The following is a 72,089-nucleotide window of genomic DNA, read 5'->3' as shown; positions in this document are numbered from 1 at the left end:
GTGTTCGCGGGGGCAGCCCAACATGTGACATTCTGCATTTGATTAGAACATAAACTGAAATTTATTGAGACAAAAATCAGGATTAAAGGTGTCCCTCCCCTTCATTCCAATGAAATTTTACTCTCCAACATGCATGTGAGAAAATTATATTGTTTCAAATTCTAATTAGGAAAAAAAATTAAAAACAATTCAATTACCTCACATGTATTCCTGTAAATTATTCATACAAAGCATGTGAATGCCGTATCTTCATTCCAAATACTACAAACATGCTTTTATACCTAATATGCTTACAATTGCATTAGATGATGTAATGCATAAAAGTAGAATGCTGAAGAGGACAGTCTTATTTGGTAGATTTACCTGGAAATAGGGAGAAATGCACAAACCCAAGATACTCCCATTAACTTCAGCAGGCTTTGGATCAGGCTCTACTTGCCTGTCTAATTAGGGTTCTTCAGGCTTCCTGGCAGTGATTTCCAAGAGGCCACCCTGCCAAGAGCTCTCCTACTTGCTGCTGCCTCTACTACTCCCCCTCCCCAAGGAGGTGGGGGATCTACAGCGCAGAAACCAAATACATCCTTTCCAAAACTGCCAAGACATGTATGAATCCAAATGTGCAATCCAAAATTCGGCTCAGCTTTAACAATATTTCCTTTGTCATATGGAAATTATTGCATGCTCTACTCCAAGGAAAATACAGATATCCCAAAGTCTTACTAAAAGCCCAGCTTTTAACGCTTTGAAGTAAGCTACAAGAGTCCAAAGCTTTAGCGAGCCTCACCAGCCGGGTTTATCCGACGGGTTTTAATTGCCATCTAGCGGGAATAACGTGCAACTTCGCTTCCCACCTTACAGCCTTTTACACAGAAATTCTAGCATCTCCACCGCTGCTCATTTGCTGCTCAGAAGGTTTTCATTCTGGTTCGGCTCACCGGGACACAGTGACCCATTTTGGCTGCGACAGGGGATGTCTATTGAAACCAAGTAGTAGTGATGTCTTTTCTTCCTCAAATACACAGCTATACCTAATCAGAATAAGCCCTGCACTTTCCCAAGGTCTGAGAAACAAACAATTTCCGTATGTCATTGCCAGTGTAAGGTTTTCAAAAAGCTGGAAAGACTTAAACTAAATGCCAACAGCCTGGGCTACATTTACAGCAATTCTTAGCACTAGAGAAATGAGAAGATATGGCAATACTCCGGCATCATCATTTAAGTCCCAAATATATATAGGGAAAGAAAAAACGTAATTCTTCACTTATGGGTTATTAAATCTTTAGAGCTAACTTGACAAGTAAGCTAGCCATAATTTACAAACACATAATCAAAGATCTTTTCTTATTTTCCAAGTGTAAAGCACTGAGCCTACCAGCAAGCTCATTTAACAAAAGCAATTTCCATTTATAAGAACTTAGATTCAGCTTTCCAAATACCTCATTTCTATCCTTCCAATTAGCATGCCACATATGGAAGATATTATACCAGATACCCTTCACCTTTTGTCCTCAAAGCTATGAGAGGGACCAAGTGTTCCTTATTTCCTGATGAATCCTTAATTACCTGCAACTTGACATATTCCTCCTTCTTTCTTTTTGATCCTAAAATGTAAAAGGCAAAGCCAGCAAGGCATGCTGTCTTTCTCTGACCCTTTCATTCTATATATTTCCCAGTCACAGGCTTTAAATAACAAACACTTGCAAATGTGTAGTACCCATCTGCTTTCCCTTTCGGTCTGTGTCTGTTCATAGACCTGGTAGTCTCTTTCTTAAACTGCTCAGCTAGATTCATAGTCATGATCAGTTATTTCTCAAAGGGCAACAGAGATGTGCCAGACAGCAAACTGCTGTCTGCCCAGTATGGTGCCAGAACAATCAGACCCCAGGCATCCAACTGGTCATCAGACATAACAGCACAATCAGCATTTAGTTCGTGACATGACTCCAGATCTCATATCCTATGTGTTAACATAGACAGCACAGGCTGACACAAATAGCAAGAGAGAAGAAACAAGGAACTGCTCTGGTCATGAAGTGTATCTGTGCCTGTTCCCTGCTCTGGAAACATTCCAGTACCACACCACTCCTGGTAATAGCAAATTACATCAAATAACATTTTTTAGCTAAAGAGCTTTCCAAAACATGTGCACCCTTTTATCTGGCATCCTACCCTACCCTACAAACACACAAGCTATCAGGTTAAGTCAAAGACAGGATGCCTACTTGCAATAGAACAGACTTTGCTGCCAGTCTGGAGCTCCCATGTTAACAGACCTTAATCAGGGGTGAATTATCATTTAAGAAACATTTTTTATGTAAGCTCAGAATCTGAAGCTAGTGTCTGGTCTATACTAGCAAAGAAGTCTATTGCATAAAGCTGCCAAAGCTCACATTGGCCAACCTTATGCTACATATGTCAGGATCATCAAATGGTAAATGGGACAGACACAACAGAGGCAACTATAGCAGTAAGACTGCCACTCTTACATACTTTGCTCAAGAGTGGTTTTAGTAAAGCAGGACAAAAATGCAGCTTTAGTGGCTGAGCTGAGTCTGCATTTTGCTTAGGTAGCATTGTGGTACACCTACAATCATCTGTATGCTGTACCTACAAAGTGTAAGAATGGCATAAATGTGTTCATCTTTTTCTTTTCATGCTCTAACCTACTTCAGAATAGGAGGGCATCAAAGCAGTTCAAGCAGTTTTCCAGACAGTATGTCTAACTGCAAGGGAAGTCAGCTGCACTACATTGTGGGCTTGACTGAAGAGACATGTTCATCTCGTTGCAGTTAACACAGAAGTCCTGTGTGTTAGAATGATTGTATGGTTGCCTTTTACAGCACATGGCAGGTGAGAACAAAAAGAGTGTGACCTGCCCATAAAACAATAACCTTATTGAAAGAAGTTCATTATCCCAAAATGATCTGATCTTATTTGTTAATGCTGCCTTTCTATTTAAGGCTCCTGAACACTCAGCTACAAGGAAAGCCCAATCACATGCTCAAATCCATGTTAAAGTACAAGCACAGTTTATAACTCAACACTTTGTGAATTATTATGTCCCTGGGACACAGGAGTTACTGCTACAATCAGTTATTTTCATTTCTCATGTAGCAGCAATTCCATCTGGAAACAAGACTGTTATCTCCATCCAACAAGACAGTGTGCTTCCATGTGCTACGTGTCATCCCCTTGTACCTCGGACTTCAGTGTTTCAGTTGAAAGAAAGGGAGAAACAGGCGGTGACCTGTTGCATAAGGTGCGCTCAGCTCCTGACAAGACTGGCAAGCAGTTAAGGAGGCACCAGGCACTGGCTTCTAGGACAATTTTCTGAACAATTGCTCCATAATGCTGTCTGGGTCAAGCATGACCAGCTACAAGGAAGCTATCAACAGAGACTGTGCAGGCTGTTAATTGCTTGGCTGCTTTACTACATTAAAAAGCAGCTTGACCCATCTTACACTTAAGCACATGATTCAAGGTACCTGAAGTATCAAAACAGCCAGACATTTTGTGACAATCAGCTAACAGCCATTAACATTCTCAATGAAAAAACCCACATCTTAATGCCAATATTAGTTTAATTACTTACTGCGCTCATAGGGACTAACTTTAAACCATACAAACAAAACTGAAAACCAGTAAGTACCATGGGGTTTTTTCAAAACATGGTTAATAAAAGAATAGCAATAATGTATCAGAAAAACACAGACGCAACATAATAATTATCCTTCACACTTGCACAGCACGTTTCATCTGAGAAACACAAAGTACTTGAAAGACTAAAATTAATTCTAATTAAACCTCTCAGCATCCTATGTAGTTACATGACATTTACAGAGTGGTAAACGAGACTCAGAGGTTTGGCAAGTTGCACAGGATGATACAGCTTCTCATTGGTGGAGTCAGACCAAAAATCAAGATCCTAGCTTCTAGTCCTGTTTTAACTGCTAGGCTACCCTGCCTATTTTGTTCAGCACCAGGTTTTCTGTTATAACAAAATGACAGATGAGGCAAAGGGAAAAGCAACCTATTTATATTCAAAAATTGTAAGATTTAATGGCAATTTAAATTGTTTTAATAACTTATTATTTTCTTCAGGCTCTACATATGCTTCTCCATTCCAACTCGTACATAGTCTAAGCATGTTGAATCAAGCACCGTCAGGCTAGAAATTACCTCTGGAAGGGAAAGGTTTTGTCTGTCCACACAAGATGCATTTTCCAAATCTAAAATGATTTCAAAATATATATAATAGTAGCAGCCATCACAAGAAGAATTTTCCATTAGAAATAATTGTTAAAACATACATATTTAACTAACTGTATTTTAATGAGACTTTTTCTTTTCTATTATTACTCAGTGCTCAGGAAAGGAGGAGGGGAACTGAAGAAGCCACAGGAGAAAAGATAGTGGGGGGTGAAAGAGAAAGAAGGTGCCAAACAGATAATTGCTTACACCAAAGATAAACATTTTCTAAAGCATTCGAATAACATTTCACATTACAAGAGATGTAACATCTGCAAAAGAACAGGGGGAGTTTCAGACCTTTTTGTAAGCTTATTAATAATTATAACGTAAGAAAAACCTGTGAAAGTTTTAAAATGTGCCTCAGATTTATTATTTGAAAATTATTATCAAACATAACAATCACTGCAATTATTTGCAGGTCACCAAGGAAAATACATCATCTATAAGAACCAACCATTCTGAATGCTGATACCTCAGTTTTGACAGTGTCATTCAAAGCGTAATTGATTTTCATAAAGAATTTGGTACACAGATGTGGACATACAGGAAATGGGGAGAAAGCTCTTTCTAATTCACAAAGAAAATGCAAGTTTCATAGTCCCTATACCATACAGAATTCCCTCTGGGCAAATGACTGAAACTAACAGGGCTTAAATGCAGTCTAATCTCTGCTGGTCCTTCCTATATGAAGGAAAACAGGACAGAAAATTATAAATCTGATTGCAAACACTCATAAAAGGAAAAGATCAAGGGAATGACAATAGAGAGGACAAATCATTATGCTTAAAATAATTGAAATACATAACACACACAAGAATGAGTCTATCTGAAGTTTGTATGCTGAATGTGCCCATTTTTCCCTAGAGAAATTACTTATCCTTGTGAGTAGAACATACATCCTGTACTTTCATGTTGCTGTATTGGAAAATCTGACCTATAATAAGTCATTTATGGAACTAAGATATACAGAATCATGTACAAATGACAGAATGGCTGAACTTGGAAGTGAGCTTTGGAGCCCCTAGTCCAATGCCTATTCTCAGCACAGGGCCAACAGAGCAGGTTGGTCAAGGCTCAGCTTTTGAACATCCCAAGAGTGGACACTCTGCAATCTCTCTGAGTAACCTGTCCCAGCGTTGGACCACCCTCCTGATGGAAATTCTTTTCCTCATTTCTAGTTGAAATATCTCTTGTTTCAACATGTGAGCACTAACTTTGTCCTTTTGTTGCATGACTCTGAGAAGAAAGAATGGAACAGTATTAAATAATTCGTTGCTGAGCCTCCTTTTCCACGGAGGAATGTCTTTTAGCATTTGCTATCTGAACTCCTGGATCTTGCCCATATAACTCACAAGCATAAAGATGTTTGGTTTTTACTTTCTTCCTAAGTTTTTTGGGGTTGGAGACCAGCTATTTCATGTGGCTTTTGAGCAAACTGTAATTAATTAAACCAAGTAGCTGAAATCATCACCAAAAAACCTTAGCATGCATTCTGGAATGAACAAGTAAACTAATGCAAAAAAAAAAAAAAAAAAAAAAGAAAAAAAGAAACACATGACAAACAACTGTAAGAATAAGTTGTTAAGCTTTATGATAAATACGTAAGTCCTGATTCAGAAAACACACTTAAAAAGCTCTAAGTCACTTTATGAAATTATAAAGAAGCAGAATGGGAAATTGTATGAATTTATACCATTGCTGTTCACCCCTAAAATGTTATGGAAAAACTTTTTCAATTAATACTATATATTCATAATTAATTATTATCTGTATAGAACACATTTTGACTGCAAAATGTAATACAGATTCCTGTATACTGTTCCTCGTCCCCCCAGAAGGAAAAGGGGTGACCAAAAAAACCCACGGAGCTAGAAAGAGCTGGTAATTCACTTATGCCAAATACATTGCTGCTACAGAATCCCCACTCACTACTCAGATCATCATGTAGAAACTCATCCTTTGCTATTATTGTTTAGGTACCAGGTATACGATGTCCACAGCTAAAACGTGACACTGGAAGAACTCTCTGTCAGTGACAGAGAGCTGAGAGATGCTATACTGCAATAGCAGATCACCTTGCCTCACCTTCCCCAATTTTTTCCTGAGGAAAACGTCTTTCATATGAATTTCCACTTCCTAATTTAGCAATAAAACCTTCCTCTTTTTTTCACCCTAGCAGCAGCTTTTCCTGTTTGAAATCTTTTGCAACTCTGTTCGGTCTTTACATGCGGCAGGGAGTGTGGGAGGCTAGGAGGGTGGCTTTTCATTATTTTTAAGCATAGAGCTTTTAACTGAAACTGTAATGTTATACTGGTACAGGACACCATAAGGAATAAGACTGGGTGCCATTCTCTAAAGGTGAGAAAATCGCTTGCTTTCTGTTTGTGCTAGCTACACCTGAACACTTGTATAACAGAGCTAATCCTATTTAATAAGCAGACACACATTTTATGAGAGTCCTGCTTTTACAATCCCAGTTTTCTCAGAGTCTGTAATCCAAATTTATTCACTTCCATGTATAAAGTAATTGAAACTTCTACACACTGATTTTTATTTATTTACTTATTTTAAATGAAGAGTCAAGTTAAAAGGAAAAGCAACAAAAAATTGGATTCCCTCCTCTGGAAAAATCCTGGGTTCACTGACCAACCTCACTGAGAGAAATCAAGATACAAAAAAGCTTTTTTTTAATTTTTTTCTTAACTTTTCCACAATGGTTGTCACAATTGAGGAGATCAGAAAGAAAATAATGTGATAGGGCTTCAACTTTGCCACAAGGGCCTGCTATATTACTTTCCATGTAACCATTAACCTCTGAAGTAATGGATTGACATGTCAAACATTTCATTAGAGCAACACAAGAAGAAGAATGACTCTGTGGTTAACACAGAGCACTGAAAGGCATTGAGAAAAGCTCCTGTTCCTGCCTGATACATCAACAGTTTGCAGGAATCAGGGCCAAGTTTGATCAGTGAGAGGCTAAAATCCACAGAAGTGCTAGTTTACAGTATCCTGACTGAGACATATAACCTCACAGTCTTTCAGAGATGCTGAGCACCAACAGCTCCTATGAAGAAAACTGTGTTTTGGTTGTCCACCATGACCATCAGCATCCAAACCTAGGCATCCAAGTTCTGAAGACGTACTTTGCAAGTGCAAAAGCCTCTGTCTCTAGGACTCGAGAGTTGTGTCTGAAGTGCTAGGTGCCACTCATAAAGATGTAATGTTTCTGTGATGGTAGGACGCAAAATTTGTGATGGGACCAGAGGCCATTGGCTAAGTAACCCACTAATACAAGTAAACATGCTTCCCTCAAAGAGCTCCTCAGCTCTCAGATGTTCTCAGATGGATACTATTTAATAAACCCCCAACATGTTAGTGTTATGAAATAAAAATAACCAAAGGCTCAATACAATAGGTACTTACAGATTTGGTTTATGAAATGATACAGTGTGAGGTAAAAGGAATACACGTAAGAAAGCAATGTATATATTTATATGTATCTCACACATGCATAAGTATTGTGCAATAAAAGGGTGTATGGGTTTTTGATCTTCTCTTTTTCCTCATAGCATTTTATGTACAGCTTACCCACTATGTTTGGTTTAATACAAACAACTACACTATCACAGGTAATCTGTAACTAATTATTTCTATATCAGTTTTCATTTTACTGTTGTGTAAAGTCCTGCTTAGTGTATTTCTCACAGAGATCCCAACCCAATTTCAAGAAAGTCTCAAATACTCTTGTGATGTCAAACACTGAGCTGCCCGGCCCTCCACAGCTAAACGTCATGCTGCATGGTCAAGTGTGCTCTATTTCTGCTAGAGGGCACAGCGGAGCAAGAGGGCAGAGTAAGAGAGTTACTGGAAGAGCCTAGTAGATTTCTTTTCCAAGCTGCCAGTGTTTAAAAATAACAGTGCTGCTTTGAGGGCAGAGCGTAAGAGGAGGCACAGAACCAGGCAAAGATAGGGCTCCACTAACCAAACAGTCACAATTAGAAAGAAGAGTCACCCTGCCCAGGCTTTCTGGATAGAAACCTTCCCTTTCCTCACAGGCCTAGACTCTCACTGTTGTTAGTTTTCTAAGCTGTGACAATGCCAATGGACTTTTTGTTGGGGTTGAGGAGTGGAGGGGATTTGTTTGGAGTTTTTTTCACACACATTTGTTGCCAATGTCCAACTGCTTCCATACCATTCTTTCAGTTTTTTCTTAAAACCAGAGTTTACGACATAATATGATATCTCAGGATAATGAAAAGGGCCCCTAGTGCAAGGCTGGAACACCCCGCCACTACAGCAACAAAGGAGCTCACTGTTGAAATACCTGCATTAGAGTCCAAGACTTAGGTCTGTAATAAACATTTTGTTTTAAAATGGTCTCACAGATCTGCTCCCCATACTCCCTATGACAGCAACAGTTTTCTCCCAAAAGTTCAAGTTTCTGACAATTCATTTCTTCCCTACAAGTCTGTCCATCTCTCCAGCATCCTCTGCAATTCAGCCCAGAAATCGCACCAGCCTGTTACACTAGAACTATTTTAACTCTCAAGTTCAGAACGAACTAGTATGATGGTCCACATGGATCTTTTTTTTGCTCACATCTCCTCCACTAGAACAGAAAAATGTGATAGGTGATTCCACACAAGATCTTAGATGGTTGCGTAACACCTCAGGTGACTGGCCCAAAATTTATTAGCATGTATGTGTCATTAGCATCTTGCTCCTCGCCATTGCTACTGTCAAGAATTATTATCAGGTGGAGAAAAAAGCTTCTTACTTGCAAGAACACTAGGCATTAGGCTGGGTGTCACATCTAAGATGTATCTGGGATTACAAATCAGCATCATCCTGTTGATTTCATTCAGAAAGCTCATTCTCAGATCCTAGAGCACACTTACCAGAAATGCCTTCTTCAAGGTTCAATCTGAAGACAGACAAGTATGTCACTGTTGGTAACCCTTTTATCCAACAGTCCAGTGCACTGAGAATTTATCTGCAATATACAAGATACAGCATACGTATCATATCCTGTGTGAAGGCCTGAACCAACTTTCCAAGCATAAGCTCTATTATGTTCCACTGGCCATTTACAATATGATGCTCATAGTGCATGAAACAAACAATGGTTGCAGCATTCAGGTGGGTGAAAGACAGCAAAACCAAACAACTTCAGTAAAAGAAACTGGCAGTGACAGCCTGCCCTTGAGAAGTGAGCTGGGAGAACAGCGCTGAGCACGTTGTGCTTGCCGAATCATCTACCTTTTCACCGGGTGTTCAATGCAGGGTTATGGGGTTTGCAGCCCAGCAAGCGTAGCACAAGACTGTGGCAGTGTGTGGTTATGCACAGGACCACATGGGTGCAGAAGACCTTTCATCTGCTGCACATACAGGTTGTGGTGCTGCACAGCACACATTGTGCCAGGCTCCCTGTACCATGCACTGTAGCAGCCCATCACAAATGCAGGAAACCAGAGCTGTTACACAGAATGTGTGGAGCATAGTGTATACTGTGCAACAGCCCCCAGTTACAGGTAAAAGGACAGAGTAGTTTTTATGGACTTCATTCTGAGATTCTGAATACAGTAAATTAGGTTCAGTCCACATGAGATAAACTGATTCCTTTATTCAGAAGCCTTCAAACTCTGCCTATTTCACATATGTAACACAAGTTCACTGGTCATACCATGCCACCCAAAGCATCTGATGGTTACATATCTAGGATGCAGATCACGAGACTGAGAGCTGTCCTTACAAAATATTGCCACTCGTCTTCTCTGTTGCTGTTCTGCCAGCTGCCTTTTGCCCCACAATAGAAGTGAACAGAAATTGAAAAAACAGACAATGCAAGACTTTTCAGGGAGAAACCAGTTCTGTGTGCAGCATACGTTTGTTTATGGGCACAAGAGTGACCTTCGTTATCCTTGGGGACACAGGAGAAACTGATTTTTATTCTCTTCAAGTGCTCACCTCCCTGATTCATGTTACCTTTTCACCCCAGTTCACATTCTTGCAAGGAGCATGAAAAAAGCAAAGAAACAGCAGTGCACAACTAGGGGCAGTGCCCTGTTTTACAACACAAAGTAAAAGGCTGTAGGCACTCTTCAGAAATTGAAAAGCTAGCAAAAAAAGGGTGTGTTGGGGTATATGAATTTTAGCTTCATAATTACCCTGTTATTTAAAGCTAATGAATAATTACTACAGCAACCTTGCTGTCATATAGTATACACCTATTTACCCATAGCTCAAGATGAAACCAGAGAATCATTTTCGGGGTCCACTCCTCCAAATATATCTTACTGAGTTTAATGCTTAGTTTGCCAGCATCTCATGGCATTAAGCACCATTTACTGAATCAGAGCCTTCAATGGCATTCAGTGGTCTCAAAAGAGTTTGAAGTTAATCACCTCTAGGTTTTTTTAATACTTTAAAATTCTCAGCAGTAACTCTTTCATTCATGTTAACATTCACCTACCAATTCTTTATTGGAATTTCTTCTAGCATTTAAAACTTCTTACATGATGAACTTTCCTTCAGAGGTGCTGCTGGCAAGGAAAAAGCAAAACCAAAAACCTTCATTAGTACAAGTGATCCACAACAAGAAATCCCCAAAGTGAAAGTAAATTCAAGCACACTGAAAGAGCTGGAAAGTTTTGCAACTGTTCCAGCACTAAAGCTTTGAAGCAATTAAGACACCGAAGGTCTATATTCTCCTCCACAAGTCTTGCAATAGGGCCAGAACTAGAAGAGTTGAAATGGCTCTCCTATAAGCAAACTTTATATTCATTTGCCTTTTAAGCAAAACAGATTTTCTGACTACTATGTGCTCTTGTAGGAGAATCAGATTAAAACCAATATTTGAATTTTTAAAAAAGTTAGAAAATACTAACCTGAAGCGTACTTTGACATATTATCCACTCTCCAAGGGAAATACAGGAGATTGATTCTGGTGAAGAGTGGTGCAAAAGCAGATGAAATCCCACCAGGATTCTGAGTTACCAGGAAGCAAGAGATACTTTATTACCCTAGTGGAAAGCAGGTATACTTTATTCAGCTGCATTATCAACAGTGAAAGCACAGTTTCATACACAAAGAAAACAGAAATAGGCCTACTTTCTGCAAACATGATTTGTTGTTCTGGGTTGTTGATTTGTGTTTGGCTTCTTTGGAGGTGGGGGGAGGTGCTGTTTGGGACTTGTTTGGTTGGTTGGTCTAGATACATCCTTGGAAGAGTGAAGGAGAAGAATGTAAGTTGTTTAACAGAGCAAAGCACTGACCTTAGCTCACTTCTGAGTAGAGAGCAAAGAACGCGTGCAATGTCTCTTTTGCCTCTCCTACTTATTTCCTCTCCAGCATGTGGTGCAGGCAGCTAGAAGAGAACAATAGGCCAGCCCTCCTCTCACCATCTCTAATAATCATAAGGATTGTAATTTGCCATCTTTAGAACTAAAACACTGAGCATGATTTGCTTTGGATATTTAATTTATTTGGTTCTCATACAAACTCAGTCATAAAAAACTGTACCTCAGAAGGAATTTCTTACCTGAAAGGTAAACTTACCATTATTTTAAGCACCAGAAATATGTTTGGCAATAAGCAGAGTACATGGAGACAGGAAATATACACATAAAAGTTAAGCCAATTGTCTGTTGGAACCTATATTTTCTTAGTCTCTATGTTAGGGAGTCTGAGTTCTCCATGATAACCTGAATGTTCATTGTTTTGTATGTCTGTGCCCCAGGACAGGATGAACACTGTCAGCTGGACAGATACAAGCCTAAACTAAAGAAAAACACATATGTGGTATTTATAGACTGCATAGCCAGAACTGTTCTGTAAACATTCCTTATAGCTGTCCTTCCTGTCCAGATAGAAACTGGACACTGTTCTAGTCAGGCTTTCTGGGTTACAGAATAGAACTTCATCCTTCTGACCACAGCAGAACACACATACCACCAAAAACCACACAGGAGCAGAAGTCAGGATGCATTCTCAGGGGAACACCATGGGGCAAGTTTATCACTCAAAACTGTTTTCCCTTTCAGACAGCAAAGGATAAGTCATTATTCAGGTTGTCAGTGTTCTGATCTTGGCCCCCTTTTTGGGCTGCTTCTCCCTCTAGACTAGGCATCTTGCAGTTGGGCAACAGGTCCAGGTAAGAGCACAGGGATCTCTGATGGGTTCTGAGCTAACTCTTCTCTAGGAACTGTTGCAAAACAACACGAGGATAGCAGAGTAATACAAGAAAGGCCCCAGTAGTTGTTCTACAGTGGCTATTAGGAGGGGAAAAGCTGTGCATCTTTTCACACTGAACCAAAGTTCATCATGGCTTCGAGTCCCCTTGACTTTTTTCTGCCTCCTCCTCCGTCCCTCATCAGGAAGAGAATGGAAAGCATGAAGAAGAGAATAATGAAAGTCACAAAGTCAACAAGAAAGTCACTTCCACTGAAAAGGAGGAGGAAGGAAAGACAGCCGAGGGATGGAAAGAAGAGTCCAAGAGCTTGTTTGCAGGAGAACAAAGGAGAGCTAAATGTATAGAGTCAGAGCACAGACATCACTGACAGTCAAACACACCTTGGGCTGCTGCCTCAGGAGTAAAGCAGCACTGGTGTTTGTCACCTTGCAACACAGACGTGGCCACCTTGCTGCCATTTGCTTTGGGGATTGACACACTTTTGCACGTGTGCTTCTCAGTGTTGACTTATACTAGCTCTCCTGAAAGACCCCATGGAGACATGGGGAAGGAGAGGCAAAGAAAGGCCAAGCAACTGAAGCTTGTGATTGTGCATCTCAAGCTCTGGTTCTCCTTTCACTTACAAATAGGACAAGCATTGCTGAATTTTTGCTATTAAATGAACCCAACTCTTTTTATTTCTGCACCTGCCTTGTAATTTCGACAAGCAGCATAAATGCAAATACACTCTAGCTAATTTTAGTTTTCTGATGCCACATAAAAAATTTGGATTTGGAATATTATCCATGTTGAAACAAATCTTTATAGCACCTTCTGAAACAGCCATAAAACTGTTGCTGCATATCAAAACAATGAAAAGATGGCCCAGTGTGTGTTAATGTGGCAGCTTTACAGTACATTACACCTCTTAGCTATTTTTATAGATTTATAAGAACCGAATTTCCCAGTTGTTCTACTTACCCGCAGGCACCACTGCCTTGAATGTAAGTTATTCACCCATTCACTGTACGCAAAATGTTAGATACTGAGTGCCCAGGACCAGACTGATTACTCACAAAAGACCACGGACACCTACCCTGTGGGGAAACACCCAGATCCAAAGCTATCATTTTCTTCCCTTAAAAACACACTCCTTTTCAGAAATGCAGAAGCTCTGACAAACCACAGAAACAGAAATAGTGAAGCAGCCAGTATTTCAGTTTGATGATATATCCTAGTACAATAACTCAATACCAAAAAGGGTGGACATTAAAGCCTGGATGAACAGCTTCAGACTGCCAGTTATTGAAAGGTGCCTCTAACAAGCTTCATATTTGTACAGTGAGCAAATCCATTATTCAATATCCTCAGTAGTATATGCTAGATCTCAAGGATTAGGGAGCTTTTGTGAAGCCTTTGTAATATGCTTCTCCTCAGCTCTATTTCTACCTATCATTAGTTCTCGTTTCCATGGGAGCTCTCCAGGCATTGCCCTTACAAAAGTCAGCTGAATTACTGAGGAACAGGGAATAAAACACCTGCAGGGATTTCACATCTGTGCCCAGAGGTTTAAACCATTATATACATTATTTTCAGACTATACCCAGTTCCCAGGCATTTTGTGCACACAAGGCTATCCTGTTGATCTATTGTGTCTTTCAAGAGCTGGTTTCTTGGTCTGTTGGGTTTTTGATTACCTGACAGGAACTGCTATTTATTTCCTAGCAGTGAAGCAGAAAATGTCTCATGATTTAATGAGTCTACAGGTAAAAATCGTTTTAAAAATTCATGCCATCCTCAGAGATCAGGTGGATTTGTCACAATTTTAGATCCTGTACGGTGTACAGAGAATAACCCATGTCACGACACGTATTCAGTAAACTGCCATTAAAATGATCTGTGGGTGGTCAGTCAAGGAACATTTAGCACATTTCTGATGATGGAGAATTATTTAATACATGTCCAGAAACAGACAGAGGTAGATATATAAAGACTACTGGGAAGCCATTCATCACTGCAAGTCCTCAACACCAGACATGTTGGGTGCCCTATGAACTTTAAGTTTGGTGGCAGCAGAATTCTGGATGTTCAGAACCCCACATCACACACACACACAAAAAAAAAAAAAAGTCTTTCTTTGTTGTTCCTCTATGAGAAAATTCAGAAAAAAGCATCAGCATCTGTAATGAAGATTTTAGCTCCCTCTCCCCATGGAATAAGTAGGAAGCCAACTTCTGACTCACCAGCTCCATCAGAGCTTCAGGTTGTAGTCTCAGAAGCACTGTTCTTCTACAAGCCAAAAGAAATTCAGATGATCTAGATACATACGTGACAGAGATGGCAGACAGTAACATGTCCTGCAATAGAGGAAGATCTTGAGTGTCAGACTGCTCCTTCAGTGCAGGCTAAAGCTTATACTACTACCAGAGAAAGCAGAGACACATGAAAATCAAAAAAAGGGCTTGTAGTCAAAGGTGCACAGAGGAATTGTTGTATTTTGGAATGATTCCAATGCGAAGTATTGGCGCAGAGACATTGGCCTCTTAGTTTTTGTGCGTTTGGCTACCTTTTAGGGTGAGGGAAAATGGTATGGATTATGTGCTTTTGTTTGAGCAAGGAGTCCTGGTACTGGTGTGGTCAACAAGTATGATCTAAACTTGAAGATGAAAAGGGATTTCTCAAGCTTCAGTCGAGATACAAACACTTCAGTTTACAAAGCCTTAGGAAGAAAAGGGCTTCATTCCCCAATCTGCAGAGCCTAAATACTTAACAAAAACACACCCTTGAAGATTATTCCTTCTTACATGGAATAATTGGGTTTTTAAATTGGCAAATATAAAAAAAGCTTCTGACTCCTACTTTATTTTCCTCCCTCCAACCTCATCATCTAGCTCTGAGGCTGACAAAGACTTCTCACTCTACTGGGTATAAAAGCAGACGTAACATGGGCAAAGCTGGAAACTGTTTTTGCTTGACAAAGGACAGTAGTTCATATCTGGAATACCTGGAACAGTCGAGGCCATGAGCTAGAGTGCTAGGTATGAGACATAGAGAACTCAGTCTGACCCCCTGTTCTGTGAGTTGTCTTCTGCAAACTTGCCTGATCAACCTCTCCTGTAACAGCACCTACCCCAGAGGGCTCTTGTAGAGTAGCTGTGGTGAAGACTGTGAGGCATGCTGAGGACAAGGGAGTGGATGCCAGCAAGGAACTTCTCCCTCTGTATTGTGCTCCTTTCTCTTCAAGTTAACAGGGATTGGAGCAAAACCTTTTGTAATGAACAGAACAAAAGATGATGAGTTGGCCTTAAAGCAGTAATAAAAAAAAAATTTAAGAACTCTTTTAATAAAAAACACATTCATATAACTGGGTTTTATTATTGCCCATAGTTTTATTTTAATATATGACTCAGAGTGTGGAGACGAAGGTGTGATTCAGAGCAATAATGGGACTTTAAAAGCTTGCGCCACAGGGGTGGGCTAGGCCCTCTGGTTGCCATTTACAGGAAGCCCCTAGTCAAACTAAACTACTATCCAGGTCCACGTATGCTTTGTTCACAGGAGGTAAAATGTGCATTGGGAGGGTGTCCACATAAGGTGGATACATTGGACGAAACAGACAGGAGATATGAAGATAGGAAATACTGTGAGTAGAGACCAGAAGTAAAATCATTAGCCTTTATATGCTGTTAAGTATTGGTAGCACTTAACATCAGGTACCAGAAAGAATAACTAGATACATGTTGTTTCCTAGTCCATGCAGAGTATTTAACCGTGTCCTTTAGACCTCAGAAACAGAGTACCCAGAAATCCATGCACCAAATGGTGCCGTCTGCGATGAGTGCTGGGTAAGTAAAGAGAAATAGGTAAAGCAGATGTATTCAGCCATGGTAGCATGCAGGTGCTCATCCAGCACGCTTGGCTTTGGCCTTCTGCACACACCTGCAATTGCTCCATCAAGAATCACCGGCATCTTAGAAAACTATGCTTGCTCCCTTTCCTTCAAGAGGTCATCTTAGGAACTGTCAGTGAAGAGAAGCAGATGCTGTTTGTGAATAAGAGGAGTTTACGAAGCCTCACAAGGAATTTCAGCATTCAGCCATAGCCAAGTTAAACAAGATTCTTTGATATGTCACTGGCCTTCCCAAAGCCCCAGAGATCTGCTTTGAGCTCAGCTTGAATGGCCAACAACTCAGGTAGAAAAACACCAATTTGTCTGATCTGTCAGCAGCTCCCTGAGCTATTCCTGAAACACTACAGCATTTGACTCAACAATTTGAGACTTTCCAGTTGAAAATATTCCATGTGCCACAGGCTGACTGTAGTTCCAGTTCAAAAAAGCACTTAAGCACATTTTATTAAGAGCACTTGTCTGCTGTGCCACAAGTGGTACAAGGTCTAGATCATCACTATTTTCAACACTATGTGCCATGTAGTGATGGACTTTGGATCTCAGTACCTTAGAACAGGGTCCAGTTGGACACTTCATTCTTCTGAGGAAGATTTCTCAAGAAAATTAGGGCTTGCAGTCATGCTATAGGTATGTCTGTCTGTCCATGTCTTCCAAGTTTGACAGGAAGATGGAGACGGTCAGGAGCCATGCAAGCACATATGGTCAAGAAAGGATGTTGGGTTGAATACTGAAGGGAGGCAGAAAGAAGCCACTTAAGTTAGGGTGAACTGTGAAGCATGAAGGCAGCAGTATTTGGGGTGTGAACATAAAGAATCCTACTGGAAAAGAGATTACAAGTAAAATTACATGAGATTACAAGTAAAGAATGAGCTCTAGATTCTGGTCCTCTTCTTTGTTAGAGACATAACCTTTCACTAGCTTCAATTCCCCTTGCATTTCCTTACTGTGATGTGCAGACAGCAAGTGAATAGCAACACCTGGTTTAAACTGCATCTTTCCAAGAGGTTGATGTGTTCACATGAAGGATGATTGGCCACATGCACACACACAGAGAACAGCCCAGCTGCTTTCCAACATTATCTCCTTCTCCACTGGCAAGTTGCTCCAGAAAGAGGAAACATGCTGCCTTGGAGAATCTTCTGCTTCTACTTGCATTTATGCAGGCTGCTCCCTGTTTGGATTGAGGGCCCTTTGCACTCTCAGTAACCCTTCAGAGAGGTGCAGCCAGAAAAATCTCACCACACCCACCCACCTCCTGAATTTTGTCAGGCAACACCCGCAGAGCCTAACCCCTTTCTAGGGAAAAGGGCAAGTAGGAGAAAAATTTGATGCTATCATCAAAAACGTTTGGGCTGATGCACTGGGCAGCAAATCTCCTATCCCGGTGATGACACTGTCAAAGCCTAACATAAAGAAAAGGCATCCTGTCCCTCCTCCACTTGTAAAACCCCACCAGTGGTAATACCAAAGAATAATACAATACATAAGACTAGAAGTCTCCCAGCGGATTACAACAGGGTGGAAACACCTGCCTTAGAGATAGGTGACCAAGTCCATAGATGTAAAAAGTTTGTCCAAGATCACATTAAGCACCAGTGTCTGAACATCATGCAGTGTATCCTGCACTGGGACACATGGCAGATGGGAGTGAATGGACTCCCTGGCAATCCTACCTACCCATAGCAACCCTGCTTCCACACAGCTTTTCTTTAAACACAAATTGCCCATCATCCAAGGTGGGCAGGTTATAGAAGGCCACTCAATACTGAAAGAAAACCACCAATAGTGCTGCAGTGCTCTTACAGTGCATTTTCTTCAAGCAGTGCAATGCAAGAAAGGTTTGGGGATGCTGGTCTAGTGCATTTGTGGGGGACAGGTGTATAGCACTATCCACACCTCCCTCCCTCTTACTCTGCCCTCTGTGTGAGCAAAGCTCAAAAGCAATCCAGTCCTTTCTGTCTGAGTGCACCTGTACCCTGCAGCAACCAGAAAGGAGGGGTGGGTGGATGATCCAATGTACTTGCGAGAGCCTGTCATCTCTGTCTCAGCAAATTCTGGGGCCCAAGTTTGTCATTAGTGGGGAAGCCAAGCCCAGATTTTAACCTCCTTGCAGCTCTGTTTTCCCTGTTTACCAGAGAAAATTATTTAATAAAAATTATTCCAGCGGGTTTACCGTGTAGTTTCTGTGAACTCTTTTAATAGGTAAGTACTGGAGGGGATGTGTATGAACTCTAAGCACAATGCACTTAAACCAAATATATATTTCTGTCTGCAAGACAGCTCTTCATCTTGCATATGGGTGCCCTCCTGGATAACAGGATGATCTATTTTATTGGTGGTTCTCTGTGCAAATATTCACAAATAAATCAAATGAAGAGCATGATGCATGTTCAAACTTTGTTATTCTCCTCAAAGACAATAATATTGGACCGATAAGAATTGTTATCATTTCCTTACATGATACAATATATCATGGAATCGTAGAATGGTTTGGGTTGGAAGGGACCTAGAAAGTTCATGTAGTTCCTTCCTCCCTGCCATGGACTGGGACACCTTCCACTAGACCAGGTTGCTACACCAGCTTACTAACAGGAAAGAGAAAAAAAGGTTTTTGTATTTCAAAGACTGTCAGACACCCTGGTGTGCCAAACTGCCTTCCCCATTCTCTGAAGTACACAACAAAAAAAGTTCCACAATGGAGTTTCCACCACAAGCTACTCGCAGCACCCCTGCAAAGCACACTGGGTGGCTTCACTGGACACCTTCAGGCACAGCAATCCTATCTGTTCTGCAGAGGCAGGAACACACCTTTGCAGGAAATACACTAGCTAGCAGGTGAGACATGATAGCTTCTTATAGCACCCCTCCACTGAAACAAGGAGCACACCTTGTCTCTTTCAGGAAAAGCCAACAGGCTCAAGGAAAGCCTCTCACTGAGGGCATACAGTTCATAAGTCATTTAGAAAGCTGTTCCTTTCTGTTTCTCAGCTGTTAGTTAACACCTTCCAGCTGAGATCCAGTAACTGGCTGTGTAAGCACTTCTAGTTAGTTCTAGGGCAAAGCCAAACAAGTCAGTTCAAACCACTGCCAGGTGGCTCAGCTAACTTGTTTTATTTTGTCCTGGAAGGCTTGGTAGTGCTCACAGGTCAGGAAGAGTTGAGAGGGAGCTCCAAAATTCTGGATGAATGGGGCTAACTGGAATCCTAAGCATTAGTCCCTTTGAAGACAAGGCCAAGACAGGTGAGGTTAAACACTGCTGACTGTCTTGATACAATCAATTATCAGGAAGACAACAGTCAAAAAAGTAGGAGGCAGCAATTTGCTTCGTCCTGTTTGAGTGGTGAATCTTCGGACTAGCAGCCTCGATACTACCCTCTACAAGATGCTCTGCCTCAGCATTTTGAGTGCAGGCCTGCAGAACACTGGCACAGCCTTGGGCCCCCAGAGAAAGTAGGGCCCAGATTTCATTCCTCAAACAATTGCAGGAGCCTGCAGAGCACTCAGCCAGCAGATCCCAGCTGCAGCCATGTGATGCTATCAAAATCAAGCAATAGGTACTGTTTCAGGCATCTTAAACCTAATCTGAAACAGAATTCCAGAGTTAATGCTATTAGCAGAACTAATGTTACTTGAAGTCTTTAAAACAAACTGTACCCTTTTTTGTGACCTATGTATCATGGTGATAATGGTTGGCCTAATCAGAGAACAACCTCCATCCTTCATCTAAATTACAGTGGGCCATACGTAGACTGGAAGAACACATGGCAGAATGATCCCCAGTCCTCTATTTTTCCTATTTTTCTTCTTTATGCATCAGGCATGGACACACAAGTCCACCACATGGCCAACACTGGAACATGTTCCAGCCACACTTGCAAGGAAGGCTCACTCCCTCGATAGCATACTACATAAAACTGTGCTTTGCAAATACAGAATCATAGAATGGTCAGGGTTACAAAGGACCATCTACTTACAAAGATCATCCAGTTCCAACCCTCCTGCTACATGAACACCTTTCACTAGACCAGATTGCTGCAAGCTCCAACCAACCTGGCCTTGAACACTGCCAGGGATGGAGCAGCCACAGCTTCTTTGAGCAACCTGTGCCAGGGCCTCACTACCCTCACAGGGAAAAACTTCTTCCTTATGTCTAACCTAAATCTCCCCTCTGTCAGTTTAAACCCATTACCCCTTGTGCTGTCGCTACAGTTCCTAATAAAGAGTCCCTCTCTGCAATCCTTGCAGGCCCCCTTCAGAACTGGAAGACTGCTACGGGATCTCCACACAGCTTCTCTTCTCCATCTGTTGAATATGTATGTTGAAGGATTATTAGATTTTTTTTATTTCTTTTTTTTTAGTGATGTGAACCCAAACCCACTTCAAGACTTCTACTACTACAGCAATTTTAATCTTAAGCTTAGGTACCAAACTTTAAGAAACAAGTACTAAAAAGAATCAGCACAGGAGGCAATTGTGATTGCTCCTGCTTTGAAACACCGAGTTACAGATCCAGAGTGCCATCTACTGGGATTTTCGGAGGATGACAGAAGTTCACAGGAAGGAGGGGTGATTCGAATGTGGTTTTCGTGTCCGACAGGGAACTTGTTTTACTAGATAAAGGGGAAGTGGTAGAACTGAGCTAATTTCCTCTAAAACAGAGCTTTTAACTCTGAACAACGTGTCCTGTTCATAAACAAGATAATACGAAGTAAGAGGTGACAATTGTCATGTTACCTGTGTAACTGGTTTTAAAGAAACTTAAATTCCTATCCCTCTCGAGGTCATTATTCACAATACACTGGCAAACCAGAAAGATATTTCAAGGTAGATCCTATGGAATCTATCCTATGGAATCTATTTATTCTATGGAATCTATCTATGGAATCTATCTAACCAAGATCATTCATTTTGAGGGACCAAACAGAGACCAAGTGTTAACATGTGCACCAAGCTGAGAGCACTTGCAAATGCAGAAGTGGAGAATAAAATTCAAGATGATCTCAGTGGACTGGTGCAATGGTGTGAAGCCAGGATGGTAAACAAGTGGTGCAAGAAGAAATTTAGCACATAAATGCAGAATAGGGAAGAACAGGGTAGGTAGTAATGCAGAGGGAAAATGACCTGGTGGTACTTTTCCTTCTGAAAAGAATGTGAAACAGGTTATGGTGAACCTCAAGCTAAAAGCCTAAGTCAACAGGATAACAGCTCAAGCTGGGAGAAACATCACTTCTAAGAAATAGAGGAGACTATTCCAAGCCCAGCTAGTGGTTGTGATACGTTAGCTTCAACATTGTCTAACTAAAGACACCATCTTCAGGAACTGAAGCCTTCCTGATGACAGCAATAAGAACAGGGTTTAGAAAGCATGTCCTTTGAGAAAAAAAAAAATAAATAAAATGAAGACATAAGGGGTGTTTGCAACCTGTAAGAGACTAATAGAAGGGTTCTAGCAAACTGATAAACCAAAGAATAGTACTGAAAGAATGAGACAGTTTCCCAGTGACCACTGAGGAAGAAAAGATAGACTTTCACTAACTGTAACAAAGAAAAGCTTTTCAGCTTTTATAGTGGTGAAATGTTGAAATACTACAATGAACTGCTCTTCTGAAATTGATTATCCTTTCGGTCCCTTTCACCACTGCAGTTCAGTGTATTCTGATAACACAGCAATTGTACCAGTGCTTAACTGAAACCAGGTTCTTTCAATAACCCCAGATACCTCATTCATCAACAATTTACAAAAATCTCTTTACATAATCTGCTTATGCTCAACTACTTATAAGCTGTCATGAAATATCTTTGAAGGGGTGATATAATTTGAACATACAATGGCCCATTTGACATAGGTGGAAATTTAGAAATATTTTTATACAGATATCTAAGTGTCCAATAGTTCACACCTTATGAATAATTTACATGGACAACAGCAAACATTCTGGTAACCAGAAGCTGTGGATAAAAGCCTGCTGCTTGAAGGGAGCTGTGAGCACAGTGAAGTATCTGGCCCTAATTTTTCCTTACATTGCCAAACCACTGACCTTTGTAGAGGCTGTGGGGAGAGTTATTGACACCAGGAGAGCCTCTGCTGTGTACAAGACCCACATTCCTCCTAGAGGGGCTTGAAACACACTAATACTGCCTGGAGAATCTTCTGAGCTTCCTAAATCATAGAATCATAGAATAGTTAGGGTTGGAAAGGACCTTAAGATTGCCTAGTTCCAACCCCGCTGCCTTGCACAGGAACACCTCACACTAAACCATGCCACCCAAGGCCTCATCCAATCTGGCCTTGAACACTACCAGGGATGGAACATTCACAGCATCCTTGGGTAACCCATTCCAGTGCCTCACCACCCTCTCAGTAAAGAATTTCTTCCTTATATCCAATCTAAATTTCCCCTGTTTAAGTTTGAACCCGTTACCCCTTGTCCTGTCACTACAGTCCCTAATGAATAGTCCCTCCCCAGCATCTTTGTAGGCCCCATTCAGATACTGGAAGGCTGCTCTGAGGTCTCCATGCAGCCTTCTCTTCTCCAGGCTGAACAGCCCCAACTTTCTCAGCCTATCTTCATACAGGAGGTGCTCCAGTCCCCTGATCATCCTCGTGGCCATCCTCTGGACTTGTTCCAACAGTTCCATGTCCTTTTTATGTTGAGGACACCACAACTGCACACAATACTCCAAGTGAGGTCTCACGAGAGCAGAGTAGAGGGGCAGGATCACCTCCTTCGACCTGCTGGTCACGCTCCTTTTGATGCAGCCCAGGATACGGTTGGTTTCTGGGCTGTGAGCGCACACTGCCAGCTCATGTTCATTTTCTCATCAACCAACACCCCCAAGTCCTTCTCTGCAGGGCTGCTCTGAATCTCTTCTCTGCCCGACCTGTAGCTGTGCCTGGGATTGCTCCGACCCAGGTGTAGGACCTTGTACTTGGCATGGTTAAACTTCATAAGGTTGGCATCAGCCCACCTCACAAGCGTGTCAAGGTCCCTCTGGATGGCATCCCTTCCCTCCGGCGTATCAACCAAACCACACAGCTTGGTGTCATCGGCAAACTTGCTGAGGGCACACTCAATCCCACTGTTCATGTCACCGACAAAGATGTTGAACAAGACCGGTCCCAACACCGATCCCTGAGGGACACCACTCGTTACCGGTCTCCAGCCGGACATTGAGCCATTGACCACAACTCTTTGCATGCAGCCATCCAGCCAGTTCTTTATCCACCGAGTGGTCCACCCATCAAACTGATGTCTCTCCAATTTAGAGACAAGGATGTCTTGCAGGACAGTGTCGAACGCTTTGCACAAGTCCAGGTAGATGATGTTAACTGCTCTGCCCCTGTCCATCAGTTCCGTAGCCTCATCATAGAAGGCCACCAAATTGGTCAGGCAGGATTTCCCCTTAGTGAAGCCATGCTGGCTGTCACCAAGCACCTTGTTATTTTTCATGTGCCAAAATCATGGGATTAACATTCCCAGATCTTGCAGAAGGCCATGGAAGAGTGGCATCAGTCAGCCCAATTGAATAGCCTTACTGTCCTGGGTTCAGCAGCAGCAGTCAGTTTTTCTTCTTCTTAGTAGCTGGTGCAGCACTGTGGTTTTGACTTTTGGCCTGGGAAAATATTGATAAAGCCGATGTTTTCAGTTGCTGGTCAGAATGTTTATCCTGACCAAGGACTTTGTGAGTTTCATGCTCTGCCAGGGAGGAGGAGAAGCCGGGAGGAAGCAGGGACAGGACACCTGACCCAAACTAGCCAAAGAGGTATTCCATACCACAGCACATCATGCCCAGGATGTAGAACTGAGAATCCCTGGAAGGGCTGGATCATGGCAGGGTGGGGGTGAGGTACCGGTTGGTGAGCGGTTGCATTCTCTTGCTTGTTATTTCCTTTATCATTATTACTATTAGTGGTAGCAGTAGTGATTTGTGTTATACCTTAGTTATTAAACTGTTCTTATCTCAACCAGTGGGAGCTGCATTCCTTTGATTCTCCTCCCCGTCCCTCCAGAAGCGGAGGGAAGAAAGGTGGGGGGGAAGTAGACTGCGTGGTTCTAATTTACGGCCTGGGCTTAAACCACGACACTTACCTACTAAGGCTCTTTCCAATGCCCAACAAATGCACTATGTTACAGAATTCAGAAAGTATTATCAGAAATAACTCAGATCAAAGAGCTTCACAGAAGACCTGATTCTCAGCCGGCTTTTCCAAATACCTCATCCAGTTCCCCCCCATTCAGCAAGCCTGGAACATACTCCTAAAGCTCAGCCTTCTCAGAAGCCACAGTTGCAAGCCTGAAGATAATGTATCTGCTAACTCCAGCTATTGGTTACATTCCTGTCACTTCCTGGCAAAAAAAGAGTCTTCCTAAAAGCTTAGCTAGTTTGCATGAGCTAATTGGCCTGTCTGACCTGTTCAAGAACTGTTCCCCATTTAAAGGAACTTCTTTCTGTTGTCATTATTCCAGGGAAGAGCAGCTATCCCCCCAAAGAGCCAAGTTTACATACTGGGGAGTCACACAGGAGTCACATACTAATGCAGCTTCCTCTACTACAGCTTTCTGAACATCTGCTATCGCGAAAACTCTTTATATTTCTGTAATCTTGCTGTCTTCCCATACACTTCACAAACATTAAAGACTATTTATTTGAAAACTCAGTCACAACATCCCTTCATAAAAGGCACATTAAATTCCATTTGTTATTTCTACAAAAAAAAAAAAACAAAAAAAAAAAAAAACAAACTGCATCATTTGCTTTGGTTTTTTAGAGCATAAGTAGCAATGAATAAAATAACTGGTTCTAACAACTTTAATAACTTCTGTACATTTCAGAGCATGGGGAAAATGAGGACAAAAATAGCAACAAAAGAGAACACATGCAAGCTTCATTGCGTCTTCTCAGTGCAGTTGCTACGCAGCAATTGCCTTCCCACAAAGAACTTTGGCTTTTTTTGCTTACTAACATTTCGTCATTCAAGCAGATACAGTGTGTTCAGATCCAAAACAATTTAAAAGAAGTCATTGCTCTGAGAGCTGTCTCAGATAACTATGAATTAGAATGTACATGCCGTCTGAGTTGCTTGTTTTGGAACTATATGAACAATAAGAATATACAGCCTAAATAAGCAGCCAACACTATCACAAAACGAGAAAAGTCTTCTCCTCATCCTCATGAAAAAACACAGAGAAGGAGGCAGGCACTTAGCCTAAGGAAAAAAAAAAAAAAAAAGGAGCATTTTTTGGCAGTTAATGTGGGCAAACTTTGTCCCCACTGTCGTTTCCAACAGGTTTCTGGCCCACTGCTGTTTTACACGCCTGTGTTTTGCTATGGATGTAGGCATATCAAAAGCTGTTGTTGTAAACAGCCACCTGCTTACTCATTCAGCAATAGTAAAACGCTTTATGAATTACTTCCCTTTTCAAAATTTTATGCACACACTGGGAAAAGAATCAGTAAATCGATGTTCTTTATATGGATTTAGGTAAAGAATTTATCCTCTTGCCAAGCACAAATGAGAATAATGAAGTGTTATACAGAGGTCCAGGACTACAAACCTAAATTAAGTTGCCAGGACAGATTTCCTGGCTTTGCATTCCTCACACACAATTGTTACCCCACACACCATTTACTCAGTCTCATGTGAGACCAGCCGCCATCATCCTCCATCACCAACACAGCTGTACCCATTTGCAAGCCCTATTTATTACACACACTACCTGGTAACTAAGCTAAACTGCTTACAAGGTTATTGCCTGCCCTAGGAAGAACATTGTGACAGAGATATCACAAATAACCACCTACCAAAATAATGCTATGTATCCTGAGAAAAAGGCAGTAATATACCTTTATCCTCATCTCCAAGGGTAAGGGCACAGGTTCTCTGACATATATATATCTGTGAAGTCCCTCCAACCTGGGTGGGCAGCAGAGAGGTTGGGTGTCCCCTGTCAGAGGCCTCTATGGTGGCCCTGGGAAGCACAACTGCCTGAGTATCACACACTGCAGCCACAGAGACTGTCTATTCCTTCTGGGAGCAGTCGCATGCAAGAGGAAGGGTACAGATGCTGCCCTCAAGGACGAAATTCACAGAAGAGAATCTGATGCTGAAATTGTAAGGTGCAACAGATCTGGCCTTGCTGATCCACAATCATGTGTGCAGTTCATAAGTGTTTTCGCTGCAAGAGGTCTTCTTGGGACATAGCTGAGATTTCACCCCATGGTTCTCCTGCACCAGCTCTGTTCTTTTAGCCTTGTTCAAAAATGCACCCAATGTGAAACTGGATAGAAGGACAGAATGCTCTTAAGGTTCCTCTGCTTTTCTTAGCTTTAATGGTTTGTTGACTACCTTGCTCTAAGGAGAGTTTTCTGGTGCTTTTCTGTTAGGTTTTTCCTTTCTAATTACCCATAAAATACTTAAAAACATATCCATAAAGTCACCCAGTTGTGCCTTGTGGCTTTCAGCAAGGGGGAACAGTTACAGAATAAAGTATTTACATCAGCAGGCAGAGTGCACACATGCATACTTAGCATTTGCCCTGGCAAAGCCCAATAAACTAGCAAAAACGTTCAAAAAAAATAAAGAGAAATCCTGCAGCTAATGCACAGCTGAGTTGAAGATTACTAGAGTTAAATGAGTTCTAGTGTTCGTTTTCATCATCCTACAGCCAGCACACACTGTTCCTTGCTAATCCCAGGACTGAGATTTTGTCTTCCACGCAATTCTACGGATTTCTATCCAACAAAGAAACCAGGCGCAGTCATGTAACATGTAACAGATCTGGGGTTGTTCTGGTAAGGTTAATTGATCCTAAACTTCATTAGGATCTTAGAACTCAGCAATATAGTCAGTAACACAGTTAGTAATACCATTCCTTCCCATATTTCTTGATTTTTTTATGAAGTTCAATGTATTTTTTTAGCTTTTAAGAAGAAATAGACCACAATAGACAACTGGAGTAGACCATACTGTCCATAGAAGAACAGCACATAGAGACTTTCAGAGGTACTAAAAGTTACTTGAGTTGCTGCCAGTCGAAAACATAGCTCTGAAGCCATCATTTACACCACATAGAAGAAGAACTAAAACGTCAGATTACTTTCAAAAATCTGAAACTTTGCTTTTAGTCTTTGCATTTCCCTGACTTTAGAAGGAAAACAGTAGCACTGTTTACCTGGTTCAGAAAGTAATTCTTGTTTGTTTCTTTATAAAAAGTACATTGCAATTCAATAAAAGGACATTTTCAAAGTAGTTAGTGAGGCAGCTCATTTAGAAACAATAATTCCACAGAGCAATAGATTGATTTAGGAAACAAGTCTCAGCCTCTGAAAATCAATAAGCCTTTCTGTAACAGCAGCAGTGTAAAGCAGCTTTATAAAGTAAAATCACTTACAATTATCAGCTTCATAAGAACAGTCTACTGATTTCCTCAAACCACTCTACAGTTTTCAGGTCACGCTTTTAATTCTAAAGTCAAACAAAATCAGACTGATGGCACCACAGAAACTTCTCACCTTCTTTCAGTGAGGCCAGAACTTCCTTCTCCCATTGCTACCACGTCACCATGCTGAGTTTCCATTACCATGTTGGTTACCCCTCTGATGCACACTTTCTCCTTCCCACACCTCCCTGATACCACATAATCTTGTGAAACTTTTCTAGCCTATGCATTTTCAGAACAGGTCACCCACGTGGGGATCCTCTCTGAATGCAGAGATGCTCTTAGGAAGGTGTTCATTCTGACTTAGAAACAGGTATCGAAACAGGGATCTCCATCAATAAGCCCTGATGTTACGGCTTGAGGAAAGAACCCAAGTTCCCAAACTATGATTTAACTTCCTGATTTTATCTGAAAGCAGAGGAGACATCCTCCTTTGACACACTTATGAAGGTGGTTTGTTCACAGAACACACAGAACTACTACATAACATTATTTTCTTACCTTTACCTTAATACTCTTGCCTTCTTGCTGCAGTAAAGTATCCCAACATTTATACTCCTCTGTGTAGGGAAAAGAAATAGGTATTGTTTTCTTAATCCTGTGAAGAGATGGCTGTAGCTGGGCCTGATCAACAACCCAACACGGGCACCGAGGGGCGTGGGGGAGTGGATGGGTGGACATATGACACAACACCCTCAGGTGCAGGTCCCTCAGCCCCAGCACCTCAGGTACACAGCGGCTGCTGCGCACACAGGCCAGGGGTTTAGCCCCTTACGGGGAGGTTTGAAAAAAAGTGGGAATGAGGAGAGAAGGAATTAAGCAGAAAAGTAAAGGCAGAAACGCAGCAGTCATTGCCTTGGTGATGTTAACCGTGCATAGCCATACACTTCCAGTAACGATAACGAGTGTTCGGGGTTGTTTTTTTCTTTCCTTCAAGTTACTGCACTACCTCCTCTAACGAAGCTCCAGGGCAGGCAGATCGCCACCAAGACGTGCAGAACCGCTGTGAAGCCGAGCTCCGCACGCAGCTCGGCTGTTCGGTCACAGCCCTCGCCCGGGGCGGTGCCTGGTGCCGGGGCAGCAGCCCCCAGACCCTGCTGTTAGCGCCGCTGTTCCCCGGCTCGCAGGTCTGCGGGGGGCGCTGCACTCCGGGACAGCCGCAGCGCTGCGGACACTGCGGCCCGCGAGGGACCGTGCGGGACCCGACGGGACCCTCTCCGCAGGGAGGCGGTGACCGTGCCGCCCCCGCACCCTCACACCCGTCCCGGGCGGGGGGCGGCGCATGCGCGCGGTGCGGCAGCGGGGCAGAGCGGCGCGGGCAGCGATGGCCGGCGGGGAGCAGCGCAGCGCGCCCGGCGGCACCGAGCCCGTGGCGCTGAAGAAGGAGATCGGGCTGGTCAGCGCCTGTGCCATCATCATCGGTAAGAGACCGCGCCGGTGCTCAGCCAGCGCATCCCGCTCTGCTGAGCCCCGCGGAGCTGCGTGGCGAGGCACGGTGCCGCGGGCAGGTGTCCCGGGGCGCCTGCTCCCCTCCTGGTCCTGGGCAGGTTACCGAGCGGTGTTGCATGGGACGGCGCGGTTCGCGATCGCCTTCCTACAACGCACGGTCCTTCTGGAAGTGCCAACCAACGGTGGGTAAAAACCGCCTCTGCCCCAGCTGCTCAGCTGAACTTTCCTAAAGCGTGCTCCTGGTGGCCTTGAGAGCTGTTAAGGCTTTACGTAGCACTTATGTATAAGGCTAAACTAAAGGTTGATTCTTTTATCTGAGATTGGGGTTCTTCAGAGTGAAGGTGGCAACTTGGGCTTTCAGAAAGCCCCTGAATACTCTGCGACCTGCAATAGCCGAGCAGGATTTGGCAGCATGGCTGTCGGCAGCAGCGCGCTATCCCGCTTCCCGCGCCTCCAGGTGGCTGGGGCAGCCGCTGGCCATCGGTGCCTTCTCTGACAAGCCTTCTGGTTTGTGTTTCGGGCTGAGCCCGCTTCCCTCAAGATAGAGCCAAAACTGAGGTCGGGCAGGCTCTGCTCTCACCTTCCTTCAGTGAGCGCTGTCACTGCGGTGTTTAAGCTAGAGAAGTGAGGGCAAGCTTGGGCAGTTTCCCAGTGGAAAACCCAATGGGATGACCCATCCCTTACCTTCACCTCCATGAGATGCTGTAAGGACTAGCAATGGCAGCTGGGGCAAGGTCCATGGCAGCATGGGGAGATAGGTGGCAGTTGGCACAATAGGAGCTGAAATTTCAATGCCGTTAAACAGGATCTTTTACATCATAAGCAAGACTACTATAGAAAAGGAAAATATTTCACTTGTTCTCATAATGAAATAGTGAAATCTAATGGGCAGCTATAACTGCAGTCTGTGGGAAGATGTGTTCTAGTTACACTGGCGTGCCTTTACATTGAATCACATAGCATGTTTAAGGGGGAAAATCTAGTTTCTGGAGCTCAGGTGACCTTGCATAAGAGTGGTGTACTTACAGGTAATCGGCCAGGCACAGTGCTTCCAGTATCAGGTATCACCTGAGTTGCTGCTGGCCACAAAGGAAATTTATGGCATCTATGTCATTTATTAGTCCTGGTATTAGGAAACTGGATCTCAAGACTGCTACCCTGCCCTCCCAGATCCCTTCCCAGTCAACCTGACTCAGTCGCAACATGTTGCAAGCAGAGCACATATATACAAAATAGATCTTATACAAAATAGATCTTGTGAAACAGTCTCTCATCTAATCAAAGACGTTTGAGTAGGGAAAAATATTGACATTTATGACAAAGTCTAGTACTTTCAAGCAGTTTAAGTATTTGAGGAGGTTATTTTCATTGCCATGTAAAACCTAAAAAGGCTGATGCAAATTCTCCCATATTTTGATAGAAGAAGTTTGAAAAACAACCCTAAGATCCTATTTTGGAGATTGATTGCTTTGTGTGGAGATGTATGAAATTGCATCATGTGTCACAAAGTCTTCAGTAACAAAGTGACAAATAGTATAGTATAGCTTTGTAGATGTCACTACATAAAACATTACAGCTTAAAATCAGGGGACTCTCTAAATTACACCAGATCAGCTCGCCATTAGTGGAGTTAAAAAAGAGAAATCTTATTTAAGGCTCTTTCAACACAAAACTAAACTACTTGATCTGGATTGGTATTAGGCAACCAGTTAGCTCACAGATTTTCTGTATGATAAAATTTAACAGTGGGGAAAGACTTCTTTCCAAATGACTGAATGGGGGGCGGGGAACAGATGTAGTTGGTGTCATTGCCTTTTGAACTGAAGACACGGCAGGACTCTCATGTCAGCCATCAGAATGCATTTCCCATTTCTGAATTGAGGAGGAAAACCCAGTTCTCTTCAATGGCTTAATCAAGCTCTGATACTCTGATGTCCCATAGCAAAGTCATATTGCTTGAAATCACCAAGAAAAAAGAAATCACTTTTGAAATAAACCTCCTCTTGCTCTGCATGGAGATAAAAGAAGATTATGCTTTTTATTTAAATGTTCTTAAAGGTTATCTTTATTCAAATAGTGTAAACAACTGCTGCAAGGTACAGAAAATGTAAGATATTTTTGCATTATCAAATAGCAGCTTGATGCTGTGACCTGTCAGCTTTACATCAGATGTTCTGGTTTAGCTGTCTGCTCTACTATTTCTAATCAGCTGCAGGATGGATTTAGATAATTATAATCTTCTAGTAATTGATAACAGGAAGAGGAAGCAAGTGAGTATTTGGAAAATACTTCAAATATGAGCCTGTATATATGTGATTAATAAGATTGTGGTTGCCTTCTATACACTGAGTCTGCTTGTTTAAAATAAAGCATTATATGATTTGCAACTGTGGAGGGGTGAATCAGATCATTTTCTAAGTGCTCCCTACCACAATAAAATGAAGTGAAAGAGAAGGCTTGGAGGTGGGAACATGGTTATCTGGTATGTTTGAGATTATGCCAATAGTGCCAAGGACTCTCAATATTGCATAGTAACGAAGTTTCACAGCTGCATCTGAGGAAATCATTACTACTTCTAGATGCAGGTTCATCACTTCATCCAATTTAAACCTTACAGGCTTCTGGCTGTTGGAGCTGAGGAGTTGCTCAGCCTGCCCTGTGAACACAGGGCACATCCTGGTTGATGGAACAGTAACTGTATCATGGGTGGGCAGAGGCAGCCCTCATCCTGCCAGCTGCCCTGCAGCTCACATAGCCTGCAAAATAGGTGTTCCTTTTCAGTCTTCTTTCCATGTGATTATAGGACAATTTTCTTACTGCTTTCACAACTAAGATACTTGTCAACATAATAAATTGCTATGCCATCTTAATACGCTCACAAGACTTATCCTTCAAAATTTTTATCCTCTTTTATAGAGGTTTGAAAGGCTTTGCCATAAGACATACCAGTGCATCTAACAGAAAATATTCAGAAGAATAGCAGAAGAAAGTACATCAGACTAGGAAAATAATATGCCTGTCCTATATCCACCCCATAGGATGTTCTTCTGATTTCTTCCAGCAGGCTAGCTTTCTCACAACACATGACTACCCTTCATTACTTCATTGTTTATATTTTTTTTTTTTAGTTTGCATACAAAACAGGCCTAATTAAAGAAGAAAGCTGTTTACAAAGGTTGTTTCATGTTGAGGCAGAAGACACTTCTTTTGAGATCCTAATTTAAATACAGGTATTAAATATGAAACCTTTTTGGTTTAATGCTAAGAAGAGACTAATACTTAAAGACTGTAAAATTGAACACAGTATTTAGTAACGAATCTTTCTTACAATCCATCTCAGCCGCAGATTTTTGGACAGTGACTGAGACTTGCTGTACCCAAACCGCTCTGCCTCAAATGTGGTTATGTACAGGGAAACCAAATCTTTCATGGGTTCCAGCAATTAATAATCTTCTAAGGTACTCAGTTACACTGCTAATTAAGCTTGCCAATACTCAGATGAAGGGATACAGCTTAAAAAGTAGTAACACATGTGCTTTATTATCTACTAGGTAATAACTCTTACAGATACTATAGAATTGCTTGAACCCCGAATTACTATTTATTTAGCACACAGAGAAATCTATGCTGTGTTTAATTCAACAGTTACTTTATGCACTGTCTACATAGTTGGCTTTATATCTCATTTGTAGACCTACATGTGTAATTAAGATTATTGCATATGTATCTTTTCTATGAACGCAGGCATATAAGCTATACAGAGAAACTTTTCTAGTGCCTTCAATGTGCATTTTGCCTGTGTCAATGAAAAACTAAGTAGAAAGCTCCATGACTTGGCTTTGTGTAGTTTTACTACATTCCACTGTTCTTTAGAATGAAGTACAAGAATTAGAAAAAGCAGCCTGATTAACATCTGATACCAGCCTATTCTTTTAGTCTGAATAACAGAATTCACCGTTCTCACATTAGAAATGTGCATATAACTGCATACACAAATTGCTTGTATAAGACATTTAATGAGTGAAGTTTGACGGTTTGAAACAGATCAAGTAGCTTCATATAAAAAAACAATTAAACGTCTCTTAAAACATTTGTTTAAGCGGCTTGTAAAACTGCATGAAAGTATCCATAGATTCATACTCATATTATGAACTCTGTTGTAAACATGTGAATGATTTTATGTCAGGCTTTATAAGACCCATTAGAAGACCTACAAATTGAGCCACAATAAAGTATATCAGCTAAAACTAAATATACTCCCTTATTTTGCTGAGCACAGGCAGTGAAGTTATCTGTATCCACTGACTTGGTGTTGCTTAAAAAATGCTTATAGTGCTCCTTCTACTCACAAGCTTGGTATAAGATCCCTTATAAACTGGTTCCCAGTCCAAGTCCAATGATAAAACTGTGGCCAGTGAGCAATATGCTTAGTTACTGCCACTTCTGAAAGTGACGTTCTAGAATTCACCCTTTCACATCACCTAGAAAACAGCACACACTCACTTTCTTTCATAGCTGATGTCAGTCAGGCACTTTATGCATGATCTCAGCAGAATGCATACCAGCTGAAAAGCTCCTTTACATTGGAGATGCTTCCTTGTGTCAGGGGTTTCCTAGTATGTAGTGCACATTACTTATAACCCATCAAGAGAGCAATCAAATAAGTTTCTTTGGTTGTCATTGTATCTGCCTGGCATTGTACTTACTAACTAACAATCATATATGCATCTACAGGGAAGTTTTCATATGCATAAATATCACCTCCAAGGACAGCATTCTGTGATAACACAGAGATACAATTGCACTGGATGCAATCTTTCTTCCTTGCCCATAACAGAAAACTATTTACCAGCTTTCCCACATGTCAGTTTGCTCTCTCCTTCACATTATGTCTTCTGCCATTCTAACATGCCCTAAATCCCACAGAGTCTTTATAAGACAGAAACCTAGTGCAGGATTCAGCAAGCAGCAGCTAGCTTGCTGAATCCTGGGGATTGAACACTAGGGAAGGAGAACACAGGGAACTGGGAATAGCCTTCATACTTGTCTTTTTTGTAACATACAAGAACTGAAGTAGAAATCATAAAACCATAATGGTTTGGGTTGGAAGAGAGCTTAAAGCTCATCCAGTTCCAACCCTCTGCCACGGGCAGACACACCTTCCACTAGACCAGGTTGCTCCAAGCTCCAACCAACCTGGCCTTGAACACTGCCAGGGATGGAGCAGCCGCAGCTTCTCTGGGCAAACTGTGCCAGTGCCTCAACACCCTCACAGGGAAGAACTTCTGCCTAATATTTAACCTAAACCTATCATCTTTCAGGTTAAAGCTGTTCCCCCTTGTCGTATCACTACATGTCCTCGTAAAAAGTCACTCTCCAGATTTCTTGTTGGCTCCTTTAAGGTATTGAAACTTGATAGGTATTAACACCAGCTGCTTGATGAATCCTCTCTGATTATGTTTCATATGCTGCCATTGCTTAAGGAGACTGATTACTTGTCCCTTAATCAACTGGCACCTATCAGATCAATCTTTTTATCAAGTAATGTGTCAAATCATGAGGAGATCATTCCTAGTCAGGCTCAACAGACTTCTCTGTATTAGTACCCAAGTGACAGAACTGCAGCAGAAAGAAAAGTGTATGAGAAAGAAGAAAACCACCTATATCTTTAGATGAGTTTTTCATCTCTGTGATCTTGCTTGGAGACACACGGAACAGTGGTGCTGCAGCAAGAATCTTCTCCCACTCTGAATCTTGTGTGAGAGTGTTTCACTTTTATAGCTAGCTGAAGTTTCAGGACACACTTTTGTTCACCGACTTGTGACAGTAATACAGATTACTTCAGTGGTTCTCTGTCTCTCTCTTTCTCTTTCTCTGAGGGTTTCAAAAGCAGAAGGTCTTCCCTATCTCTGCTGCACACCTTGCTAACTAATATCCTGAGCTTTCAGTTTCTCCTGGCAGTTGCTGACAAAACAAGGTACTTACATGTACATGACTGATTTTTTTTCAGGGCAGTAGTTCAGGATCTAGCTCTGGACTATAGAGAGGTGTAATTTAACATCTTGGCCTCTGATAAATGAAATCACAGTTAAATAAAGGCAGCAGTCAATTTTTGTTCAGGATAAATGGCACTTGTTTAGTAGTGAGAAACCACAAAGACACTTGTGAGGCACTTGTGAAGATGTTTTTCTGCACAGTCCAGAGGCTTAGGCTCAGATTCAAAACTACTGAAAATTACATGTCCAGGTTCCATATATACATTAAAGCTGATAGGTGTCCATAATTTGGTATGATACCCAGTATGAAAAGGAGCTGCACGCTACTGAGGAAGATCAGATCCTACATTTTGAAAGAAAGCAACCTAGGGATACCCATCCAAAATGCATTGTGCAAGTTACATTTATGACATGTTTCAGGGGTGATGCCATGTTCTTGTGTTCTTTGAGGCTGCTACATCCATCAGAATCATTTGGGATAGCCTTGCACCTGAGTTTAGGGAGTTGCAAACAAGCTGCAGTTTCACTTGCTAGGAAAAAACATGGCAAAGTTCAAATCAAGCTTGGTAAAAATCCAGGGAGATCCTACAGCTCCTCTGGGCTAGCAGCTCACCTCTGAGGCTGAATTTACACAGAGAGACAAAAGGAGCTCTAGTTAGAAATTTCTGTCAGAAAAAGAAAAAAGCTTTAACTTTTTATTTTTCGTAATTGAGTCTTTCTGGACATAAAAAAGAGTTTTGTTTGTCCACACATGTGCCTTTCTGCTGCAGTCCTTTCAGGAGCATTCAGCATGTGAAGTCCCTCATGTACAATTTGAAGAGCGAAAGCCAAAACAGCAGCAAGAAAACAAAGTAAAAAATATCAAATCCTTCCCATATGATCTTCAAAAGCAGCAGTAGGGCATAGTAAATGTCTTTTGCAAAAATAACTCAATTTTTTCTGTATGAATTCAGTAATACTTGAGCAAAAGTGTAACAATTCTGTTTGCAGGTTATTAACTCTCAGGTATTCATTGACTAGTGGTTTTAGTTTGGGGGGGTTGCTAGTTGTTTTAAGGTTTTTTTTTCCCCCTTTCATCTAAAAAAGTAGAAAATTCTGATTGTGATGCAGTGCCTCTGATCAGAATGGTGAAGCTATGGGCTTTCTGCAATTCATGTCAGTAGTTTAGATATCCTGCAGCAGAAACTCTCCTTCTTCCCTGACAGATGAAAAAACAAAGGTGGCATCCTTTGGTAGTGTCTTACTCCTGGTCTGGCAATACAGTGCCTGCTTTCAGTGGTGCCATAAATCTCCACTCGTGTTCCCTTTTCCTGTGCCTTGCAGCTCATTTCCTTTTAGCATAATGTAGCCTTTTCTGTTGAGAAAGTCTGTTCTGCTTTGGCAGGCTCACAACAAGCAGAAATGGTTTGGTAGAGGTTTAGCTTTTTTGTGTTTGGAGCTTTCTGTGTGCCAAACTTTTCCTTTCAAGACCCCGTTTTTTGTTGGCTTGCAGGGGGAGTTTCTACAAGCTGCCACACTTTTTTGTCATCTTGATTGCAGCATGATAAAATGAGAAGGCATTTGTCAGCACCAAAGTGCCCCAAATATAAAACAGTGTTGTTTTTTCTGCTGGTCCTGAAAAACCCAAAAGACTCCCAAGGAGTTCTTTAGCACATGTTCCACAGAGAAGCGTGGGGAGCCAGCAATCCAGCATGGACTGAGCATCTCAGCATCCTAATTCCTTTTTAAATGCTTGTACCCATCTTTGTGTACTGAGAAAGCAGAGAAAATATGCAAGGCTTGTTCTCCTGCAGAGGAAAGCCATATATAATGGTAAATACATTTCTTCATCTGACATCCTTTACAAAAGCTTTATGCAGTATTAGTTTATTCTCCTGATGTGTTCTGCTGGCACTGGCCTCTGCAAGTCAGGGCTGAAAAGCAATATTACAAGTTGTTTCCATCTTCAGAAACTTGTAGATTCTGTTTTTCTGATTTTAGTGTAATGAATGGGTGAGGGTGTTAGGGTGTTAGGGTGAGATGGCTAAACTACTGATCCTGGACACGGTTCATCATCTCTTTCCAACAATACAGACAAATTCCACTGTATCTCAGAGAAAGAAAAGTGGAGATGAATACACTGGTGATGTGTAAGCTGGAGGAATTTCTTTTATCGCTCAGTAATGGAAGAACCCCATGGCTGAATTGCTCTGATTTAACACTTTCTTTAGAATAGCACCAAAACATAAGGAAAACCAGAATCTTTCTATATCTGAAGATTAAGTTGAAATTTTTTAACTGATCCTTAAATACGGTTGTAAACACACTTCAAATAGGGGGCTTCAAGGTCAATAGTATAAAATACAACATGAAAAATCTGTAAGACTTCAGAAAGGTTACTTCTGACTTCAAGAAATAGGTCAGGGATCTGGATGAGTGGCAGTTTTTCTGCCATGAAAAACAATAGCTCTTTCATCAGTTACATGAAGCCACATAATCTTGATCAGGCCAAACATCTTAATATAATAACCACAAAAATATGTTTGAACAATGTAAGGACCTTATTTATAGTCACAAAAGCCAGGGAAAAATCAAGTTAAGGAAGAATCTCTTTCTGTTGAATACACTGGGTCAGAGAACTGAAATCCACAACATTATATCATCTATGACAATGAATGTCACAAGGCTGCCCATCACAAAACCTCTAGTTCACCTGTGACACTGGACAACTCTCAGACGCATTAATTATGCTACATTAACTCTGGGTCAGATAATCACACAGGAATGAGCAGTCAGGCCACAAGAAGTTGTGCTCTAAATATAGAGGTGCATTCAGATAGTGGAGGACAGGGGTTGAACACTGAATACCAAAACACCTTTTCTGTAACTTAAGCAGTTTTGCAAAGAGGTCGTTGCACTTGAATACATGTGCACGACATTTAAGCTACAGGTCTGACAAGGAAAAGCATCATTGCAATCATAGAATCATAGAATAGTTAGGGTTGGAAAGCACCTTAAGATCATCAAGTTCCAACTCCCTGCCATGGGCAGGGACACCTCACACTAAACCATGCCACCCAAGGCCTCATCCAACCTGGCCTTGAACAGCGCCAAGGATGGAGCATTCACAACCTCCCTTGGCAACCCATTCCAGTGCCTCACCACCCTCTCAGTAAAGAATTTCTTCCTTATATCCAATCTAAACTTCCCCTGTTTAAGTTTGAACCCGTTACCCCTTGTCCTATCACTACAGTCCCTAATGAATAGTCCCTCCCCAGCATCTTTGTAGGCCCCCTTCAGATACTGGAAGGCTGCTCTGAGGTCTCCATGCAGCCTTCTCTTCTCCAGGCTGAACAGCCCCAACTTTCTCAGCCTGTCTCCATACGGGAGGTGCTCCAGTCCCCTGATCATCCTCGTGGCCCTCCTCTGGACTTGTTCCAACAGTTCCATGTCCTTTTTATGTTGAGAACACCAGAACTGCACACAATACTCCAAGTGAGGTCTCACGAGAGCAGAGTAGAGGGGCAGGATCACCTCCTTCGACCTGCTGGTCACGCTCCTTTTGATGCAGCCCAGGATACGGTTCGTTTCTGGGCTGCGAGCGCACACTGAAGCCGGCTCATGTTCATTTTCTCATCGACCAACACCCCCAAGTCCTTCTCCGCAGGGCTGCTCTGAATCTCTTCTCTGCCCAACCTGTAGCTGTGCCTGGGATTGCTCCGACCCAGGTGTAGGACCTTGCGCTTGGCATGGTTAAACTTCATAAGGTTGGCATCAGCCCACCTCACAAGTTAGTTGGAATGTCTACTATAGTTCCTAAGTGCCTTCCATCTCTTTGCTGTTACATTGTGCAACCACCATGAAACAAGGAGAAAAAGCCGTTGGCATGTGTCGTATGTGACGAGTTTCTGATAGGCATATGAGATTGCTCCTGCTCAGGCCCCACAAGGAAGGCTGATTAATCCAGAAGTGTTTCTTGCCTCCCTGCCAACACATGCCTTGGAAAGGATCAATATATGCTGTTCCATAAACCTGATGATAATGATTGCCAAGGAATATGAGAACTTGCAGCTTTAAGTTGTGTGTTTCTATATCATAAACTTCTCTCCTTTTATACAAAGCACCCAAGGGATCAGTTTTTCTTAGGGAGTTGCAAGGAATTCACCGAGAAGAATGCAATAATTCTATTGCTATCCTTTTCTGGACTATTTCAAAATTCTTCAGCAGCTCTCCTGAGAGCTTAGTAGAACAGGATTTGCTTGCTTGTTTTTAGGGAGGTCATCTCGGACTGTGTTTCATTTCCATTTCCATATAACTTTTTTATTCTCTGCCCAGATTTTGTCCTGTTTTGATAGCAGATTTGTTTCTTTGATAGTTGGGATTTCAGACTGATGTCCATGAAAGTGAGATAAGATCATGTCAGAAATGGCATTCTAGGGCTCCATAAACACAAAACATTCATTGTTTCTGATACTTTTCAGTGCAGCCTGAAAACCTGAAAAGCCATGCACTTTGGAAACAAAGTGTGAGCTCTTTTAGAAGTGTCTTGAAAATAGTAGTAGCTTTAGTTAATGCAAGAGAGCAAAAAGTATCCAAGCTTGTTAAGCTTCCAAACACTGCAGTTAGGCTCAAGTAAATTGAAAAATAGCTGAATCAATATTTTATAGAATAAGGGAAATTATTTTGTTCTGGGTGGTGTCCTCACATGCCTAGCCTTCAGCCTGGAAGGGGTTTCTATTTATGTGATGGAATTAAAATGTTTGTAATTAAAAAAAAGCTAACAAACTACTTTTTTTATACTACTGCTAGTAGATCTTGTTGCAATAAAGCCGTTTCGTATGGTAAACTCTGCCAGAGACCACTGGGACGCAACGTCTACATGTTTATTGGTTGTGGACACAGCCAGTTCCCTAGCAACGCATTAAGGTCTAAGCAGACTATTACAAAAGGTACTCAAATCCTGCACATATTACAAGTCCATACAGAAGGAATAGCTCCACTTCACATGCTTGGTCTCCCAACTGAAGATTAAAGACCCTTTTTTTAACAGGTCCCAAGTCCTTTAAATCCTGCTGAAGTCAACAAGAGTAGAGGACCTCACTGCCTCCTAGGAGCAGGCTCCTAAATTAAATTAAAGCAGCTAGGTACAAAGCACATTAATCCTTTATTACCCACATAGCTGAGCAAGGCTGGCAGTCATACTGCAGTGAAGTTTGGTAGGAATACACCGTACTGTGTTCAGGTTGCACAGCATAGTGGAGAGCAATGGTGACATGTGTAATCTGTTCTCGCTGATTAAAGTTATAGGAGGACAGTCTTGTACACTCCTCATACCACAAATCTAATAAAGAAAAGGCCTGTCATTGATCAAACGCAGTTAGGGCACAGGAGCTCGAGCTCTGTCAATTGGGAGGCCCTCTGAATTGACAGGGGAGGTGACACACAAAGGCCGAGAGAAGCAAATCCACTTCCAGCCCCCAACTCCCAGGACCTCCCTGAAGAGGGGTCTCTGAATACACCATCTATTTAGATTCCTGCATTTACCTTTGTGGCCTTATGTGATAGTCTGGGGACTTTTTGGCTGAGATTTAGCTGCTCAAGAGCACCAGACCTGAAAAAAACCCAAACCAATGACACAACTTCTGTAAAGTGATATTTATAAACAGCCTATATTAAGCAGAATAACATCTGCATTTCTAACATCAGCTTTAAAAGCAAATCTAATGGATGTCAGAGAAATAAAATACCCAAAGATGGGCAGCAGCGTTGTGACTCTGACAGCCTCGCTCTGTGCATGATGTGGTCCAGTCCACTGCTCCTGCAGAGCTCAGGTATGGCCCATGCTGGGATGAGGCTCTTTCTTTACTGGTAGAGGCTTTATCTGGCCATTTTGGGAATTAAACTGTGTTTTGCTTCGTGCTGTCACTGCAGAGCAGCAACCATTTATTAATTACTGAGCTTTGACCTGATCTGTCTATTGATTTAGGAAACTAGGAGAGAAGGAAAACAAGACAAATCAAGTATCTCCAATCTGTGGCAGAACTAGAACAGAAGTGTATTACAAGGGTCCTACAAATTGCGATGGCAGGGGCGTTCAGGTCTGTACTAATCTGTATTTTTCATCTGGCATCTTCCTTAAATTCCCAGATCATAGACATTTAAGAGCATCAAGAAAAGTTGCCATTTCTTTTGGAAATCAAAAGGTTTCTGGCTGTTGCCAGTAAAATTACCTAAATGCATTCTTTAAAAATAAACAAAATATTTTAAAATTAAGTTAAGATACAAGTCAGCACCAATTTCTAAATACAGCATTGTAAGTGATGCCTGTAGAAGTGTATATTCTAAGCTGATATGTATTTGTAAATCTCATTTAAGCCCAGCTTGAGCTAGTTACTAAAGTGCACTTAGTTTTAAGTGCAAGCTTTAAATCAAATCATTATGCAAGTGTACACATGCCAGGAAGCATAAATACCAGCTTTTCACTTTTAACTTCCACCTCAGTTCATTGACCATAGTGAAACATAAGCCTATCTTTGTGTTCTTTGCTGGAATGGAAACAAAGCCATTTAGAGATGTAATGATACTGTGCTGACAGAGGTAAAACTAACTACACCAGAATTTGCTAACACAGATTTAAAACAGAAACATGTAAACTTGAGAGCTGTAATGATTTCCAATGAAGGAGCTGAGAAACCTGCAAGAACAGCAAACTTTGCTAAAGAGCTCATGTTTGTTTACATCTGCATCCAAAATACGGTTTGTGTAAGATCCCAGGCAATGGCAGTAGAGCTTGCAGGAGATCAATCCTTCTTCCCAGTAATGTAACCTGAGGTATAACACAACAGTTGGTGTATCTGGATGGCTTGTTACCGCTATTTTCATATTGCTTTGGTTTAAGTATTTATTGCCTAGAATTTCAGGAAGGCACGTTCAACATTTAACCATTTACTTTTCAGGACAATACTGAGGACTAGGCTTTATCTCAAAAGTTTAGCATACTTAAATTCCCATTATACCACTTCAGAGATTAAGGGTAAAGTGATGCCCAGTTTAGAGATGCCCTTCTTAATGGATCCCAGGTTATAATGTCAAAGCTTTGCAGAAGCTACAGAAACATGGTCCAGAAACCCACCAACAGGCCTAAGTGCAGTTTTGCAGGGCTCCTCTTTGTAGGATCAGAGCAGAAGGCATAAACCCCAGTAATTCGAGAGAAAATCGGAGGCAAGAGTGGGAATTGAGTTTTGCCTTATTTACAGTTGAGCAAATCAGTTCAAGCTGTGACTTTTCTCCAGACCTGCTCATTTCTGTAATGCTGCCCTGTGAGTCCCCCCATGTCCCTTTACTTCTGCAGAGCCTTGGGGCAAACACAACTCATGTGTGGGTTCTTGGTAGCCACAGCCAACGGCTGAGATGCAGCAAAGTTCTTCATTCACAAACAGGAGCATTTTTTCCACCAAAAGCTGCAGTGATGCTCTGCGAGGTAAGGAAGGTGCAGCAGCAGCTGTGGAGCTGGGTGGAGATCAGAGAGATGATGCCAGCTTCCAGGCTGGTTTCTTCTGCTAGAAAAACAAGAAAGATCCTTCTGTGCACTTGTGTTAGTGTGCTGTCTAACCCTTGACATTGCCTACTGCCATTTTATTTCACCTTTCTAACAAGGCAAATGGTGATGTTTCCATGAGACTGACAGCTTTGAGCGGACAGGAGGAGTCTTTCCCACTGGGCAGCAGTTGCTTGTCAGTTTTCCAGAGTGTTTAAGTAATCTGTTTGCCGTGCTCAGCCAGTGAGCAAGAAGAGTGGAGCACTGGTAGGGGGAAGGAAAAAAACAAACACAGCATTTTCCATTAAACAAATTATGCTTCCAAGATGGTGCGAGGGTCCCTGCCGTTGGCACGAGTAGGGCTGATGAGCCTGGGCTAGCAAAAAGCTGTGTGTGTCATACTGCCCTTTTCTGATGCCCGGCACTCCCCGACACAGCTGGACTCTTTGGCTGTTGCTAAAGCCAAGTTGGTGAGCTTCACAGCAGCATTTTGTAATTGCCTTTCATCCTGATAAACGTTGAAAATCATTGCAGGTGCAGAGGGTGCAGTGAGAGCTGTCCCAGAGGCACAGATGGCACTTGTGGGACTTGTCAGCCAAGGGACAAACATTAAGACAGCTGCATTGGCTGGCACTGCCTCCTAAGCCACTGTGGTGGGACCTTGTCCCACTGTCAGCTGCTTTCCTTAAAATCGGGATTTATCTGGGACTAATCAGTAATCACGCAGTGTCCTAGAGAAGACCCCCACCTCCTTCAGCATGCATGCAGGGCAGGGCATGAGGAACCACTGATTTCTGCACTAAGGGATTCAACAACACATTTCGGCTGTTGGCGGGTAAAATTCCAAGTCATGATCCTGAGGACCAGAGAGCACAGAAAACATGTTGGACAGATAACAAGGGCTAATACAGCATAAAGCTGCACTGTTTATAGAGAGCAGCGTGCAGCGCCGCACTCTCTTATCAGGGCAACCCAAGCATTTTAGGAATGTTAGAGGGGTTTCCTGTGCAACTCTCTCACAGCACCAAGGTAGGTTTCCTAGAATCACAGAATGGGTTGGAAGAGACCTTAAAGCTCATCCAGTTCCAACCCCCTGCCACAGGCAGGGACACCTTCCACTAGAGCAGGTTGCTCCAAGCTCCAACCAACCTGGCCTTGAACACTGCCAGGGATGGGGCAGCCACAGCTTCTCTGGGCACCCTGTGCCAGTGCCTCAACACCCTCACAGGGAAGAATTTTTTCCTAATATCTAATCTAAATCCACCCTTTTTAGGAACTGATGCAAGGGCTGAGGCCTTCTTTAATGCCACAGGAGTGCTTTGCTTCAAGGGTCACAGTGGCTCCTTTATGTGCTGAAGTCCTGCAGTCAAGGCAGTAGTGTGAGCTCCTGTTCCGTGCTGAAGTCCTGCAGTCAAGGTGGTAGTGTGAGCTCCTGTTTTGTGCAGCCCCCTGCACTGCTGCCAGTGGCAATGTAATGGGAATCACCAAAAATGACTGCTCCACACATCTCTGCTGGGACCCCCTTGTCTTCACCTGGCAGCACTGCCCTGCCAGAAACCCTGCTCAAGATCCTCGATGTCAAGGGAGAAAGGAGGAAAGGAAGGTGCAATATGGATCTCTAAGTTGGCTGGTAAAAATCCCCACTTGGACACACAGCCCTGTTTCTGCATAGGCTACTTTCAGCATGCTGAACTGCACTCAAGTGTTACTCCTTTGAGAATATCCCAAGGAAAATGCCACCTAGTCCCTAAGAGAAGACTTTTCCCAACACTTTTCCCAAGACTTTTCTGCCTTATCGTTGCAGTGTATAGAGAAGGACATGGGAGCCTGAGGTTTGCTCTCCGTGGTAATGAAATGCAGCCCACATATCCCAACACTGGCAAGAGACGAGGAGAACAAGTCAGAAGTTAAGGAAGTGGAGAAATCAGACCAAGTACAAGAGTCAGAACAGAGGAGCAGGAAATAAAGCAGTGGACTGTGTGCCTGAAAAGAGCAGACAGAGCCTGCAGCCGCTGAAAGGATTAGCAGAATAAAAGGAGCTCTTGATTTAGAACAACGAAAATCCTATCATACAGGCTTTAACTTCTCCTTTGATATAAACACATTGCAGCAGCTTTCCTCAAATAAAACAGAATGAAACCATGCACTAGCAGATGTCCATTTTCTCCTTTATTGTTTCACATGCTCCTAAGGGGCCTGATCCCTGCACCTCCTGACCTTTTATCTGCCTTAGTGCAGGTCTGTCCCCTGTACATCTTATCTAAATGTTTGGTCTCTGAATTCCAGTGCAGGGAGGCAGTACACAGGGGAGGGTCAGCAGTGATTGATGGGGACAACTGTGTCTCCTTCCAGGTGTTCAGCTGGGCCCTACAATTTTGAACACACAGGTCTGTACATTAGTCTGTGACACCCAGTGTATGCCCATGTGTGTAGTCAGGAGAGCACGGTGCTTGCAAGCCAGAGAATGGGATCACAGTTTCCAGTGCTCATTTGGTTAAAGGAGCATTTGCATTTGACTCTATTGCAGTGAAGTCTTTACAGTACTGATGTGTCCTTCCTACAGTCAGCACCTGCCAGCGTGACCTCCTTCAAATGCTATTCAAGCAGCAGATTATTTTCACAGAATCCCGGACTGGTTTGGGTTGGAAGGGACCTTACAGCTCATCCAGTTCCAATCCCCTGCCAACAGCAGGGACATCTTCCACTAGACCAGGTTGCTCCAAGCCTCTCCCCTCTGTCAGTTTAAAGCCATTCCCCCTTGGTCTGTCAGTACACGCGCTTGTAAAAAGCCCCTTTCCAGGTTTCCTATCAGCCCCATTAGGCACTGGAAGCTGCTCTAGGGTCTCCTCAGAGCTTTCTGTTCTCCAGGCTGAACAATTTTGACAATCATGTTACCAAAACAGACACTCAAAAGGTTCCTTGGAATTTCTCTTGGTTAGCCCTCTTTTGTAGAAGGAAAGCAATTGGCAAATTAGCACTAATTTTACAAAAAGAAGATGAAAGAGCATTCTCTTTCAGAAAGGTAGAAATTTTAAACCACTACATTTTCTGATTTTAAGCTATCAGGTAACTTGTCAGAGGTTGGGCTACTAATGGCCTGAGCACGGTCACCTCATGAGGTAAGCTGAAGGTTTTACCTTACCAGGAAGGCATCGCAGTCCCCTGCATGCACTGTGCAGGTTGGGCAAGGCCTGCTTTCCTCTGAAGCTGCTTTCCACCTCTCATGGACAGTGATTCCAAGCTAACAGTTGTTATTAAGCAGTTTATACACCTTATATGCCAAATATGCAGCTTATTACCTTTAAAGAGCTATTCAAATGGCCTCAGATGTATTAAAGGTCCCAGGAAGACTGAGGCTGGCAGTTCTCATAAATTTGGTTTGGTTATTCATCTGTAGAGAATGAATTTTTCATCTAATTGCAGCAATTAGGGGCTGCTATTCCCTCATTGAACACCCCTGAAATCACTGCAGCGCAGCCACCAGGTACCAGTAGCATCCCTGTGCTAGTTCTGCTCTTTGCCTTTTAATCAGACTTAGGTTTTCTTAAAATATCAAAGACAAGAAAGCAGAGATGGTTGCCTCCCAAGGGAAAGATCCCTGCTGTCATCTTGCAAACAAGTTGATAACAACGCTGAGGAAAACATCATACCAAGAGCATGACAGCCACAGTAACATCCCCTGAATGAGATCCCATCCGCGCCGCAGCTCCCCACGTTAGCCGGATAACAGGCACTTTCGGTCCCTGATGCTTCCCGACGGGCTGCACTGCTTGATTTTCCCCTTTTCGCCTCGTTTTTGGGCCCGTCCCGCGGCAGGACAGGCTGGGCGGGGCGATGCGCGGCGAGGCCTGCAGGGGGCGGGCTGGCTGCGGCCGAGGCGAGAGGGGCGGGGCTTGAGGCCGACCCTGCCCCGCAACGCGTTTACGTTCGTTAGAGCGTTTTTGTTGGGTTTAATTAAGTGAAGCGGGCTTGCAGGAGACGGAACCTGGCGCATTACATATTCTGAGGCGATACGATCAATTGCAAGCATCCTTCTGAGGGTGCTGTGGCTCGATTTAATATGTAGGCATCAAAATTTAATATATATCAAAAAATAATATACAAATACCAAAGAGTAATCTAAAATATCAAAACTCAATATAAAATAGCAATAGATAATATTACAGTACCAAAAATTAATACAAAACAGCAAAACTTTATATATAGATATTTAAATTATTGACAGATATCCACAGTACCAAAATGTAACCCTGCTACTACACCAGGCCATCACACCCTGTGTAAGACTGCATCTTTAGTGGGTTTATGCCTGAAATATTTATGTTCCTTTACTCAGTTTCCTGTTCTCCCCACTCCTTCATTGTTAGAAAACCTTTGTACTTCAAGCTGTCCTGGACTATACCTGTATTTTAGTGCTCAAAAGGCAAATATCCTACTTAGAAATCTCTGACAAGTTGAGTAAAACACTTTTGTCAGTATTTCAAGTAGCCTCATTTTTTAAATCTTTAAAGTTGGGTGTAGCATAATCAGATTATAAATTCTTAACCCAGTAAAATCCACTTAGAATGCTGGAATTGCAGTTTATAATAACTGGTCATGTTCTTACTTGCTAGGAATTCTAACATAAATATTTGAACTGAAGTCAGATTTTAAAATAACTTTATTTTGTTAAATACCAGGCCCTGTAGACATCAAATTATCACTGTTATTTTTACAGCCATTTTTTAGTTTTCCTTTGCAAACATATTAGCAAGAGGAGCCATAATTAATTTTTCCACTGGTACAGTTTTACTTGCATAGGAAGTTAAATAGCTATTATTTTAATGCCAAGCTCCATAGAATCTTTTATTCTTCATCCATTCTTTATTAAGAGTTTCCCGAATGCTATTCAAAAGTAAAGAAATTCAAGGCCATTACATGAAATATCTAAAACTCTGCCACAGAGCCTGAATTCATGCTTGAATAGAGGTTAAGAAAACACACTTGGAGTCTTTGCTGCTTTTAATTCAGCAGAGTCCCTATAGCCTAGTAATTATTTTAGGCCAGACTGCTTTGTGGGTTCAGAACTTCATTTACCGTTCGTATTGTAATTGGGGGTGGAGAGGGCAGTTATAATGTCATGTAGTAAATGTGGCACTTGTGTTAATAAGCTGGAGAGAAGCAGGGCAAAGGCTGAGCAATACTTTGTGCCCATCCACCCCATTAAGCACTGCAGCAGAGCTTCAGTGGCCAGCACTGCTGGGATGTGGGTCAGGTCAGAGCCCGAGGTTGCCCAGGGCCAGGTTATTCTAGTAAACAACTAGAGCTGCTGGGACTGCCTCGAGGTTTCTGGTTAGAACCAAAGTGATCAGCTACGCAGGTTACTTCTTAGCTGGTTGTGCAGGTGTGTTTGGCCTGAGCTCACAGGCGGTGACAATCAGAACTGGTCACTAATGTCCTCAATTAGGAGTGTTTAACTCCTGCTGGCCAACTAGCAACTGACGATTAGCTGCACTGGAGGCTGCTTAGCTTAGCAGTTCTCTGCTAAATAAATCCATAAATCCATAAATAAATATCCACGATGATGAGTTACATCATCTCCATTACTAACCTAATCCACCTCATATTTAATTTGGAATTAAACAATTTATAAGTTGTGATTCCTTTTGATTACGCTTTTTTTGTTGTTGTTAAACAGTAATCACAAAGCTTTACAATATTTCATACTCAAATAAGATACATTTATTTATTAGCTTCAAGGCAGGATGCAAAGCTCCAGCATTTGTTTATAAGAGAGCTGTTTTAAGCAATGGCACAGGCTGTCATCCTGTTAGCCTGAATAATGTCTACTTAAATGTGGGAGTCCTGAGAGGATGGGTAGACTTCAGATTATTCTTCTATTTACAGCTACCAGTGAAAACTGTCTGTATTTGCTGCCGAGGAGACAGTATATCAAAAGAAAGCTGTAACTAAATCCCGGACTGGGTTGTTCCTTCCGTTCCAACCCCCTGCCATGGGCAGGGACACCTTCCACTAGAGCAGGTTGCTCTAAGCCCCATCCAACCTGGCTTTGAACACTGCCAGGGATGGGGCAGCCGCAGCTTCTCTGGGCAACCTGTGCCAGTGCCTCAGCACCCTCACAGGGAAGAGCTTCTTCCAGTTTGGTCTCAAACTTTTCATTTAAAGAAAATCCCGTGTTCTGCACTTGCCCTCCATAGCCCAGATACCCAAACACAGAGCATCTGTTACAACTGTAGCAATGAAATACCCAATATACACCTGGGAATATAATCTGTGATGATACCAACTACTGTATTCGACTGCTGTCTTACTAACTTCCACTCAAGATTCAGTACCATGGGATGCCTTTCTGCAGGAAGGAAGGACACACTGGTAACGCAGGCTTTCCCTCTGCCAGTGGCTGCCTTTGAGCATCACATCTCCCACAGCCATTATCCCCAACATGTCCCTGAGCACTGCATGACCCACCTCAAGTACTGGAGAACCATCTCCTGTGGACAACAAACAGCACTTGATAAAAGCAGGAGTCTGGCAGGGTTTATGCTCATGAATACACAGTTTTTCAGGAGTGTAGCCCGCTGTAATCCTTCAGGGAACAAGAAGCCACAAGGTGATTTACCTCACCATGGCCCAAAAAAAGGATGCAGAACTTCTTTGTTGTTAATATTTCACTTTGTAGGGGAAAGCTGCTTAGACCAATTTCTAGTCCATATTACAGACCCATTCAGAATTTCAGATGTACCACAGACCTTTAAAGAAGTACACAAGCAGTAAAAAGGCGTGAGTGATATTTTTCTTTGCTAACCACACAGGAAATTGCTTAGTTTTATCAGAAATATGGTCTCTAAAAACAATCAGTAAGGCCATTCCTGAAGAACTGCTTTCAACAGGCTGCAAGATCCATTATTTTTACAGTCCATGTGGATGGTGTGCTGCAGATAAATAAAAGATGCCCTAAGGACTTTGCATGCCAACTGAATATGCAAAGTATTACCAGGTTTCTTTATTTTCTCACAAGCATGGTAATATTTAGTGTTTTCCTTCAAAGTGCAGTTCTTGAAGTGTTTTAATGGGACTTTAGTTTTTGTTTTAAAGATGGGTTCCAACTCCCATAGTTACATTGAAGAACATCAAAACCTGGCCCCAGCTGTGCTCTCATAGTTCAAAAGGTTACAGCACCACATACAAAGGGCAGCTGGGAAAAGATGTGTTCAGCTTTATAAAAAATAAAGTAGAATAAAAAAGCATAAATTCCTGTATCATGGGTCTTTTCTATTATCTGTATCCTATTGTCTCACCACAGTCAGTCACCACAACACGCACTCTTTTCCATCTATATACAGCACAGTATTTTGTCATATATCTAAGTGTTCCTTGCCTTTCCTTCTCCACTTTTCAATAACTCTTGAAGTGGTATTATTCCACGAGAACTTCAGCATTTGTTTAAAAATGCTGTTCCTGGCCCTCATGAGTTGTTTTGTAAAACTGTCAAGATCTGAACACTGCAGCCTAAGGAAAATGAATAAATACAAAACAGAGAAGGCAAGTAAAATAGCCTGAAATATATCGCTTCTAAGATCTTACCCAGATCATCCAAGGTCTTGCTGACCCTGGCTCAGCTCCTGAGCAACCTTATGGGCCAGTTTCTCTGAGTTAAGAACAAAATGCTTCTCTTTAACAACAAGCAGGCGTACCTGCGAGGTCTGCCTTTCTCCTTGCCCCCATCGCAGACCATTGTTACTGTGAATAAGCAAAAAAAAGAAACTCACAGAATTTGTTAAGTTCATGGCTCCCAAATCTCACTTTTACAAAGTCTCAACTGACCAGAAAGAGGATTTTGTTCCAGAGGTCTGTATTTTTGCAGGATGTCTTTTCAAGGCTCATTGGTGCTACACAACACAGTGCTGGGTTGAGGTCAGCTTCTGTCCTGCAGAAAACCAATACTTGTTTAAGGTGAGAAATAGTAAAGGGATGAGGAAATGAGTATCTTTATTGTTTTATTAGTACCAGAAAGCTTTTCACGTGCCAAGGGAGCCTGCTTGGCCAGCAGACAGACACAGACTTGGGCTCATCATCGTGCTCTCTCCCCCTTGGCACATTTCACCTGCCCCATTTTACATGCCCCCATCTTTTTCCATCTCCACTTTTGTGGCTGGTGGAATGCATTGAGCTTCTGCAGTGGGCTTGGGGCACACACACCATGACCACAGAATAGATCTACCTTGCCCAAGCAGTTGTGTTGTGCGAATGAATCAGGATCAACATAGGCAATACACATTGCAATGTTGAATTACATATGCAAGTCAAGCATTTTTGGTTCAAAGATGTAATTTTTTAGCAAGAAATGGTAGCAGAGTCCATGAAGGAGCAGAGAAAGTGGCTGTTTTACAGGAAATCATCTTTTTTCCATCTTTTCACATCTTAGAATTAAAAATAAATGCAGTGAATATCAAGAGTACTGGCACTAGAAAAGCCAAAACAAGGTATCCCTGACGCAGCGAGCACGGTAACGACAGTGTGCCTCAACTGCACAGCCAATTTCTTTCCTGCCCCAGAGCTGCTCACCAAATTCCCTCAGTTCCTGCTGACCAAGGCTTGCTTTGAGACACCTATTTGTAGGTGAAGCATCTGCCTTACTGGTAAGTCTTGTGGCCCGAGAACTTATGCTAAGGAATGGGAGACCTCCTGAAAACTGCTTCTTATCAGGCAGTTTCTGCCGTCTCATTTTCTTGGAGCATTTCATCATCTCCACCATATCTATTTTTAAACATGTCCTAAGCAGAGTGAAGCTGTACTTCCCAGGCACATTTACCACATTCATGGCAGGTTTCCATAAGAACATTTTGTTGTCAGAAGGGGTGTAGCATTTCCACTGGGGCTGCTACAGCTTTTGCACATGTTGCAAGACCAAAACAATGGGAAATCCATAATGCGTTTGGAAGAGAATTTTGCCTTATCACATATTCATTCATGAAGGATGTAAGATTCTTTTAAAATATGACTAATGACTTAGTTTAACAAAAAAAAATCCTGTGGGTGTTTGTGTGCAAGGGCCATGCAGAAGGCTGCCTGTTCTTTCTTGTCCTGCTCCTTCAGGTAGCTGCACCCAAAAATCATTATTCATAAACAAAAAGTACGAGCTCTTTCCAGCTCAGTACAAACTTGCACGCAAGGAGGACTGCTTTGGTAGTTTTGCCATGACAGGAGAGCATCACTCTAAGCTGCGCTGTGCCTACTCCCAGCAGCAGTTTGGGTTTGGGTAAATCCCCACTGCCAATACCCCTCACTACCCAGGCTGCTGGGGACAAGCAGTGCCCATTGCTAGAGGTGGAAACCCAAAGAAATGCAGGGCTTTGACAGTGCCAAGTGCAAGCATTAAGAAAAAACACACCATAATATCTCTGTCAGTGCATTTAGACTGCACCTATTACCACCGTGCCAGACAACTGTCGCCACCTTATCTCTGCAGTTACACCTCACCAAGACTCGTCTCTTCCCTGGGTCCATCAGCCCAGGTCTGCAGGGACACCACTCTGCAATGCTGCTCGCCAGCTTGGGGGTTTTCTGGATTTCTCGCCTGTTTTCAGTGTGGGGGATGTCATGCTGTGTATGGATTTCATCCAAAAAATACTGACACAATGAAGAGGTGACACAAAGCACAGGAAGCTCTCACCAGGAGCTTGCTGCAGGATGTGTATGTGCATCTGCTGTTTGCTGCCAAAATTAGCAGTAAACCTGAGCTAAGGTGGAAGAGAGCACTGAGCAGGAGGAAACAGTATGAAGGGAGACGGAGGACTCATTTATGAGTTATTCTGTCTTTGGGCAATTCCCATTTGTTCACAATTCCCATTTGTTCAGTACTGCAGCTGCCAGAAAGGGATATTGCCCCATCCCAAAGAGACAGTTAAAAACTACGGATCTATTGTGATGAAAAGCAGTATGTCTGAAGTTCAACATGCTCCCCAAACCTGCAGTATTTTCAGGTACATTGATCTGTCAAAACCGGACACATACAGGTATCTATACCGGTAGGTAGGTAGTGGATCCTTTGTAACTTAAGGCCTTCCTCCAGATACACAACTGTTGCAGCTGCAGCACACAGCAGTACCAAAGACTGCCAAGACAGTTTTTAAACTCTTAAGGCAGGTATTTCTTTTCAGCTTAAATTCAAGATTTGTTTCTGTTCTTGAACAAGGCACAAACAGTCTCTCAGAAAACCTTGTTTATTTTAAGTATGTCACAATGCTTCAGCCAGCAGGAGAAACTATGACCAAAAAGCCCCATAAATTTTAACAAGTATTATATATGCTTTTGCAAGGCATTAACTCCCCATCTATCTTCCTGAAAGATTTCACCACTCCAGTCATGTAGCATCCCAGTAGGGCAGGTCCAGAACAGATCTATTAGTGCTATGAATAATATTATGAGACTCATCCGCATCATAACCCATTCCTTCAGCACAGGCTGCTGTGATTAATGCTGCAGCAGTGCTTAGGGCTGCCTGTGCTAGCTCAGCTAAGGTACAGCTATGTTTAATTTTACTGTTGTTCTAGTATGATCTAGTTTTGTTAACATCTAAGTCCCTCTTCTTTTTTAAATGCATAGAGTGCTTCTGGTCCCGGTGGCTGTCCATCCCAGCTGCTCTAGGAGGTTGCAGTTGGAAGATGCCTTGGTCTTTCCTAGGGGCTCCATCCACAGCTAAAGATCTCGACACTTCCAAGGTTTTTCTGAGCTCTACCCTCAGTCTCCTCCATCGCCATTTAAGACATTGATTTCTGGCTTAACCTTATCTGTGCATCATGGACATTAAAAGAAGCAGCCTGTGCACACAGAAAATGTACTGTTTACAAATACTGAATATATATTTGCAGACTTATCTTCTCTGGTTCAGTGCCTCTCAGAGCAAACCTCCATCACTCACATCCTATTTTACAGTCTCTGGACTGAGAGCTGCTGAGCCCAACCTGGTCACCAGCCTTAATAACCAGCATCCAGTACTTTATTTTTATGACTGCACTCATAAGTAATGCTTATAAAGTCAACTTTATAAGTGAGGATTTTAATACCGACTCATAGAAAAAGAGAGCCCTCATCAGAGTCTTACGACAGCAGGATCTTCACATCCTTTTAGGAGAAGAACTATTTAGATATTGCCCAAAAAAAAAACAAGCCTGACAATAAAAACTCTCCTTCAAGATGCTGAGCAGCCACAAAGCACCACTTGCAGAGTGGTTTCTGCTGGCCTGGAAGGACAACCATGTCCTGGCCCCATGTGAACAAAGAGCATCTGTGATATCCAGCACTCATATCCAGCACTCCCTTTCTACACCCAGCACTACCGCGGCTCATGCTAATCAGACAAAATTAGTAGGACAAAGTCTACATTGTCCAACATTTTACTCACTTCACAATATCCCTGTACAAATCTGTGAGTGATGACTACACAGCACAGGTATTGCAAATATAAAGTGTTAACTGGATTTCTAGTTTTTCGGACTTTGAGATTACTTCTTCAAGCACATAGAATCATAGAATAGTTTGGGTTGGAAAGGACCAGTATCATCCAGTCCCAACTCCCTGCCATGGGCAGGGACGCCTCACCCTAGACCATGTCACCCAAGGCTCTGTTCAACCTGGCCTTGAACACTGCCAGGGATGGAGCACTCACAACTTCCCTGGGCAACCCATTCCAGTGCCTCACCACCCTTATAGTAAAGAACTTCTTCCTTATATCCAATTTAAACTTCCCTTGTTTAAGTTTAAACCCATTACCCCTTCCTAAATCTTAAATATGCCCTGTTAGCAAGAGCACTGTTTGGCTCCTACATTATAGATAATGATCTAATGGTTTTTGACCTCCCACCCCCCCACCCCCCCCAAGTATACACCTTGTTTAGATTCCTCTCTACAGGAATCTAAGCACAAAACTGTTAGCTGCAAACACAGATGCTCGCCAGAGTTTCATCATGCTTCAGCATTGCTGAGCACATGCTTATTGCCCTTGATTGCTGATAAATGGCAACATTTTCCCCGGGACACAACCAGATAAAATAAAATCATGTTATGAAGAGGAAGAGAGGGTTTGGAGAAGGGTGCTTTGGCTTGCTGGGGGCTGTGGGGTTCCCCCCCCCCTCCCCCTTTTAATAAGAAAAGAAAAGAGCATTTCTCATTTTCTTCTGCCTCACTGCAAACCTTTTGTCTTTTCCAGGTAACATCATTGGTTCTGGGATCTTTATTTCACCAAAAGGAGTCCTGGAGCATGCCGGCTCGGTGGGACTCGCTCTCATTATCTGGGTGCTTGGCGGTGGGGTGGCTGCCCTTGGCTCGCTATGTTACGCTGAACTGGGAGTGACTATCCCCAAATCGGGAGGAGATTATTCCTACGTCACAGAGATTTTTGGTGGGTTAGCTGGGTAAGTACCCTATCTCTATAAAGTCATTTGAAAACATATTTATATTAAGCATTTTGTGTGGAAAAGACATTTGATTTGGAAGAGACAGGGAACATTTGTCAATAAAATGCTTTTGCAAAATCATTCTTTCTGTTCTCATTAGAAATACCAAATGGCCCCTATGCACACCTCCTGGTGCTGCCTTCAAAGGGAAGACAATGAACACTTCCCGTTCTGTTTCTGATTCAATGAAGTTCCTGACAGGAAAGAGCAATGCTGTAAATGATGCTTTGTCCTCATGACGTTCCTGTGTGCCAGCCCTGAAGGATCAGTACCTTGTATACTGAGGAGCTTCACATGTGAGGGAAGCCAGGACAGAGCTACTTACCACAGAACAAAGCTGCTTGCAGTGCTGCTTCACTTACTATAGCTGTACAAAATAACAAGTGTTGGAAACACAAAAAGGGGAAAATGCTAACTCAGAGAATGATTTCTCTGAAAATAACACTGAGTAGTGTGGCTAAGAGAGGAAGGGGCAAGTGAGAAAAGGTCATTTATAGCTGACTGTCTACTTTTTTGCGTATTCAACAAGAGAAATAAAATCATGATCCTGTACTCACAGCTCGCTGGAGAAGCACCGACACTCTCTGGCCAGCTCACTCACGAGGAAAGATGCAATGACACATGCTGGTTTATTTGTGGAAAAATAACCACCATAGCTGTGAACTAGAGAAAGAAGAAGGAAAAAATAAAAGAATATTCCTTCTCGCTTGAGGTTCAAACAAGCTCAGAACAGTTGACCTGGCTGCTGAGCTGACCAGCAAAGGTGGAACACAGGCTGTCACCCTGTCCCTTGGGCTGTCCCCTTGCTCCTGCCTGCCTCGGCTCAGTGTTGCCCATCTGAAAACGCACTAGGTGACAAGTTTTCTTTCACACTTAAGCCGTTGCCTTATACTGATTGTCACAAAAGTCCGTGTTTCTTCAGTTGGAGGAATCACTCCTCTGAACTCTGTCCCACTTTGCATGGAAAAATCACACTTGTGTCACAGCACAGATTGAGGCAACAACAACACTGAATCTTAACTCGTCTTCACCAAGGTGTGTTCTCTCATAGAGGAAGGGAGCTGCATGGCAAATCCCCTGCTCCCCAGGATCCTGCAGCAGGCAATCAGCACCTTCTCCCACTGCCTGCTACCAGAATGGGATCTGCAAGAAAACAAACAGCATAAAACTGGATGAGCAGTACATCCTGGAAATATCGCTGTGAAGGAGGCCAGAAACCATCAGTTTCACAAAACCAGAAGAATCATGTGTTCTAGGGGAGAAAAAGAAAGTAGTAAGAAATCAAGTACAACTAAATCTGGCTTTAGTTGTTCCTCAGCTCGCTCTGTGCCACATTCAGAGGATTTGCATGGTGACAGAAAGCACCAGGCTACGCTATTGCTGTAACAAACAACATGCCTGTTGCTGATTGCTACCCAGCATCTACCTGGGAACTGAGCAATGCTCCCACCTTCCAAAGCAGGCAGCAGCTCGCTTGGTGACCAGGCTTGCAAGGCACAAGCAATGTCAAAAAGCACAACTTTGTCAGCTGCAAGGAAGCAGTGCTCCCATTCTTGCTTTGCAAAGAGACCTTACCTTTTCTCCCAAGAAAATTAACCTGTCGTAAGCATGACAAAGGGTTGCCTTAGGCAAGAAGCATTCAGGTGGGTTTTGGTGTACAAAGGGAGACCTCAGTTCTCCGGTAAAGCCAGGCTGGAATTATGCCCTGTTGCCCTTTGGTGAGCTACCACCTTCAGCCTGCAGCTTTGGGGAACTCCCACAAGGACCTTCAGTTTTCCACTTTGAAGCTCCCGTTCCTCTGCTGGCACTCATGTGTGGGACTCTGAGCTGAGAAGGGCCTTTTGGGAGCCTGCATTGTGCCTCCCCCCAAGGAAGAATAACACTGCTTCTCCAAAAACCAATTTTCTCTTCTGGTTTAATCCTCCTACAGCAAAGAACATCAAATCCAGCACACAAAGCTTCACTGTATCTGCCATGGGATTTTACGAACAGCAAATCTGAATGATTTGGTCTATTCACATGAAGATGTCTATTATAGGAGTACACGCCATACTCACCCAAACATTTGCCCTTCAGTACTGTTGTCTTGTCCATGCCCCCCAGAATCATCCCCATTCATTATGCTTTCCTGGTATAAGAATAAAGAAGTACTACTATTTGATTGTAACAGCATTGGAGTATTTCATGTCCCAGCTTCTGTGCCTGGCAGTATTGAGAGTTGGTTGAGTAACTAAAAAAAAAGAAAATCATATCACTGCTAGGTGTGATTTAAGGAGAAGGGAATAAAAGAGAGAGGCAGGACAGGGCCATCTCCTGAGCTGGCAAAAGCTCCAAGTCTGAGAGCAGCCAAAGGACAGTGCCTGAAATGCTGCTGAAAGCAGTGGTGATGGCAAAACTCAGCCAGAGATGACCCTGAAGAAGGGACACCAGTGGCAGCTCTGACTAGGGGAGGGTGGGCTTCTGATCATAGGGTTCTGCTCTGGTACCCAAGAGGAGATGTCCCACTTTCATCTTCATTTAGATATCATCTTGATTTTAAGTAGCATTTGTGTATGAGCAGGCAATGCGTCACATCCTGTGCTGCTGGAGCTGACTGAGCACAGCTCGTTTTACATGCAGACAGGCTTGCATGTCTGTACGAGTCATAAAAAGAACATTACCTAAAATAGTAAGTAATAGGCTTAATATGTATTCTTGCAGAAGACAATGAATAAATTCAGCTCCATGAAAGACTCACTAGTGCATTTCTGATAAATAGAGCTTCTTCCAAATGCTCAGCAGTAACGTTGCAACCAGCATAGCTGCTTCACCAGCAGTGCCTAATGGCTTGGAGATGGTCCTTACTACAGATCAGGAGTACTGATATCAGCAGAGAGCTCTAAGCCAAAGCTTTGATAAGTAAGTGTCACTCCAGACTGCAAGTAAAACATGCTTCAAATACACTTCTATGTTTCCTTTTCGTTGATGACGCAAAAATCTAAAGTTTCCAAAGGCAGTGAGTTTTTAAGCGATGTAGGATAACTTTAATAATATTCAGACTAGCTCACACTTTCTTAAACCAGTTCAGGTTTTCCTGTGGTAAGATGATCCGTACTACAGCATCTATTTCAAACTGTTCTCTGTTGTTACTGACACACAAGTAGGACACACTGTAATTTTCTATTTTCACAGGCTGCTTTGACTCCATGATATCTTATATCTAACGTGAAACCCTCTTGGGAGTACAGGCACATCCCAAATACATGTTTGAGAACCAATTTCACCAAGTCCACTAGACTACTAGAGACAGAGATCAAACCATGCTGTTCATTTCTTTCCACAGGCGAAGAAATTAGTATGCAGACATATCTGAAAATAAAATCAGTTTTGGTCCAGGGATGACTGACGCTTCCACATGAATGCCACACCTTCCCCAAAGCAGCACATCCCACCACAGTCTGTCACTTATTCCAGTGTGTTTCTAAAATCGCAAGAGCAGCTACTTCTTCTTCTCTGCATTCATCTGCTTTAAGCCTGTTTCTAACAGCCTCATCACTTCTTAGCAATAAGAGAAGATTTAATTTCTTAGGTCTTGTAGTGCTGTACATTACTGAGTAGCTGTGAAAGCCTATCAGATAGGGTTCAGTTCCTGACAGCCCCAGTGCCACAAGTCAGCCCTCAGGGCAGTTGTTCCCCCACTTTCCATTTGAAGAACCAGACAGAGTAACTCCAGGTGTGCCCTGATGACATCTCCCTGCTCCAAACTGAGCTTTGGGCTCCCTATGCTGGTTACACTCCCTCTGCACGACCAGAGCAGAAAGCACACCTGCAGCCCACCACCCTTTGCCTGTGTGCTCTGCGATGGCAAGGACAGCTGATGCTCAGCTGTGTCTGCAGGGAATTTCTGCCCTCTGTCACTTAATTATAACTGATCCAGAATAGTTGTTCTTCACTAAGGAAACTGTACTCTTAAGATGATAAAATGTGGTGCTTTTAAAGCAAGGACTTACTTACCAACTTAACCTTACCTAGGTGTTCCTGCTCCGGCAGGGGGATTGGACTAGATGATTTTTTGAGGTTCCTTCCAATCTCTAGCATACTGTGATACTAGAAGACTTGGAGTGTTGGGTAGTACTGGGTACTTGGGTACTACTGGGATTAATTCCTGTCTGCCAGTCACAGCAAACACCACAAGAGCAAGGCAAGCACTTGGCAGTGCATCCCCAGCCCCAACAGCTACTTGCTCAGGGATGTGACCTAAGTGACCCATGTGGATATCTTTTTTCTCAGAACCAGGCTTTGGTTAAAGCTTACCTGGAAAAACAAGATAAAAATGGGCCCACGTCTTAGGCAAGCTTCTGTCTTATTTTAATGCCATCTCTCATTTGAGCTTCCCATTTGACAGCACAACTTTGTCACCCTCTGCTAAAATTCTGCATTTACTTTAATTGGTGTTATCAGTCCTGCATGTATTTCAATTCAGCATGAAACAAAATGACTGTCAGAAATCCACTGAATTATTCGCATTTCCATTAAATCATATTCTACCCGATACCAACACACTCCATGTTACAACATAGAAGTAGGGGTCAGTTTTGCCTGAAATACTGTTTTCAAAGTCATTCTTCTCACTGAATGCTTCCAGATGAATTCAGCCTGTATAGATTGCCTGAGCTAAGATAAACATGATAGGGAAGAACTGGTGGCATCTGCCACCAAACCCTGTGGCCCCACAGATGTGGCTGAACCTGACCTTGCTCAGCATCACCAGCATCCTAACCTTATCAGCAAATTATTATTTTTTTATTATGTATTATTTTCATTTATTATTGTTTTATTATTAATATTATTAGTATTTTTATTTATTATTATTTTTACTTCACTAAATTGCAGTATTTAAGTCATAGTTAGCCTTAGTGGGGACCAGCTGGGTTAACTCATCCAGCAAGCAGGGTCTGCAGAGGCACCCCAAAGTGGGTACACCACCCACAGCACCAAATAGCACAAAGCAATTACTGGAGGAAATTGCTCTGAACCACGTGGAAAATATTAGAAAACAGGAAAAAAAAAAATAGGAGTCACACAACAAAATAAAGAGAAAGGAGAGGAAAAAAACCCCATTTTAAAATCAGTGGTCCCATTTGAGAAGGTAACAAGCTCTTGCATCATGCCAGCTTGCCAAACTGATTCTCTGATACTTAATAAGAAAAAGGAAGCATCAGATTGCCCCATACCTATCAGAAATAACAAAGAACAGAGAAACACTCACCGCATCTGTTCAAGAAACACCCAGCAAGCAGCACTCCCTCCATCCATGTTAACAGCACCAGGAGGGACCCCTCAACTGAAGTGCCACACTTAAGGGGCTGGCAGCAAGGCAGCATGTGAGAAGGGAGCAGCTTCTAAAAGAGCAGCCCATGTAACCCAGGAATTATATTGTTTTATTTGGAAATGTCATTGCCAATCCTCATTTGTGCTGGGCATCGCTGCATGTTACACTTGTACATGTATATGAATGAATTAATGTGTATGTATCTCTGTGTACACACATGGCAAGAAGGTTTCTTGCAGTAGCTGCTTCTCATTACTGAAATAATAATACTTATATTTTAAAACAGAATACTTATTTTAAAAGCAGATCTGCTGCTCTTTAAGATAAGTGAATTTTTTCCCTTTTCTCAGCATGAGACAACAAACTGCCTCACACTTTATATTTGCAAGGGTACCTTGTTTGGTGCAATCACCTTCAGCTGCAAGTGAAGGCAGACAACCAGCCCCAGTGAGCCCCAGCTGAGTGATCGCAGAACAAAGCAGCACTAACCTGCCCTGGCCCAGGTCACAGAGCCAAACTGACAAGTGACAAGAAACCCCCCAGTGACTGGTAGGGAGCCAGTAGCAGCCCCAAGAGTGCAGCTGGGGCCCTGCTGAAACCCTCCAGAGGTGTCTTCAATGGAGGGACTGCCATCGGCTGCAGTGACACATCAGCCCAGGAGCAAGAGATGCTTTCGCTTTGGCATACAGAGCTGTATCAGCACGTGCCCACTGGGCATCCTGACTCTACCAGATGCCCCTAAACTGTGCTTTGCTTAGAAATGTTTAATTCAAAATCCAGATTGCACTGGGAACATGAGAAAAAGGATGAGGAGAGTCACAAGTAGGTGACTCTTAGGTGCGACTGGGATGAAGGTGCCAGTCTTGCTGCGTTGGTAGCTGTCCTGAAGCACTGCACAGCCAAGTATGCAATACCTCCTCCAGCACACCCCTAACACTGCTTTCTTGTGCTTTTTCTTGTCTTCCAGGTTTCTGCTGCTGTGGAGTGCAGTGCTTATCATGTACCCTACCAGTTTAGCCGTCATTGCGCTGACCTTCTCAAACTATGTCCTGCAGCCTGTCTTTCCTAACTGTATCCCCCCCTATAATGCCTCCAGGATCCTCTCCATGGTGTGTTTACGTGAGTATTTGCTTCTCACACACACACAAAGCTTGTCTTGGTTTTACATGGGACCACTCGAGGGGCCACTCCAGCCAGGCTGGGGTCATGGCCACAACAAGGGAAGTCCCAAGACAGGCACCATGACTGGTGTGGGATATGCAGTCTCTTCCTGCTTGCCTGCAGCAAGCACAGTGGCTGGAGTAGGGCATAAAGGCACCTGAATCCCTGCAGGTCCCAGGGAAGTGGCAGCAGGCGAGTTTATGGGACGGGGCAGGGCCATGGGCACCCAGCATGGGTGACCCACCATTTGAGCCCTTCCTAGTCTTGTACATTCACAAATGCAAGTGCATAGGAAATGCAGGATGGCACTGGCTCCACATTAATTACTTGCAGAGCCAGCAAAAGCAAGCCAGAGATACAAGGACCAGAGACATTCACCATTTCCATGAGGAGATGGTGATCCCTACACATTGAGCGCTACCCAGGCACAGTAACTAGACCTCGGGGGAGCCACAGCCAACAGCACCCAAGGCGGGAAGGCTGTTGGCTGATAGAGATGCCCCTGCAGCTGGGATTCTCTTAAGGAAAGACAAAGCTCCTCCTTGCATTGCTCCCAGCCATGCTAGTGCTCCCCACAGGGATGTGCAGGTCACTCTGTGCTTTTGAATGCTTTGACTGTGTGGTCTTAAATAAACATGATTTCATGTCACTGAATTCAGTCTTTTGCTCTCCAGTCCTCCTGACGTGGGTGAACAGCTCCAGCGTTCGATGGGCAACACGCATTCAGGATATATTTACAGCAGGAAAACTCTTAGCCCTGGCCCTTATCATTATTGTGGGCTTCATACAGATCTTTAAAGGTACTCTGTGAGACAGCTCCAGCACGGGTATGGTACTGTTGATAGAAGTAATTTTCCCCACTCACTGTTTTCTCCTTACAAACTGACCCAAAGGAGCACTGGGTTTAGCTGAGGTGCGGGCCTGAGTACTCACACAGCAACAGAAAGGATGGCACCACAGAGAAATCAGCTGTATTCTCTTAAATGAGTCCCTTTCTGGCCCACCTTATTGGTTCTGATGGAATAAATGCAGCTGAGGATGTTTAAGAATAGTTACTGAATTTTTTTAATCTGTTGTATTTTTCTTAAATTTGAAGTATCCTGGGTGTAAAATGAATTCGGGCATTAGTCAAATTTCCTGCAAAAAGTCACTTATATGATTAAAAATAGGCAAAAAACAAGGTCTCGCTGACTCACCAACTTAACAGAAAGCAGAAAACACAAAAGGCTCACAGTGTTTTTATCATGTATATCATGAGTCATATAAAGGAAGATAAAGTATGACATTTGCAGAGAGCAAACATGTTTTCTCAGGGGTAATAGTCCCACAGCCTGCCAGCCCCACAGACATTTTATTTTTCAGCAGTTCTACCAAACTCTTGTAAAAGAAAACCACATTAAAAACAGGTAGGAACTGACACTGCCCAGGAGCCATCCTCAGGCAGTGCTGCTTGGTCCCATGAGGCACAGCGGTGGCCTCAGTGCAATGAGGGATGCTGTGAGTACAACCCAAGCTGCTTCCCCAGGACACCACTCCACAGAAAGCCCTGCAAGTGCAGTGCCAGCCCATGGTGACATGAAGAGCATGAAGACCCAAAACCAATGAAAATAAAGACTAAAAATCACCTGTTTCCTGGTGTCTGTGGTAGGTAGGGGTGGATTAACCTCTTGCTTGCGCTCTCTGTGCAGGAAACTACAAAGAGCTGACACCAAGCAATGCATTCAATTTTTGGATGACTCCATCTGTGGGGCATTTAGCTTTAGCTTTCCTCCAAGGGTCATTTGCGTTCAGTGGCTGGAACTTCTTGAACTATGTAACGGAAGAACTGGTTGACCCCCGCAGGCAAGTATTCGGTTCTGTGCCATCCACGCTTTCTGGAAGTGCTGAGACATTGGAGCTATCTGGTAATATTATTCATTTCATAAGCTGCAGCAATATCCTTCCATGTCTATGGGACTGGTCTTTCTAAAGTAGAGAGAGATTTTTTGTTTAGAAGAGATGGGAGGCAAGTTAAAGGAACAATGGAATTAAAAATGTATTGCGTAAGGCATTAACTGAAACCAGCCTGTAAAACAAAGCAGCATCTTTATGGCACTGTTCAATCACACAGTGCTTCTATAGCAAAAAATAACCATCAATGAGATGTCATTCAAGGGGCTATAGGGAGAATCACTTCTATTAGAAAAATGTGGGATTATGTTTAAATCCCTTTGCTTTTTCACCCAAAGGGGATCTTCTACAGACACCAGAAAGAGATCAGAAAGTCATTGCGTGGCTGCTCCCCCCAGGGCGACCAACATCATGCTGGTCCTGGGTATGGGAAAGGGCTTGGAAATGATTTATCACATGCAGGCTGGAAAGCTGGAGGGAAAGTAAAATGTTAATTTAGTAAAGCAAAGCTCAAATGTTTCAACATTTGAAGTGGAATGACAAATGGCAAGAGCAGCTCTCCGAGCATTATTTCTGGCCATCCAAGGCACACAGCGATTAAACAAGGAGAAATTGAAGCTATTACAGTGCCCGCGTGGGAATGAATTAGAGCTGCAGCCTTACAAGCGGCTCTGCACGTAACTCGCACTAGTGAGTGGCAAAGTACACATCCAGAGGTCTTGGCAGGAATAAAGCAAGTGTGGCACAGTGTTCCCTCAGTAAAACACCATCATTTTAATGGACCACCACAATTTCAAAACTGAATAATGAAAAGTTATGACTTAAATAAGGCAAATGTGGCCTCAGCTGAGAAATAGAGAAAAAAAGGAGTGAATGGCTGTTTTTATTATTATTGCAGTCTCCAAGGGAAAACTATAGAAAAATACTTCCCATTTTTACTAAATCTGTTCAAAATCATAAAGGTTAAGTAAAGTTTTTAAAGACTTTTTTTTGCAAATCTGACACAAGGAGAGAAATCCATTATTACCTTAGATACAGGGTGGTTCAGGTGTCCACCTCTAAGGAGGTCTCTGCATCAGAGGTCAAGTAGATCTGTCTGGCTGTAAGTTGCCATGGTGTTGTATGACCAGACCAGGTTTACAGCATGGGACAGGCCAAGACAGCCACCTGAACAACAGGATCTTGTTCCTTTTCAGAGCAGGGGAAAGTAAAGCAAAACAAGGCCTTTCATTGCACCACTGGTGCCTGTACATACAGCTGCACATGGTTGTTGTGGTCTCACTGTACATGACTGTAATTTCTTATCTATGCGCCTAATTCTCTTATTAGGAACCTACCTCGTGCCATATTCATATCCATCCCATTGGTGACATTTGTGTATACATTCACCAACATTGCATATTTCACTGCCATGTCACCCCAAGAGCTCTTGTCCTCCAACGCTGTGGCGGTAGTAAGTAAACCATTCCCTGGATGTCTAAAATACACTTTGATTTTGGTTCTGTGCTTTGCAGTGTATTTCAGTTTCTCTGCCTTCTGTTGCTTTAGACATTTGGTGAAAAGTTACTGGGCTATTTTTCCTGGGTTATGCCAGTCTCAGTGGCCCTATCTACATTTGGAGGAATAAATGGATACCTTTTTACCTCATCAAGGTTAGATGCAGTACAATTTTATGAACGTTATCTAATTTGGGGAGGGGCTGGTTTAATTGCATTTGCTAAAGAAATGCTAGCTAGACATTTTGGATGGTGTAGAGCATGAGGTCGTTGTTGGGTGTGTTGGATACATTCAGTTATGAATTGCTCTGTTTTGAATCATCAAATGTAATATTGAATCGTGGAATCTCTTGCAAAATAATCCTTACGAGCTTCTGAAATTGTCTGCAGATGTGGAATAACTCACAGTAAGAGCCTAACACAGCTTTAGCATGGAACCAAAGTCATTTTACACCGATAAAGTTCCAGTAGCTACAAGCTAAATTGTGCTTCACTCAAAGAGCAGTTTTAGGGCCTGGTGCTGTTCCCAGTTACAGACATTTTCATTCTCTAGTGGAAAAACTCCTTTTGGGCAGATGTTTTGCATGCACGCTGCTGATAGCGGGGCCAGAATCTGTAAAGTGTATTGCAGCATAGTCTATAAAGTCTATTTATATTAACTGACCTCTCTGAACTTAATTAAAAAGTTGTGAAAAAGTTTTGAGGAAACAACTCAAGTCTTAAGTACCTTGGGAAGTTATTTATCTCAGCACTTTCATGAGTACAATGAGATGCCACAAATCTGAGTGCATATGTTACATGTTACGCACTTAGAAGTGAAGTTAAACCTCAGGCATGTTAAACCTTATTTAAAACCTTTTTGACACTGGAAACACTATCTATGAGGGGTTTTGTGCCTTGGCTATATATAGCTGATCCCCACACAACCTTCACAGTACTCATCCCACCCTGGGTAAGGAGGCAGCGCTGGCAAAACCGGACAGATTTCGGTCCCCCTGCTTAGAGGTAATTTGGCACCTCAAAGCAGGTCATTTCACAGATGCTATTAGCCATTAAAGGCCTCGTATACTGAAGGGTCTAGTTTCAGTGACTTACACCAGGTTACACAAGCAGTCTCTAGTCATCTCCCCAGTTGCAGCCCAGCACCCATAGGCTGCAGCTCCCTTCCACAGCAGTGCAGGTGTTGAGATTAGAGATGTTCTATGGCTAGGAACTGAAGAGGCTGTTGTACACCCAGCTGGTTCAGCATTACTGCTCTCATTTCCAGGTTATGTTTCTCCGGTGCTCGAGAAGGCCATTTGCCAAGTCTGCTTGCCATGATCCACGTCAAACACTGCACACCCATCCCTGCCCTGCTCGTCTGTGTAAGTTTTACTGTCCCTGCTCTGCCTTTCTGTAACCTGCTTTTATAAATACTAAATCACAGAGAGAAGAGCTTGAGAGGCCATTAAACCCCATAAGGAGGAGAAGAGAGTCAGCCTGGAGTGCTGCTGGTGGGTGCTGGCCAAGCGCTTCCGATGGCCCCAAAGGGGAGCAGCCTTCAGCTTCGGAAATAATCCCTCCTATTCCCAGCCATCCTGGGGGCCTGGACAGTTTCACTCATATTTAACTTGAGCTGCAATTTAAGCCCATTACCACTTGTTCTACCCACAGCAGAGGTAGAGACTGGCTTTTGAAACAGACAATTTGTTTAAGAAGGGAGAAGCTCTTTTGATTAATTTTGTCTGCTTTACACAAGCATTTGGGAACAAAGAGCTTCATACACTTTTACCAACAGTGAGGGTAGGATATGTGATGGGTTTTACTGAAGCATCAAAGACATTACAGAGGAAAATGACTCTCGCTGCTGCTGTCCCCTGTTGCATGGCCTGAGAAAGGGAATTCCCCAAAGGGCATTTATCTGAAATCTTGGCTAGCTGCATATTTGGATAAAAACAGGCAGGTTTGACCCCAGATGCACTAGGAAGGTGCACACTTGTGTATCTGTCTCCCAGCAATAAGAGCAATTCTGGCACAATACACCCAGACCAAATTTCACCACATAAGCCCTCCTGCACATCCTGCTTTTATGGCAACATTTGCATCTAGCTGAGGCTTTACAGCATCCCTGGGGCTTAATGCCCACCACAAACACCTCATGTGTTGCCCATGCAAGGTGCTGGGGTAGGCAGAGACCCCTGGTCCCACCATGGGCTACTGCTGGGCTGCTGATGCCACTGAAGTGAAACTCTTTTGTCCTTAAAAATACATTGTTTGAAATTACACACTGAGTTTCAGAGGCTGCTTCGCTGTGAAACAGCTGGCTGATCCATCAGGTGTACACCAGTTCTCTGCTCTGTTCAAAACATCCTCCCTGAATCATAGTGCAATCACAGGACAAGGTGTTTTAAAGCAGCTCAGGGTATATCAAGTCCTAGGAAATATTAATTTCTTAACAAATATAATGTAGACAGCTACAGTCGCAAACTGGGTCAGACTTTAGGCAAACCTAATTAATACCCCAGGTTCCTTTTCCTCTTCCAATGAATCATACCCAGCTCTCTGCATGAAGAAAGGTTTCTTTGTACGTGGAGAAAGGCCTTTTTAACACCACCAGTGAGGCCTGTATTTTTACTAATCCTTTCAAAAATCAAGGGACCAAGCTAAGTGTAAAATAAACAGACTGGGGTTTTTTGCAATACAGTGGGGAGCATCCAGCTGTCCCACCTGCCATGTGGCTGTGGCCAGGCAATTAACGAAGCAGCACAGCCCCTGCAGCCTTGTACCACCCAGCAATCATGCCCACACCATGAGCAGACCTGAGACATTGGTGTCACCTATGCACAGAATCACAATGCTCCAAGCAGCATCACTGTAAAACCTGTGAGTGGCAGGAGAGGGTTGTGTGTGTGTATGACACTGTCAGATGAAAGCTAGGAACATGTTATACGGATATAAAACACCCTCCTATTTGAAATCCATTTTGTGGTGATACTGCCCAAGGTGTTGGAATCCCCTCCCAAGCCTGTGAGGTCCCCAGGGGGGACCAGAGTGTTGTCTGATAGAGGTGCTTAGTTCCTGGTGCTGGTGGTGCAGAAGCCCTCCCTTCCAACAGCACTTTGCTATTGGAACAGCAAATTGAGGAAAAGGGACATAAGCAAAAGGAGAGCTTGGAGTAAGAGACCAAAAACCTGAGCTCTCTCTGAAGAGATGTGGATACTTGGCTTCCCTCAGGCTCTGGCCACCAGCAGACAGTGTTCACAGGACCAGTATGTGGTGGAGGCCAGGGCTCAGCTCCTAGGGTACTGACTGGCAGTGGTGTGGGACTCAAGGAGCCAGCTCTCCCGGTTTTGCACAGTATAAACAAGTGAGTTTATAGCATGGAAATTTCCACCATCAATCTGCCAGCTTCCAAACACATGTAATGCTCAAAAGATTACTGATGCCAGTCATCTGCAGAATGAGCTGTGGGCCAGCAAGGATAAAGGGCAAAGCTCATTCTTTATAATATACAGGGCACCTGCAACAATGTAGTGCACTGACCACAACGTGTTCAGTCTGCAAGAAATCCTTCTTCCATCAGCAGTTCGCACCAGAGGGGTCAATAGCTTTTAAAACAAAGAACAGGAATGGGTAGAGCAGAGCGATACAGAGCTCTGCCAGTTCTCCTGGCCCTGCCTGCCCAGTCATGGGCAGTAGAGACACCTCTGCCAGCACCTCGGGGTACTTATAAACAGACCCTCAGCATGTGCCAAATAATCCTAAATCCCCACTCAGCCCCAGTGGCATAGCCCAGGGATAACGCTTTGAACCACAGAAGGCAGCAGATACCCAGGAGGGCCTGTAAACAAAAGGTATTTAAATGCTTTAATGGGTTTTTTGCTTGTTTTTTGGTTTTTTGCTTGTTTTTGTTGGGTTTAAGCTACTCTTTCTAGTAATGACTCAAGGAAGGTTATACTTTTCTCTTTGCAGTGTACGGCCACTCTTGTCATCATGCTTGTTGGAGACACATACACGCTAATCAATTATGTGTCATTTATTAACTACCTCTGCTACGGAGTGACAATTATAGGCCTGATTGTGTTACGATGCAAGAAACCCAAAATCTTCAGACCTATCAAGGTAACAATGTTAAAGCTAAATCTCTTGGTTGCAATAGTGATGCAAAGGGTGGGATGGGCACACCAAGCTCTCCATCTGTTTTGAATCATGGTTTATTTTTTGATGTAGCGGTAATGTTTTGTGGTCCCAAACCATGTCTCAAAGAGCCATTAGTGTAAAAATTGGATACACACAACCACAGGGAGGTCCTAAGATGCACCCACTCAGCCACTGCTGTTGGTCTGCACAGTTGTGTTCTGCTCTCTCCTGGTAGGTGAACCTCCTCATCCCCATCACTTACCTGGCATTTTGGGCATTTCTGCTGATCTTCAGCTTATACTCCGAGCCAGTCGTCTGTGGAGTTGGACTTATTATCATTTTAACTGGAGTGCCAGTGTTCTTCCTTGGAGTCTACTGGAGAAATAAACCAAAGAGTGTAAATAGGCTAATAGGTAAGCCAGTGCCACGGTGCCCCGATGCACTGCTGGTTGTGCTTGGGTCTGCAGGGATCTGCTTAACCTCTGAACCGGCAGCACTAAAACAGCAAGGGAACATCCTGTGTGAGCCCAACCACCGCTCCTGCTCACAGGCGGCTCCTGGCCACAAAGCTTGCCTCTGGGCAACTCTTTTGCTCACTCTTGAGCATGTTTGCTCACCTCCTTTCGTGCCTCTGTGCAGCACCTCACCCACTCAGCTCACACACCAGTCTGTTCCAGAGCCAGATACACAGGAGTGCAACAGTGAGGCACTGGCACAGGTTGCCCAGAGAAGCTGCGGCTGCCCCATCCCTGGCAGTGTTCAAGGCCAGGTTGGATGGGGCTTGGAGCAACCTGCTCTAGCGGAAGGTGTCCCTGCCCGTGGCAACGGATTGGAACTTGGTGAGCTTTAAAGTCTCTTCCAGCCCAAACCATTCTGTAATTCTATTAAGGCTGAATGAACTATCACAAAAGAACTAATAAATGCACACAAGCTTTCATCCCACTCTGCCACCAGCACATCCTGCTGCAGAAACCCCACATGGCACAGTGAATTATTTCACCCTCAAAAGATAAGAAAGCCTTACATTATCACTCATGTAAAATTAAAACTGCACATAAGTCTTGGATGGCTTGGCTATGATTGGCTTTTAATTGCTTTGCTCTGAGGCGAGAACTTTCAACCAAGCACACTGCAGCCTTTTGCTCTTACCAGAGGTCCCCAGGATCAGCAGTCCCAATGCTGATACAGTGCCAGGAGGGCTGGCAGCCATTCCAGCCTGTCTTTGCCAGCACAGCTCTGCAAGGGGCTGGGAAAAGCATCCCTAACACTGCCCATCTTAACCTGCGCCTGCTTCATCAACACTGTTTAATCACTGAGCTAGAGATGAGAAGGGTTGGAGGGGCAGTCTCTGCGCAGCAGGACCGAGTGGCCATGGATGGGAAGATGCACACTGATTCACACGTTGCATCACCCCAGCATCGTGCTTTTAGACGAGCTCAACCATCCCCATTAACCACCCGCACGTTTGCTCCTGCAGAGTCCATGACGTGCTGGGGACAGAAGCTGTGTTTTGTGGTCTACCCTCAGGGGGGAGTTGCGGCGGAGGAAGAGGCATTCTCAGCAACCTCGGCCCGCTCTCGGCAGCAGGCAAGCGAGACGGACATGAGGAAGTAACGGCGTGGCCTCGGAGGCTGCAGTGGCTTCTTGTTTACATCCTGGTTTTTGCTAAAAGTTTTTCTGGAAAAAAGAAAAGAAAAAAAAAAAAGGTTTTAGAGCTCCAGTAGTGAAGCCCATCGTGTGCTGCACCCTCACGGCATCTGTAGCTGTTAGGTTTTACCTTAAAAATTAAAAAAAAAAAAAAAAAAAAAAAAGAAAAAACAAAAGAAAAAATGAGAGAAAAAATTTAAAAAAAAAGAAAAAGAAGAAAAATAAAATATAAAATAAGGCACTGGTTGCTTTTTTTTTTTTTTTTTTTTTCTGGCAGCAAACATGCGCAGTGGGGGAAAGCAGCACAGATACAGCTCTGGAATACTGATTTTAGCTGCTGTGAGGGTCCATCAGAGACATGCGAATTCAGGCATTTCAAAAGTAGGGCAGCTCCCAACACAAAATCAAAGTGGAGAAATCAGAAAGTGAGAAGACCTTGGGACACCCATCCCAGCTGGAAAATCCCTGTCCCTGGGTAGAGGGAATCCCCACAAATCACAAAAGGTGTCAGAGTTCCAGCCCAAAGGATTATTTCTGTCTGAGCACCCAAGCACCAGTGCAGCCAGGGCTCTGCAGTGAGCGATAACCAGCCAGGGTGGTCCTTAGAGTCCAAGGTACAAACCCATGCCTGCCTGACTGTCCAGGCATCATTTGGTGGCACAGGAAAAAAACCATATGCAGAAGTAGTGACAAAAATCTCAAGTATCTCAAATCTGCGGCATTTTTGCAAGGGCGAAGCTGGGTTCCTCTATCCCGATGGGGACAGCGCTGTTCACACCATCCAGTAAGCAACCTGGTCTAGTGGAAGGTGTCCCTGCCTGTGGCAGGGGGGTTGTAACCAGATGAGCTTTAATGTCCCTTCCAACCCAAACCACTCTGTGATTCTATGTCACATTGCTTCAAATTCCCCATTTCAACTACCCTAAGCCAAGCAGCAAACCTAAATCATCCTCACATCTTTAAAAACTGTTTTGCATATTTTATTTGTGGCAAAGACTAGGAAAACCCTCTAGTTCACCTATTTAATTAATATATAAAGATTTGCTGCTGTAGCAATATGGCCCCTTTCACAACAAAGGATCTTTTGAAAATGCAAAACACAAGAACAGCTCTGGGCAACATTTTGAGCCGCTACCGTTCTTCTGCAACTTCTGAAAACAAACCCTGTCACGTTCAGTAGCCTTGGTAACAGCTCTGTGGATTTAATTTTAAAAGTATCTTTCTATGTGTTACAGGCCCTGGTATAAAAATTAAGGATTCATTGTCTCTTAGTT

At 43.0% G+C, this 72,089-nt stretch overlaps 1 protein-coding gene across 1 annotated transcript; it reads left to right on the top strand.

The window, feature by feature from the left end:
• Positions 1 to 29,080: 29,080 nt before the first annotated feature.
• On the top strand, positions 29,081 to 71,302 carry SLC7A10 (solute carrier family 7 member 10). The gene is made up of 11 exons (XM_080637464.1): positions 29,081 to 29,196; positions 54,945 to 55,149; positions 61,470 to 61,621; positions 62,338 to 62,463; positions 63,352 to 63,505; positions 64,883 to 65,006; positions 65,102 to 65,205; positions 66,317 to 66,413; positions 69,001 to 69,150; positions 69,404 to 69,581; positions 70,646 to 71,302. The coding sequence occupies exons 1-11, from the start codon at positions 29,100 to 29,102 to the stop codon at positions 70,780 to 70,782; spliced, it is 1,524 nt and encodes a 507-aa protein (XP_080493590.1). The 5' UTR covers positions 29,081 to 29,099; the 3' UTR covers positions 70,783 to 71,302.
• The last annotated feature ends 787 nt before the right edge of the window (positions 71,303 to 72,089 follow it).

This window comes from Psittacula echo (genome assembly GCF_963264785.1).
Source record: "Psittacula echo genome assembly, chromosome: Z".
In the NCBI taxonomy this organism is placed as follows: domain Eukaryota; kingdom Metazoa; phylum Chordata; class Aves; order Psittaciformes; family Psittacidae; genus Psittacula; species Psittacula echo.
The sequence above is the reverse complement of the archived record's forward strand: the minus strand, read 5'-3'. Positions and strand labels throughout refer to the sequence as shown.

Excerpts from the sequence above, each read along its gene's own strand:
- SLC7A10 (XM_080637464.1), top strand. The coding sequence starts at position 29,100 with ATGGCCGGCGGGGAGCAGCGCAGCGCGCCCGGCGGCACCGAGCCCGTG. Across the intron at positions 29,197-54,944 it reads CGCCTGTGCCATCATCATCG|GTAACATCATTGGTTCTGGG; the intron begins GTAAGAGACCGC and ends TGTCTTTTCCAG. Across the intron at positions 69,582-70,645 it reads GAGTGTAAATAGGCTAATAG|AGTCCATGACGTGCTGGGGA; the intron begins GTAAGCCAGTGC and ends TTGCTCCTGCAG.